Source organism: Nymphalis io, chromosome 14 (assembly GCF_905147045.1).
Source record: "Nymphalis io chromosome 14, ilAglIoxx1.1, whole genome shotgun sequence".
Taxonomy (NCBI): domain Eukaryota; kingdom Metazoa; phylum Arthropoda; class Insecta; order Lepidoptera; family Nymphalidae; genus Nymphalis; species Nymphalis io.
Window position 1 is genome coordinate 12572624 of NC_065901.1, and position 72089 is coordinate 12644712.

Below are 72089 nucleotides of genomic sequence, written 5' to 3' on the forward strand. Positions count from 1 at the left end.
AAAGTGCCAAAATATGGACAATTATTTATTTTTTATTTTTATAGAATAGGAAGGTGACGAGCATACGGGCCACCTGATGATAAGTGGTTACCAAACGCCCTTAGACATTGGCATTGTAAGAAATGTCAACCATCGCTTACATAGCCAATGCGCCACCAACCTTGGGAACTAAGATTTATGTCCCTTGTGCCAGGGAAGGGTGAGTGAGCCAGTGTAATTACAGAATTACACTGGCTCACTCACCCTTCAAACCGGAACACAACAATATCATGTATTGTTGTTTTGCGGTAGAATATCTGATGAGTGGGTGGTACCTACCCAGACGAGCTTGCACAAAGCCCTACCACCAGTATCTGCCTATTAGCAATAATACAGTGGGTATTAAAAAGCAAGAACAATATTGAAATTAATGAAATATACGTTTTGAACAACTGAAATCTTATTAGAATTCGACCTAGGTCACCCAGTACATTGACAAAGTCTATGTTCAGTTTTTGAATAAATTATTAAGAAATCAATAAAACTAACTCGACAACGAACACAATTTGTTTTATTTACGGTTCGGTAACCCGAACCTTTTAAATAAGTATTATAAAGTGGACGTAGCCTTCGTTACATGAGATTTATATATAATCTGAAACGAATATAAAACAAATATACGAAATGTACAAACAATATATTTAATGCCAATAATCAACGATATTCACGAATATACTTACAAGAATTGAAATTATATTTAATTGTTTTAAAACTGACATGCGTCGGTAAGCGACAGGCGCCTGCTCAACGATCCTCGAATAACGCAGTGCTGCCATCTCTCAAATCGAACAGATAATAAAATGATGAAACAATGAATATCGATTCAATAACCGAAATTAATTAAAAACTGATTGGATTAATTAATAATAAAGATAAATACAATATTTGAATAATAATAAAATATTGAGAAAATAAAATTATAGGGTTTGCAATTATAGGGTTATACGGTAGAACACCTAATGGTGTTCTACCGTATAACCCGTCGGTACCACCCACTCATTAGAGTGGGTGGCTTGCACAAAGCTCACCTCCAAGTAGATTAAAAATGATTTCTTAAAAGGATATAATTAAAAAAAAATAAATAGGTAGACGGAGTCACTTCACATTTTTATACTTGATTAGATTAATTATAAATAGTCATAAAACATCAATCAAGCAAAAACCAAAACCGTCCTAAATTATGATACCCAGAATTGCGTTCAAATTAAAAGATTCATAAAAATATTTAACACGATTTATTTCACTGTGAAACATCACATAACAACGCTGACACGTCAAACCCACAACGTGCTCGCAATAACCGCTAGGAGTCGTACTAGTATTTTATTTCTCTTTTCTTTCCTATACTGCGAAATTGACGATCGTTGGAGGCACGCTGGTATGTAGTCTACTGTGCGGAATTAATAATATATAAATAAATAAATATCCTGGGACATTATTCACACACGGCTATCTAGTCCCAAACTAAGCAGAGCTTGTACTATGGAAACCAGACCACTAATGTACTACATATACTACTTTTCTTTTGTAAATACATACTTATATAGATAATTACACCCAGACTCAGGACAAACAGACATGTTCATGCACATAAATGTCTGTCTGGGTGGAAATCGAACCCACAACGTACGCCGTGAAAGGTCAACCAACCACGCCAACCGGCCCGTCAAATTATATATTAATCTATGCTTTCGTTTATCCTTGTCTCTCTCTAGCACATATTGTTTGAAATCTCATTTACTTAATACTTATACTACAAAGTAATATTAGAATTAAAATAAATGAAATACATATATAGACTAATAAGACTACCATTTCCATAGAGAAATAACTGACAATAACTAAAAATTGTAATACTTTAATACACGTATCTGAATAGCACATCAAGTTACAACTTTGCAAGAGTGAGATACATAATATGGCTGATGTCTGAAGTACTAAAAAATTGTGTTCTGGAAGAATCAGTTTTACGTTCACAGTTTCTATTTTCAGCGGATTTTAGAAAGGCGTGTTATCAATTCGGCTTAATTTTGAAATCCCTTTCTACGTGAGAGGTATTTGTAATATTTGCAATCAAATATCACAAATACCTCACCTACATACCTAATTATTCATATATATTAGATAAACAATTACATAGCCCACACTTATCGTATTTTTTCAGTTCTTCACGATATAATCTATATTTTTCCGTTCACGTGTTAGTGTATTTAATAATATTATCGTACTTCAGATAACATTTCTAAATTAAACATTTTAATTTGTTACTACCTATCAAGCTTAGAATAAAATATTCGTGAATCGCGGCCAGTTACCGTCACGCTGCCGACCTACCAGCTCGTCACGTCCACTGCAAATTGTGACACATTCAAGCAGCCGCAGTCACCCGCGCACGTGTGTTGCGCATTATCTTTTATTACTTACTTCTCGGCTACGAGATTTCCTTTTCGATCATAGCATGGAGATTTCTTTAATAGTTAAATTACCTATTAGATAAAAAGGTGGCTTTACCATAACATATTGTTAACTTGCATCCCTTTTTTAACGATAGAAATTGTACATTTATGTAAATATACAATAAAGATGATAAAATGTTTTGTAAATGATAAAAAGGATATTTATTATTCAGGCTATAGATAACTGTGATAACATTTGGACAGTCTCGGTATTGTAGTTTCTATCTTATAAGATATAAATTACCAAGGCTGTGGGTTCAAAACCAAGTTTAGACTAATGGACCTTTTATTGGGGTTATCTATTAGCCAGATAGCATTCCATCGAAAGTGTGTGATGTACTCGCCGCTTACGTCAACTTCATAATCAGTTCAATCCAGCATTGAAGAGTTCTTTCAATACTCTGGTGATCAGTTTCGGGGATATAACATACCCCTGTCGAATCCTCTGCGTAGTTGAATCGCCTTCATCTTGTAGCCCTGGATTTGACAGTCAATGTATTGGTGTTATACATATATCTTAGTCAGTGATTTTCACTTATAAGTTCGATTGTCTAGGTCTAGAGTTATCGAGCGCTGTCTTTTTCATGTTGTCTCTTTATTTTTTGTTATTATTTGCATATTCTTAGTCATTATATTTTTAAACATTATTCGAACTACAAAAAAAAAAAAAACTGGTTCACTTAATCTCTATTAAAATTCTGCTTTCCAAATATATTTCCATCAAAAATGTATCGCTCTACTTGGCGTCACTAACGCTTCAAATGGACACAGTGCTTATTATTATATATTAACGAAGGTCATCAAGATTGGATGTTACCAACAACAGTTCTAAACCGATTCTAAGTCAAACTGTACATGCGCACATACCGTGTGACATTGTGTCGTGAGGTGAGTTCAAAAATACATTAAATTAATACTGATGTAATATTTCAAAAAATAATAACTGTAAGTATAATATATTATTATTATTTTATATATTATTTCAAGTTATAATTCTATGCCTTTTTATGATATAGCTTGATTTAAATAAATAATAGTTAAAATATACTTATATTATTTGTATATACAGTAAGTATTTATATAGTTTTTGAAATACTTAAATTGTTTGTACTTTTAATGATTTCATTATATTAACATTAGCATGTTGGTGAAAGCCACGAGTCTTTTGCCTACGATAAACTAGCGCAACACACCTAAACAAGTTTTTAATTTAAAAAAAAAAATTAAAATCCGACCACAAAAACAATCGCGCTCCAAAAATACATAACAGGTATATTTTTAATCGGTGAGGCTTTGTGCAAGCCCGGCTGGTTAGGTATCACCAATTTAACAGATGTTTTACCGCCAAATAGCAATAATTTGTATTTTTCTGTTGCGCTCGCATCGGAGTATCTCCTTACATGTAAATAATAACGTGATTTTAAAATCGTGAAGATTTTATAGCGACCTAAATGGGTTGAAACAAAATTTATTTTATTCATGTCTTTCGATCCACACCGTTGGATATAGGTAATGCCGTAAATAAGCAAGCTAACAAATATTTATTTATTCTAAAATACTCAAATTAAACAATATTTAATCTATTTTGAGACATTGTGTATTTTGACTTTCATAATTTGCACCCAGAAGTATGTAATTGAAGATTTTTTAGCGAATGTGTTCATAAAAACATATTAACAGGAATAATGCAGAGGGCTATTTGTGCAATTTATAACCTGGAGCCAAAAGATTTGTAGGGTTTAATGAAGTTTTCATTAAATGGTTTGGTTTTAACCTTATTTTAATGTTAATAAGATTAGAAGGGTTATAAGTAAAAATAACAGAATGTGAATATCCCACTGATGGGCTAAGGCCTAATCTCCTGTTTTAAGGAGAAGGTTTGAAGCTTATTCCACCACGCTGCTCCAATGCGGGTTGGTGGAATAGACATGTGGCAGAATTGCAGTCAAATAAGACACATGTAGTGACCTAAGGATGATAAAATATATCAAAATAAATAACATCAACACGTTTATGGCAAAACTCTAGTGGTTACATAATTTATAAAATACTAATAACCACAAACCTATTTATATTAATATATATATATTAATATATAATCTTAATTATAATGTGAGAATCTGCATTTGATTCAACAAAGGGTAATTATGTGGTTTGTTAGACTTGTGTGTCCTTAGTTTAACTTTTAACTATTTATTAAATTTGACAAATAAATTACAGTAACAGCCTGTTAATGTCCCACTGCTGGGCTAAGGCCTCCTCTCCCTTTTTGAGGAGTAGGCTTAGAGCTTATTCCACCACGCTGCTCCAATGCGGGTTGGTAGAATACACATGTGACATAATTTCAATGAAATTACACACATGCAGGTTTCCTCACGATGTTTTCCTTCACCGTCAAGCACGAGATGAATTAAAATTACAAATTAAGCACATGAAAATTCAGTGGTGCTTGCCCGGGTTTGAACTCACGATCATCAGTTAAGATTCACGCTTTCTAACCACTAGGCCATCTCGGATTATGACGAAGTGAGGCAAGCGATGTTGATGACACGCTATTTAAAAATAGCCTCGGATTTAGAGGGACTAAGACTATTTCGAGGGACTAAGTCCCTCGAAATATGTTTTATACTACTTTTACATTTCTATGTATTGGTATACATATATATTCATTGTATAATTAAATTAAGTATACATTTAGTACAAATATTTGGAATTTCGATGACGTCTCTAACGGCGCCAGGTTGGCTTTACCATGAAGGGCAAAGTGGCCCAAAATGACTCGCATGGTATAACATGACATTAAATCATAAAACCACCAGTTGCACCTTTTAAATATTACATTTCAGCATGAACCTACCACTTCTCTTTGGCGCTGGGCTGTGTTTTATATTCTGGTTATATATAAAATGGTTGAAAATCAAGAGATACTGGGCGGACCGTGGCGTTCCTCATCTAACTCCAGTTCCAGTGCTAGGCAATCTCACATTCATCCAGAGAGAAAATGCTGTGAGTTCTGCTATGACTGTTAAACCATTGTCGTTTATTGGTATTTCGTAATAAATTAGAATAGTATTATTACCAATGCGGAGATACGCAAATTCAATAAAATAATTCTTTATTCGATTAAGTTTACAAGGCCATTTGAATCGTCATGTATTGAATTTAATGCAAGGCTACCACCGTTTCGAAATTTTGATTCATGAAATTGGTGTGTCGCACTGATACAAAAATAATACTAGCTTATAATGTAAGGACGGGACTAGGTAAATAAAGTAGATGTTTAAGGTTTGAAGATAAATTTATTACTGCTCTCAATACCATGTGTCAGCTGCTTATATACTACACTACATGCCCTACCAAACAAAAAAAAATGTTGGATACATTAACATTTTTTTTAATCAAAATACAATATGAAAAAGTAAAATAAAATTGAATATAATAATAATTAAACAAAATAAAACAAATATGTAAACAAAGGTATAATAATGCAGTGCTGAAATTTAATATCAAATATCATAATAGGTACAGTCATAATCACAAGTCTTAATAAACAATATGTTTAATGATCATTCAACATAAAGTCTTGTCCTATTTTTATGAACAGTTTTTTCTTTACCATTGACTAAAATTACAACATTCGGTGATAAATCTTTAACAACTGTATATGGGCCTAAATATAATGGATCAAGTTTGCTAATATTTTCATTTTTAACCAATACTAAGTCTCCTTGTTTATACTCCACTGGGTTTTTACTTCTATCATATTTTATTTTTCTTAAAGTTTTACAATTTATGAGGTTTGTTTTAGCATCATTTTGTGACTTTTGTAACCGGTATTTTAGTTCTATTGCATAATCATCAAAATTGTAAATTGGATCTATTGTCGACCTAAGATTACTTGGTAAGTTACATTGTTTGCCAAACACTAATTCGTATGGAGTAAATTTTGTACTCGAGTGTACAGAAGTGTTATACGAAAAACACCAGTAAGGAATCCATGAACTCCATTCCTGACTATGACTGTTAACTTGCATTCTTAAATAAAATGTTAAATGTTTATGACTATTTTCAAGTGATCCTAAGGTCTGATGGTGGAAGGCTGTAGACTGTAATTGACTTATATTTAAAATTTTACAAACCTCTTCCATTGTAGAATTTATAAATTCAGTTCCTCTATCGGTCACGATCTGCCGAGGGATGCCATATCTAAGTATAAAATTATTTACTAGAGTTGTAGCTACTGTGCGCGCATCCTTACCTGCTATCGGATATGCCTCGACATATTTGGTGAGGTCGCATTGGAGCGTTAAAATGTAATTATAATTATTATCTCTTGTCAATGGACCTACCAAATCTAAATAAATCTTATCAAAAGCTGAATTTCCACAGTCCGTTATGGTCATAGGTTCTTTTATGGTATTTAAATATTTATAACGTTGACATTTACTACATTTTTTTACAAAAAGCTTAACATCATGCTCTAATCCTGGCCAAAAATATTTTTTACGAATGTTATTTAACATACGTCTTATTCCTGCGTGTCCGCTAGTGGGCAGGATATGATAATCGTTTAATATAACTCTTTTCGTATCGTCGTCTATAATTTTTGTAACTCCTTTAATTACGCATAAACGGGGTCCGGACCACTTACGCATTTTATTAATAACCTGAGCTAGCTCTTTAATTATTTGAAAATTATTCTCATCTTTTATTACATATAACGTATTTATTTTTAAATCGATACAAAATGATTCCATTTCCCTCACAGAGACAGCTCGTGTACACTGGGATTGGGTAAACAGTTTCACAAAAATTGTACGATTTGACGACGAGTATGCATAATCACCACGCTCTAATGATACGCATTTTTTAAACTTTCTCCATTCTTCTTCATTCACAAATACCAACTCCGTGTAATACTTCGGTAGTTTTAACATCTCTACAACTCTTGGGTGATCAGTCCAATCGTCAGAAGAAATATTAGAAACCGAAGTAGAATTACAAGGTTTTTCATCAAGCTTCTTCTTTTGTGCCCTTGTAAGTACTGACAAAATATGATCATTCATCGCCTTTAATTCTTCACTACTAATTTCTATGCGTGACAATGCATCTGCAGCAACATTATCACACCCTTTCACATAAGTAACCTTAAAATCATACTCTTCAAGTATTAGCCGAAATTTTAACAATCTACTGGAAGGATCTGTCATATTGTATAAAAATATTAAGGGTCTATGATCTGTTTCTATAATGAACTTTCGTCCATAGAGATACGGTCTAAAATATTTAACAGACCAAACAATCGCTAAAAGCTCTTTCTCAATCGTTGGATACCTACGTTCAGCTTTATTTAAACTACGACTGGCGTAAGCTATTGGTCTACGATCAGCATTACATAAAATCGAACCTATTGCATACCCTGAGGCGTCTGTCTGTAGTATAAATGTGTTATTATAATCGAAAATAGGATATTGTAATATTGGAGGGCTCATTAACATTTCTTTTAAAGTACTAAATGATTTTTGACAGTTTTTATCCCAATTAAATATTACATTTTTACGACATAAATCATTTAATGGAATACAGATTTGGGCGAAATTCGGAATAAACTTTCGATAATAGTTCGCAAAGGCTACAAATCGTTTGAGCTCGTCTACGTTTTTAGGAACCGGATAATTAATTAACGCCTTAATTTTTTCTGGATCTGGTTTAATGCCGTCCGCTGATACCACGTGTCCGAGGTATAAAATTTCTTTTCGAAGAAAATCGCACTTATTAGGATTTAATTTTAAATTAACTTTTCTAAGCCTTGTTAAAATATCTAACAAATTTTTATTATGACTATCTAAATTTCTTCCGAAACAAATTAAATTATCCAAATATACAAAACATTTATCGTAATTAAGTCCCGACATTGCTACTGTCATTAAGCGTGAAAATGAACCAGGACTGGTTTTCAAACCCATAGGCATACGGGTCATTTGATACTGGCCAGACGGTGTTGTGAATGCGGTATATTTCCTACTGTCAGCATTTAGCTTCGTTTGATAATAAGCTTGTGTTAAATCTAATTGAGAAAAATAAATAGCTCCTGAAAGTGAGTCTAATATATCACTTATATTCGGAAGGGGAAATTTGTCATGCATTATACAATCATTTAATTTCCGAAAATCTATCACTAAACGCCAGCTTTTATTATTATCTTCTGATTTTTTAGGTACTAATAGTACTGGGCTAGACCATTCGCTGTTAGCGGGTTCGATAATATCATTGGCCAACATTTTTTGAACTTGTTTTTCTATTTCATCACGTTGAGAAAACGGTAATCTATATTGTTTAGTATAGACCGGATTCGTATTAGCTTTTAGTTGTATATTTTGTTCGTAAAGATTACACGTACCTAACTTGTCTCCTGGCAAGAAAAATACGTCAGCATATTTCGCACAAATGCTTTGTATACTAATGCTTTCTTCTTTGTTCAAATGATTCAATTTAATTAATGATAATAATTTCCGAACTCTTTTTCCGTCCAAATTTTCTTTGTTAAACGAACAAATATTATAATTCGATAATAAATCAATTTCAGGCCTAAAATAACTAAGATTAATTTCTGTTTCGCGAGTATTTAAAATTTGAATAAATATTTTTCCCTCTTTCGGTTGACAGATACTTCCAGCGATAAATACACCTTCACACAATTCTCTGGGAAATATAACACACGATTCATTCAAATAAGAATCAACTTGAAAAAACTTTTCACACCTCGGAGGTACCTTTATAAATGTATTTTTACCTAATTTTCCTAAACCTAAGGAGAGCGTAATTGGTTTGTCGAAGCTATTTAAAGTAAATGTATTATTTTCGTAATTTAATACACAATTATAATTAGTTAAAAATTCTTGTCCGATTAAACCATCTTGAATACAAGGCAAATTCTTTAAGACATAAAACTTATGTTTGAATTCTATTCCATATAAGGTAAACGGTATGTAAACATAGCCCTCGGTGTACGAGGTGCCACCAATACCATTTACGGCTACGCGTTTTGGATGTATTGGAATATTCCTATCTCTTATTACATCGTATTTAATCACTGACATCGAGGCGCCCGTGTCAACTAGCATTCTATATTTGGTACCTAATATTGTAAACTCTACGAAATTATTATATGTATTGCATGCTAGAATAAAGTTAGGATCGAAAAAACTCTAAGTTTTGGTTATTTTCCGAAGTAGTAACCTGTATATCGTTTTGGGATTGATTCATAAGATACCCATGCTGTTTTCTTCCGTTATTATTTCTACCTCGCGATACTGCACGTTCAAAATTATGTCCGCGTCCTCGAGAATTATTTGTGGATCCTCTATTGTTTCCTCGGTGGTATAAACTAGATGTTTGATTCGGCATCGGCCTAAATGAACTATTTAGCGTGTAATGTTGGCGTGCGTTGTTTAATACTCGACCTCTACTATGCCCCCTATAAGATGGTTGGTACTTACCTCGATGTTGAGTCGTGAAAATCGTTCCAGCTGATGTAAAAGAGCCTTGACGCGACAGTTCCTCGTCTTTGGCTGCTCTTATAACATCTTTCAGCTCTGAGTAGTTGCGGGCCGCTAAAATAGTGCTTAATCGACTGTTCCTCAAACCTTCGGTGAATCGCTGTATTGCTAATTTTTCGTTTACGGGTCTCAATATTTTAAACGCGTTATCGTCACCGTTAGCTTGGGAAATAGTCAATTCAACAAATAAATCCTCAAGTTTCTTACCAAATTCCTCAATACTCTGCGAACCTTGTCTAGATTTTAACATTTCTATTTGTAGTGCCGTGGCTGACTGCTTAGTCAACAGATTATTTTTCATGTCGGCAATAAGTTCTGTGGAAGATTCATAGTTAGATAACAAACGTAATTTGGCATTTTTAGTTAAACGAGTTTTAAGGACAAAAGAAATAAGTAACTGTTCATGTTCTTTCCTAATGGTTTGGCTATAGAATTCGATACAATCTATTAATTTTTTAGTAACTTCTTCATCTCCTGTCATAATAGGTAGAAGAGAAGTAGCAGTTTTCATGTCAAAGTCAGTCATGGTGCTAAAATCTTGGTCACTAACTAAACAAGTTGTTTGAATTTTTTGATAAAACGATTCAATTTCTTCGCAAGCAACTAATAAGTAATTTATCTCTTCCTTTTTTATATACCCTTTAGATGCATTAAAGTTTAACTCGTCACGATATTTTATATATTCGTCATATAAACTTTTGCCTCTAAATATTTCTGTTCTAACAACTTTTTAGTTCTTTTCCCTTTACTTAGTTTAATTAAATTTATTTTTATATTTTCAATTTGATGTTTTATATCTAATATATGATCCATTTAAATCTTAAGAAACGGCTTAAAAATATACACTTAAAAATAATGATAAAATATGAATATATCTATTGTCTATAATTCTATAACACCTTTGCTGATGACACTATTTCACTTCTCCTTTTATATATTTTTCACACTTTTACACTCCTATTTTTTTTATAAGCATCTATTGATGCGTCTCCAGCCTAAACGACACGTTCCTGATTTATTTCTCCAGTCTCTGGTCCACGCCTCGAACGTCTGAAAGCGCTCCTGGCCATCTCCTGACGCATCCAGTTTATGTGGCAGCGTTTATATAATTTATATATGGCAAACTTTGGCCCCAAAATTAAAAGTAAAAAAAAAAAAAATACCCAAAATTATATTTGTCACTTTCTGATTTTGGTGTATTAGCTCCACGTCGGCCGAATTCACGCCTCCTGCGGCATTTTGTGCAATCACAATTTGTTCTTTACTTTGTTCTTTGCCCATTTTGTATTATGACGCTACTAACGTTCGAACAATTAAATACACGAATGTCCAATATTACACAGAGCGACATTATATTGTTATACTGCACTTCGTTAGAACCCGAAACCGAACCTTAAATGGCAGGGTCGCCATGTAAGGACGGGACTAGGTAAATAAAGTAGATGTTTAAGGTTTGAAGATAAATTTATTACTGCTCTCAATACCATGTGTCAGCTACTTATATACTACACTACAATAACGTCCTTACTTTCTTATTTAGGTAAGAATATACCGTATCTTTTATTAATAAGTAATTAAAAATAGATATTTTTCATTTGCTTATGTAATATAATAATAAATTAAAATGTAATCACGGTTTTTTCTTTTTTAGGGCCTTTGGTTTCGTCGAATGAACCAACAGCTGAAAAGCCCGTACATAGGTATCTGGATCCTCTGGAGACCTGGTATCGTCATCAACTCTTCAGAAATTGCTCGCGACATCCTAATCAAGAATTTTGGCAACTTCCGGAATCGCTTCTTAAGCAGTGGCGAAACTGACCCTATCGGAGGGCTTAATTTGTTCACAGTAAATGTGAGTTATTTAAATGTACAAATGCACTTCTTCATGCACCTTTATTAATTTGATATTCATGGCATTTAATATACGAATAGGATCCTATCTGGTCCACGATGCGAAAACATCTTAGCGGCGTGTTCACAACCTCCAGGCTTAGGATTCTTCAAGACTTAATGCAAACCAAAGCTAAGGAATTGGTTCAGAGGATCCACAATGATCGCGACATTAAGATTAATCTTAAGGTAATCACTTAATTTTTTAAGTATATAAAGGTGGATTGGGTTTTATTTGCATTTCTAAAATATTTAAACTAAAATGTACAGCAATATCGGTATCTCTCTAGACGTATTATAAGTTATAAGTACCACTCACTCATAATATACTAAACCGCCAAATAGCAATCCTTAGTATTATTGTGTTCCAGTTTAAAGGGCGAGTGAGCCAGTGTAATTAGAGGCACATAACATATCAGTTCCTTATAGTTAATTATAAGGTATGTGGCTCATGTGCTATGTAAGGATTGTTTAATATAACTTATAATGCAGGAGTCTATGACTAGTGGTGACAACTTACCATCAAGTGGCCTAATATCATAAACAAAAACAAAAATAAGATAATTAAGGTATTCTATCTTTGGTATCTAACGGCCTACACACCAGTTATTCAATAATAATCATCAGTCGTTTGCCCGTACCAATTGCTGTCTGCTTGATTTCTTCTCCTTCGTAGAAATGCTTTGGTTCTTTTACCAGCAAATCTAAATATTTAGATTCAGTGATTGACAAGTCATAACGAATTGACTATATTATACTCGTAAAAGTTGGATTAAAATTTACTGTTCCATGCAACAGAACATTCAAAATGAAATTAAATTTTGCCAGCCACCTTCGTCACCATATTCGAAACTAGCAAGGTTGCCGTAAAGGAAGAAATAAAAATCTATTTTTTTTCTTTGTAAAATAATATTTTTCTATGTTATTTTTTAGAGAATGTACGTAGATTACACGACCGATATAATTGGTTCATCTGCGTTTGGTGTTAAAAGCGACGCGACCCTCACAGGTGTCGGACCTCTTAGGGATGTCACAAATGACTTCGCAACATTTACCCTCTATAGAGGCATCTCATGGTTTAGCATATTCTTTTTTCCAGAAATTACCAACTTTTTTAGGTAGGTTAATATTTTTTAAATATATAATATTATTACATGTTATATATTTTCGCTTTCTATGACTATATGTATATCAATTGTTTTTTTTAAAATTTTTATTCAATAATGTATCGATTCGTTCGTAACGAGTGTTGTATCTATATTATATAATTGTATTTACTCATATTAGTTTAAATGGTCTTATAGTACATTTCTAATAAGGCTCAAGGCTAAGTTCTAAAAATAACTATGTTATGGTTTGTGAGCAATATAAATATATAAAATTAATTAACATTGATAATAATACATAATTCTTGTTACAGATTTAAATTCTTTCCAAGGGCTGCAACGAAATACTTTAAGGAAATATTTAATTCCGTAACACGACAACGTAAAACAAATCAAAGAGATGCTAAAGATCTACTTGAAATTTTGATTAAAATTCAACAAGAAAATGAAGGTAAAATATGTAGTAGTTAGTTTATTAAGTAGAATGACAAATAATTAACCAATTAAAAATTATTAGCACAGTTGGCCAATCTCATGAGAGATTAGCCAACTGTGCAGGAGATATTATAGAGCACAAGTGCGAGCGCAAATACAGGAGCAATCTCTATTCCCTAACTCTTAAAATCCGATGGGACGGCAATCCGATACGACCGGAAAGAGTTGCTTTACATGCTTTCCTAATCACGGGAGTGTATACTCTTCAACTTTCAGACTCGGGGCTGAATTTTAGACAGAAAAACAATAACTTTTTACTAGCTCAAACTGACATTTGAACCCAGGCCTTCCGCATCATATACCCACTAGACCAACGAGGCAGTCAACGATATTAAAATAATATATAGTTATCCTACCTTCATTCAATTAAACTAATTAATATATTCTTCTAATTTCAGGTTACTCAGACGACCTTATAATTGCTCAAGCTGCTATTTTCTTACTCGGTGGCTTTGAAACTTCAGGATCGGCTTTGACGTTCATTACATATGAACTGGCATACAATCCTATATTACAGGTAAATGTAATACATACCAGTATACATTAAAAGTGTTTACAGTTCAAAGATATTTCACTAACACGCTTCAGCATTTTTATTTATTACACCAAATTATTATATTATATAATTTTATTAAAAACAATCACAGGATTCTGAGTTCTTAATGGTAAAGTTTTATCAATAAATGAAATGCAAAAGCACAAATGTATAGTGATCAAATTTTTTAAACCAAGGGGGCGATCATTCTTTTTTTTTATTAATAATATGATTGTAAACAATAGACATACCATTAGAATTTATAACTTGTAGATATTAATTTTTTTTTTAAATGATGATAGATAGATATTATACGTAGTTTATTCTTGCAAGTGATTTTTTTCGTATTCTGTTAGTTATTTTCCTCTAAGATATTATTAGCTCAGTGGAAAAAACCGTAGATCACCGTTTTAAAAGTTTCATTGGAGAAGTGAGTGCCGCTGTCCAGTAACTTTAATAGTCCTTTTGATTTTAGAATAAATTATATCAAGAATTATTCGAAGCCGCGCAACAAAATGGAAGTGAAAATTTTGATACAAACATACTATCAAATTTAACATATCTCAATTGTGTTATTAAAGGTAAATTTTTTTTTTTTTTATAGAATAGGAAGGTGGACGAGCATATGGGCCACCTGATGGTAAGTGGTCACCAAACGCCCTTAGACATTAGCATTGTAAGAAATGTCAACCATCGCTTATAGCCAATGCGCCACCAACCTTGGGAACTAAGATTTTATGTCCCTTGTGCCTGTAATTACACTGGCTCACTCACTCTTCAAACCGGAACACAACAATATAATTTAAAATATATTTATTATATACCACCACCGGCCACCGGTGGCCATTGGTTAAAATTGGTTCAAATCCAGGTAAGTACTACTGAATTTTTATATGCTTAATTTGTGTTTATGCCTTTTGGGTTTTTTTCACGCATTGGTACGCTTTCATAAGGGTCCAATTAACTGGGTTATGTGGGATTCTTAATCACTATAACCACTGCGATGGCCGTCCTCGGCATGGATTGGAGAGGCTTCGGGATCGTGTTGATATAATGCATCCGCGGCCTTTCCCGCGCTGTGTTCCGCAGATGGCTCTGCTGAGCTCTTCGCAGGGGCGAAGGTAATCTCGCCCCCCACGCACTTCTCGTTAGTGCATACGACAGCGTGAGGCCATCCCGGCCGCCATCCTCTTCTAAAATAGGACACGCGAGGTCCCTATCTCGCGCATTAACGGTTACGCCCTATCTTTTAAGCCACGGGCGTCGGAGCTGTGGGAGGGCAGAAACCACGTCAACGTCGTCTCCGCAAAGCAGGGTCGGCCCTTTCCCATTCCCACTCCGCTGTCTCTTTCTGGACCATGATGGTCTCACAGAAGAAAGCTACGGCTCTCCACGCCGATTGTGTTTATGCCTAAGCTATCTTGTGCTCAGTGGTGATCGAAAAAATTATAAGGAAACCTACATGTGGTGTTTCAAAATCTGTCACATGTGAATCCATCAACCGGCATTGGAACAGCTCTGAACTGATTGAGACTGAATATGCTCCAAATCCTCTTCTCAAAATGAGAGCAGGCTTTAACCCAGTTGTGGGAGATTTACAGTTGACATTGCTTTTTTGCTTTACCATTTGTCAACAGAGTTTTATCGTATTAGAGCCCATTCAGCTATGAGTATATTGTCTAGCATCTGTGTTGACAGTCTTTCTGTCTTTTTTCTTCGATCTAAACTATTGTCGACAGATTTAAGAAAGTTCGAGCATGTTCAGATGAGGCGTTTTACTAAAATTGTATATAATTCGTCCACCTTCAATCGTGCATAAATCGCATGCAAATTGCTTGAACTTTCTGCGTGCTAGTTCAGTACAAGGAATACTCATCCAGCTGCGTCCAAAGAAATGCGCGATTGTTGCTGCGAGTGGACGTATTAAGAAAATATTTAAAATGGAACGTGATATACGAAAGCAGTAAGAACGTGCATACACTCTAGATTCGCACGTAAAACGTCTTATCTGGATAAGCTCTATAGACGTAACTCAGACACTGTAATGAATGTAATAACTCTGATATTACTGATAAATTTACAATTCATGCTTTACAAATGTGGTGTATCAGAAAATTATCGTCAATATTTTGCTTATTCTTAAATACCAGTAAACATATGTACATACGTACGTAGGTAGTATACATATACATACATAGGTAAAAAACCATTAAGTGAATATTTTTAATCAAATTTTTACAGAAGGTCTTCGAAAATATCCAACAATGGGTTGGCTCGACAGAATAGCCGCGAATGACTACAACATAGATGAAAAATTAACAATAAAATCTGGTACCGTTGTTTATATCAATAGTATTGGGATGCATTATGACCCTAAATACTTTCCTGAGCCTCACAAGTTCGATCCTGATAGATTTCTACCAGAAAACAAATCTAAAATCGAACCATACTCTTATCTACCGTTTGGAGACGGACCAAGAGGCTGCATTGGTAAGAATATATTTTTCGCATTTTTTTAGTATTATAACATAAATAAACTGATATTAATAAATAATAATATAATAAACTGTTGAATTTGTTTTTTGAATATATCGCCTTTGGAATATATCGATCTTCAAAGTAGCCAGTATTAAATAGTGTTTGTTTTTTATTGTACAAGTAATAATTAAATGGTATAATTTAAAAGATTAAGCACGAAGGTTAAAAAAAAGGAAGAGGACTAAAGGAAGAAAGAAGACTACTAAAACAGAATGTTGGCTCTACTAGGAAGAGTGCGAAAACTTGATAGTTACGCTTTTTTGCTAATCAAAATATTTATGTTTTATAAAATAAAACATTTGTTTTATCTTATTTATTGCTGTCGTAACATAATTTAAATCTGGTATAATCATCAAGGCCTTATATAGTTATATAAAGTAGTTACCAGCTACTTTATATAACTATATAAGGCCGCAGATCGTCGATTCATCGCCGATCGTCCAAAAATCGAGTCGGGTCAGTAAAAATTCAATGGGTTTTCCTGAGGAAATATTCTCTTGCTGAAGTTTGGAAGTTGCGTAACGTGCCGTGAAAAGCACGTTACGCATTAGTTTGCGTAGTTGTGTAATGTGGGATTGCCGTCCATTCTGATTATGTGTGTAAAGGAACGGAGAGTAGTACTATTCAGCTTTATGTCGTAACTGCATTCTTTGATAAATAATTTTGTATTACAAATGATGAATTATAATGCTACCAGATTAAAATGTTACCAAAAATACACTATATTCTTAACAATATTTCGGAGCAATTTTACCAGATTAGGATAAATACTGCTGTACTCGTACTTATAATACTTTGTGAATTTATGAAAATCAATTTTCCGTATTCGTTTAATACGTGTTTTTTTCTATATTTCAGGCAAAAGATTCGCTTTTATGACAATACAATTTGGCTTGGCGGCAGTCGTACTTAATTACAGCATCAAACCTTGTCCGCACATGCCTAAGCCTGCAGATATTAAGATGGATAAGTGTGGGTTATTGTTACTGTCCGGAGAAACTTTGAACGTTGAATTCGTTCCAAGAAAATAATTTAAGCTAATGATATTTATTAGCATTATTTAAATAAACATTTGACAAAAGGTTTGACTTTGTTTTATTTATTCAAAGAAGTCAGGCGAGCGAGGTAACTATTTATCATCACTTCACCGGTCACCGCAAGAAGCTAAAAACTTTCACTACAACGTCACAGGATACAAAATGTTATATAGCGAGTATGTTTTAGGTTTATTTTTAACTTTTTTTCATTTTTCGGTGCGTATCTACGCTATTTGAGCGCAAAATATTCTGCCAAAGTCACGTATGAAAGAGATGACTCATATGATATGAGACCATTTGGTTTCAAATTTGAAGTGTTTAATGATGATGCGTAGAAACTACGGACAACACTACAGTAGATGTATAGAAAAATATTATAATAAAATAAAATAATTAATTGAATACAACCTATAATTAATATAAAAAAAAATATTATTATAATTTTAATTTTATTTCTTACAATAAATTTAATTAAATATTTAATAATTGGTTAGTAAACTAATGTCAAAAGAAATTTCATGCTTACAGGACTTTGCATACCAGAGGGAAGATATTCATTTTTTATGGATTGTTAATTGAAAAAAACACAATAATAATGAATAGGAGAGCGTACTAAGGAATCAGATAGCTATGGCCCTTTGTATGTGTTGAGGTGTTTGAGAAAATAATTATTATTCATTATCAACAAAAAAATAATATTACATAATTATTTCTGAATATATATTATTCTAGAGTCAAAGATCAATTTTTATCTTTTAAAATGTTTAAATTATTGTGTTATGATAAGAATTCATTTTTTTATGATAACATAAAGTAAGAGCAAGGTTCGCATGAGAAATATTCTCAAGATATTAATAGCCATTGTGTTTTAGATTGTGTCTTTTGTGGAGGTGCGGATCAATTTTGATATCAAGTATATCTTCAACTATTGAATATTTTTTTCAGGTAATTCAAGTTATTATATCGCCCTAAAACTGAGCTTTGATTGAACCTTTATTCAAGGCATATAAAGTTAATTATTTTATTGTCAACATGGAAAAAGCTATGTTTATGAATCTACACGCTTAGTATTGTTGTGATTTACTTTTGTTATTATTATTTTATAACGAATTTAATTTCATAACATGACTCACGACCATCAATATTAAAAATCAATTGCGATGATTGCCGGTTAATTGATGATAATTATTTAAATATTAACAACAGAAAAAAACTGCTTGATGGTACTTGAATGTGTCACGAGTAGAAGCAAATTATAAATCATACATTTTAACTGAAACTACTATAGTCTTTTCATCATTATGTTTTCTTGAACGATTTCGGCCACGGTGGCCAATCTCAAGAGAGATTAGTCGACTGCGCAAGACATATTATAGTGCACAAGTGTGTATATAACAGCCGAATGACTTTTCATTAGCCCGACGTGGGATTTGCACCCCGTCTGCAAGAATCAGTTTTAAGTCCACAGTTTCTATTCTTAGCGGATTTTGAAATGCCTTTATACGTAAGAGGTATTTGTGATATCTTATTGCTTATTCATATATAAGATATTGGAGAAACAATTATATAGCCCTCACTTATCGTATTTTTTCAGTTTTTCTGAATATAATCTATATTGTTTCGTTCAGTAATAGTAACAGCCTGTGAATATCCCACTGCTGGGCTAAGGCCTCTTCTTCTTTTTTTTGAGGTATTAGAATATATTTAAAAATATTATAGTACTTTAGAAAAATAACATTTCTAAATTAAGCATTTTAATTTGCAACCTATCATGTTTAGAATAATATATTCGTAAATCGCGGCCAGTTACCGTCACGCTGCCGACCTACCAGCTCGTCACGTCCACTGCAAATTGTGACACATACTAGCAGCCGCAGTCACCCGCGCAAGTGTGTTGCGCATTATCTTTTATTACTTACTTCATGCCTACGATATTTCCTTATTGATCATAGTATGGAGATTTCTTTCAAATATATATAAAATATATCGCTCTACTTAGCGTCACTAACGCTTCAAGTTGACACAGTGCTTATATAACGAAGGTCATGAAGAGTAGATATCACCAACCACAGTTCTAAACCGATTCTTAGTCAAACTGTTCATACAGACATACAGATTAAGTGTGAAATTGTGCCGTGAGGTGAGTTCAAAAATACATTAAATTAATACTGATGTAATATTTCAAAAAATAATAACTGTAAATTGAATTAATGAAAAAACAAACAAGCAGTCATGCAGTAACAGGAATGTAAACTTGAAACTGTTAAATATATTTGTCCAAGTTATAATTCCATATATAGTTTTTTATTCATCAAAACAATAAACACACAGTATGTCGATAATTCGAACAAAATATTAATACAGCTTGATTTAAATAAATAAAAGTTAATAATACACTTATATTATTTGTACTAGTTTTGACTGCCTTGTTGGCTTAGTGACTTGATGTAAGGCTGCAGACCCTGAGGGCCTGGGGTAATTCCCAGGTCGGGCCAATAAAAAGTTACTAGGTTTTTCTGTCAGAAAATTCTCTTGGCAAATCTCTCTTGAGATTGGCCGCAGTGATCGAAATCGGTCTATTGCCTGTATAATTAAGTTAAGTATACATTTAATGCAATTAGGTGGAATTTCGATGACGTCTCCAACGGCGCCAGGTTGGCTTTACCATGATTAAAATCAAAGTGGCCCAAAATTATTCGCATGATATAACATGACATTAAATCATAACAGCACCAGTTGCACCTTTTAAATATTATATTTCAGCATGAACCTACCACTTCTCTTTGGTGCTGGGCTGTGTTTTATATTCTGGTTATATATAAAATGGTTGAAAATCAAGAGGTACTGGGCGGACCGTGGCGTTCCTCATCTAACTCCAGTTCCAGTGCTAGGCAATCTCACATTCATCCAGAGAGAAAATGCTGTGAGTTCTGCTATGACTGTTAAACCATTGTCGTTTATTGGTATTTCGTAATAAATTAGAATAGTATTATTACCAATGCGGAGAATTATTTTATTGAATACGCAAATTCAATAAAATAATTCTTTATTCGATTAAGTTTACATTACAGGCTATTTGAATCGTCATGTATTTAATTTAATGCAAGGCTGCCAGTTTTTATTCATAAATTTTGATTCTACTGAGAATAACAGACAATAATTTTGGTAACAATTGCGTCGCAGTTGTTATAAAGATATAATAAACAGTGATAAACATGGAACATATACGCGAAAAGAAAGACAAACCCGTTACACTAAATTTCCGTCTCCACAAAATCAATTCCGTGTTTTTTTTGGCAAGGTTGTCTCTTTTATAGTGAAGTCTGCCAATAATTTTGCCAATAAAAATAACGTCCTTACTTTCTTAGTTAGGTAGGTTTATTTATTAATAAAAAACACGGTGTATGTGTTTTATTAATAAATAAACAAAAATAGATAAAAAAAAATCATTTGTTCAGGTAATATAATAATAAATTAAAATGTAATCACGGTTTTTTGTTTTTTAGGGCCTTTGGTTTCGTCGAATGAACCAACAGTTGAAAAGCCCGTACATAGGCATCTGGATCCTCTGGAGACCTGGTATCGTTATCAACTCTTCAGAAATTGCTCGCGACATCCTAATCAAGAATTTTGGCAACTTCCGGAATCGCTTCTTAAGCAGTGGCGAAACTGACCCTATCGGAGGTCTTAATTTGTTCACAGTAAATGTGAGTTATTTAAATGTACAAATGCACTTCTTCATGGACCTTTATTAATTTGATACTCATGGAATTTAATATACGAATAGGATCCTATCTGGTCCACGATGCGAAAACATCTTAGCGGCGTGTTCACAACCTCCAGGCTTAGGATTCTTCAAGACTTAATGCAAACCAAAGCTAAGGAATTGGTTCAGAGGATCCACAACGACCGCGACATTAAGATTCATCTTAAGGTAATCCGTACTAGCCTGTGAATATCCCACTGCTGGGCTAAAGGCCTCCTCTCCTTTTTGAGAAGAAGGTTTGGAGCTTATTCCACCACGCTGCTCCAGTGCGGGTTGGTGGAATACACATGTGACAGAATTTCAGTGAAATTAGACACATGCAAGTTTCCTCACGATGTTTTTCTTCACCGTATAGCACGAGATGAATTATAATCACAAATTAAGCACATGAAAATTCAGTGGTGCTTGCCCGTGTTTGAACCCACGATCATCGGTTAAGATTCACGCGTTCTTAACACTGGGCCATATCGGCTGCACTAATCACTTAATTTTATTTTGAGTATATAAAGGTGAATTGTGTTTTATTTGCATTTCTAAAATATTTAAACTAAAATGTACAGCAATATCGGTGTCTCTCTAGACGTTTTATAACTTTTGAATGCATTTTTTAATACTTGTTGGTAGGGTTAGTGCCTGTCCATTTAGTTAGGTACCATGCACTCATAATATGCTATACCGCCGAACAGCAATACTTAGTATTATTAAGTTCCAGTTTGAAGGGCGAGTGAACCAGTGTAACCGTGTAGCCGTGGAGTACCGGCTTAGAATAGTACTCCCCCAATCTCATCCCGTGGGTGTCGTAAGAGGCGACTGAGGGACGGGGAAAAGGGGGTATGGGCAGCAGCGTCCCCCCCAAAAACATCTCACCCCCCTACTGCGCTCGCCAACACGCCTGCCCAGCGCGGCGAGTATGGGCACACCCTTCTCAATGGCAGATGCGCCCAAAAAAAGGCCCCCGGTTACCGGCAAGCCCGCTAGGCCCGACCAAGGTAGCGGTCGCGGTATCGGCAGGGCAGGGGGTGCTAAGAATCACCGATTCACGGCAGGCTAGCATATAAGACGACTTCACATGGCAACGTACAATGGACGCTTGATGAGGCTGGACCATCACCTCGCCGAATTAGAAGTAGAGTTAAGTCATATAAACTGGCATATACTGGGGTTATCTGAAGTCCGAAGACAGGGGGAGGACACGATAACTCTAGAGTCCGGTAACTTACTTTACTTCCGCGAAGGTGATAACCTCTTCCAGGGTGGTGTCGGTTTCCTAGTCAAAAAGGATCTCATTAGCAGCATTGTGGAAATCAGTAGTGTGTCGAACCGGGTAGCGTACCTTGTCCTAAAACTTTCCGACAGGTATTCCCTGAAGGTCGTACAGGTATATGCGCCAACTTCGCCATACTCTGATGATGTGGTCGAAACGATGTACGAGGACATCGTGAAGGCCCTCAACGACACCTCGAAGGCCCACTACAATGTTGTTATGGGAGACTTTAATGCTAAAGTGGGAGTACAAGATAGCGGTGAATCGAAAGTCGGACCTTATGGCTTGGGCTGCAGAAATCACAGGGGGTAAATGCTGGTAAACTTTCTCGAAGCGCAGGGGCTCTTTTTGATGAATTCTTTCTTTCAAAAGAAGCCTCAGAGGAGGTGGACTTGGCGAAGCCCCGTTAACGTGACAAGGAACGAGATAGACTTTATCAATTCGAATAAAAGGCACATATTTAGAGATGAACAGGTTTAATACCGGAAGTGATCACCGCTTGGTTCGAGGCACTCTAAATATCGACTTCAAAGCCGAAAGATCGAGAATGATGAGGTCTACTCTCCGACCTACCATGCTCCAAGCTGCTCAAGGCTCCGAAAAGTTCCAAATGGAACTTCAAAATCAATTCACCGTGTTGGAAACCGTAAACAGTATTGATGAGAAAACTGACACGCTGGTCAAAATACTGCAAAACACATCCCGCAAGTGTTTTCCGCCACAGAAGAGACAACGCACCAAAACTCTCGAGCTCATGAGAAAACGACGAGAACTACCATCGTTTTTGTCAGATAAGGCCTTAAACCGAACAATAAAAACGCTGACGCGACGCGATCTCCGACGCTCCAATACCCGTGCCATCAAGGCTGCGATTGAGCAAAATCGGGGATCGAAAGTGTTCGCTCGCAAGTTTGGGAGGCCGCGTCTGACAAAAAACTTAAAACTGAAAATGGTGGGGTCGTTACCTCTAGGCCTGAGATTGTCGGAGAAGTAGAGAGGTTTTATGGGCAGTTGTTCTCTTCAAGATCGGATAAACCCGTGGGAATCAGTATTGATGACCAGCGCGCCCCTCTTATGCGCCATTAATCCGATTAGCTCCCGGTCGTTGACCAAGGAGAGATTAGGGCGGCTCTAGAACAGCTTAAAAACAACAAAGCTCCGGGAGATGACGGAATCACAACAGAGTTGCTTAAGGCAGGCGGGACTCCGGTCCTGAAAGAGCTAGCAAGCCTCTTTAATTCCGTCATCCAACATGGCAAGACCCCGGAAACGTGGAGCGGGAGTGAGGTGGTACTGTTTTTCAAGAAAGGTGATAAAACCCTCTTGAAAAACTACAGACCAATCTCCCTCCTGAGTCACGTGTATAAGCTGTTCTCAAGAGTCGTCACGAACCGTCTCGCCAGACGACTTGACGAGTTCCAGTCCCCAGAGCAAGCCGGCTTTCGATCAGGCTACAGCACCGTGGACCACATCCATACTGTTCGGCAGATTGTGCAGAAGACCGAAGAGTACAATCAGCCGCTGTGTATGGCATTTGTGGACTATGAGAAAGCCTTCGACTCCATCGAAACCTGGGCAGTGCTCGACTCATTGCAGAGATGTCATATCGATTGGAGATATATCGAGGTACTGAGATGTCTGTACAACGCCGCTACAATGACTGTCCACATCCAGGACTGTAAGACGAAGGCGATCCAACTGCGCAGTGGGGTGAGACAGGGCGATGTAATATCCCCGAAACTGTTCACCAACGCGTTGGAAGACGTTTTCAAAACGCTGGATTGGACTAGGTATGGAGTCAATGTAAACGGCGAGTACATCTCACACCTTCGATTTGCTGACGATATCGTCATCATAGCAGAGTCGCTGGAACAACTCACCGAAATGCTGCGTAGCCTAAGCGAGTCTTCCCGGTGTGTCGGTCTCGGTATGAACTTGGACAAGACCAAGGTCATGTTCAATAGGCATGTCGTGCCGGGACCGATATACGTCGAGGGGAAACCTCTCGAAGTTGTTAGTGAATATACCTACCTAGGACAGATAATACAAGTTGGTAGGATCAACTTCGAGAAGGAAGCCGATCGAAGAATTCGCTTGGGATGGGCAGCATTTGGCAACCTTCATCAAGTCCTCAAGTCGTCTATACCGCAATGTTTGAAGACGAAAGTCTTCAACCAATGCGTCTTACCTGCCATGACATACGGTGCCGAAACGTGGACACTAACTGCGGGACTAGTCCACAAATTCAAAGTCGCTCAGCGTGCTATGGAGCGAGCTATGCTCGGAGTATCTTTGAAGGATAAGATCAGAAATGAGATTATCCATTTCAACATTTTTCTTATATGTAAAATAATATTCTTCGTTCTTATTTTTTAGAGAATGTACGTAGATTACACGACCGATATAATTGGTTCATCTGCCTTTGGTGTTAAAAGCGACGCGACCCTCACAGGTGTCGGACCTCTTAGGGATGTCACAAATGACTTCGCAACATTTAACCTCTATAGAGGTATCTCATGGTTTAGCATATTCTTTTTTCCAGAAATTACCAACTTTTTTAGGTAGGTTAATATTTTTTAAATATACTATAATGTTATTAAATGTCATATATTTTTACTTTCTATGATTATATCAATTATTTTTTTTTTTTAATTTTTAATCAATAATATATCGATTCGTTCGTAACGAGTATTGTATCTTTTACACATAGTTCATTTCTAATAAGGCTCAAAGGGTAAGTTCTAAAAATAACTTTAAAGCAGATGAATAATATCTGATCTAGAATGCTTATCTGTGTTATGGTTTGTGAGCAATATAAATATATAAAATTAATTGACATTGTTAATAATACATAATTCTTGTTACAGATTTAAATATTTTCCAAGGACTGCAACGAAATATTTTAAGGAAATATTTAATTCCGTAACACGACAACGTAAAACAAATCAAAGAGATGCTAAAGATCTACTTGAAATTTTGATTAAAATTCAACAAGAAAATGAAGGTAAAATATGTAGTAGTTAGTTTATTAAGTAGAATGACAAATAAGTAACCAATTAAGAAATATTGACGATATTATAATGTCCTCCAGACCGATTTCGGACACGGCGGCCAATATCATTAGAGATTAGTCAACTGCGCAGGAGATATTATAGAACACAAGTGCGAGCGCAAACTCAGGAGTACTCTCTTTCCTAAATCTCATAATCCGATGGGACGGCAATCCAACACGACCGGAAAGAGTTCAGGTGCAGGACCAACGGCTTTACGTGCTTTCAGAGTCACGGGAGCGTACACTCTTCAACTTTCAGACTACTGAGAATTTTTGACAGGAAAAACAACATTTTACTGATTCAAACTGGGATTGGAACCCAGGACTTCAGGATCTGTAGCCTTACATATACCCGCTAGACCAACGAATTTATTTATCATAACTTTATTAGTTATCATACCTTCATTCAATTAAACTAATTAATATATTCTTTTCATTTCAGGTTACTCAGACGACGTTATAATTGCTCAAGCTGCTATTTTCTTATTCGGTGGCTTTGAAACTTCAGGAACGGCTTTGACGTTCATTACATATGAACTGGCCTATAATCCTATATTTCAGGTAAATGTATACATACGAGTATATACTTTAGTACTTCAGTAACTTTAATACTCTTTTTTATTTTAGGATAAATTATATCAAGAATTATTAGAAGCTGCGCAACAAAATGAGAGCGAAAATTTTGATACAAACATACTATCAAATTTAACATATCTTAATTGTGTTATTAAAGGTAAAATATAATTTAAAATTTATTTATTAAATACCACGACCGGCCAACGGTGGATATTGGTTGAAATGGAGTATTTCCCTGAATTAGAACCATTCAGGGAAATACTCCTGAATTTTTATGTGCTTAATTTTTGTTTATGCTTAAGCTATCTCGTGCTCGGTGGTAATGGAAAATCATGAGAAAACCTACATGTGGCGTTTGAAAATCTGCCACATGTGGATCCACCAACCGGCATTGGAATAGCTCTGAACTGATTAAGACTGAATAAGCTCAAAATCCTCTTCTTAAAATGAGAACAGGCCTTAACCCAGTTGTTGGACATTTACAGTTGACACTGCTACTTTGCTTTACTATTTGTCAACAGAGCTTAAATCCTGTTTGGGCCCATTCAGCTATAAGTGTATTAAGGATCTGTGATGACAGGCTTTCGTTCTTTTTTCTTTAGATTCAAGAAAATTTGAGCATGTTCAGGTGAGACGTTTTACTAGAATCGTATAAAATTGGTCTACGTTCAAGCGCGCATAAATCGCATGCAAGTTGCTTGAACCTTCAGACGCGCGAGTGTGATATGACTGCGAGCTAGTTCAGTACAAGGAATATAATAATAATTATAATGTATTCCCGGAAACTGAAGGATTTATAATAGCAATACAAGATCAAATCATTAACACAAGAAATTGCAGGAAATATATAATTAAATACCCTACTGTGAAAAACGATAAATGCCGCAAATGTCATAGACACCCGGTGACTATACAACATATCACAGGATATTGCATAACGCTTACATAGACTGATTACACTCACAGGCACAATCGAAATTGCATTAAATCTGGAAACAAGAAAAATTATAAATCGTACCCATAGTCCTTTCTACCACCGGTGTTATTCCTAGTCACATCCATCACAGTCTAAAATTATTGAATCTGAAAAAATCTACATACATACCATATTCTGGTTTTACTTGGTTATCGCCCATAATAGCAGCCAAAACCAGCCATGAACGGAGATATAAATATGATGAGAATAATAATAGTAATAATTAAAATAGACTTATCCTATACCGTATTCAAACGATTACATAATTGGAAAGCACCTGGTCCCGATCGAATCCATAACTACTGGTACAAGAAATTCACGCATATTCACCCCTATTTGTACACTCATATTAATAACTTTATTACAAACCCAAGCTGAATGCCTCCATATGTAACAAAAGGTATCACTTACATGCTTCCCAAAGATCTCAATGACACAGCAAATCCCTCTAAATACAGACCAATTACTTGTCTTCAAACAATTTACAAAATCATTACCGCCTGCCTTACACACACTATCTACAAACATTTAGAACAAAATACGATTTTAGAGGAACAACAAAAAGGATGTAAAAAACATAGCCAAGGTTGTAAAGAACAATTAACCATAGACACAGTTATCCTTAAACAAGCCCAAAAAATGAAAAGTAATCTATTTACAGTTTACATTGATTATAAAAAAGCATTCGATTCCGCACCACACAGCTGGTTAATAAAAATTTTACACGTTTATAAAATTAATCCACAAATTATACATTTCTTACAGCATGCTTTATTTACATGGACTGCTAAACTTACACTCAATTTACAAAATAAAACTATTGAAACAGATGAGATTAAAATAAGGCGTGGTATTTTTTATTATTAAGCCCTCTATAGTTCTACCTTGCCTTGAATCCTCTTTCTACTTTATTAAACTCTACAAATATTGGATACACACTACAATACAAAAATAGTTTGACAAATAATAACGAATCTTTAAATATTAACCACTTAATTTACATGGACGATTTAAAATTATTTTTATCTACAGAAAAGGCGTTTAAAAGTTTAATTAAGTTAACAGAAGGGTTCTCCCAAGACATTAAAATGAAATTTGGCATCGATAAATGCAAAATTAATGCAATACAGTCAGGTCAGAACCATCAAATGCATTATCAACTACAAACCGGAGAAATAAAAGATCCCTTAGGAGAAAATGATACATATAAATATTTGGGTTACAATCAGGCTAACACATCAAATTTACATATTCCAATAGAACAATCTGATAAAAAGCTCACACCATTGAACTTATAGGATATAAACACGCAAAACACTGAAAAATAGATAGATCAGCATGCTAAAATAATTGAATGGGCCCGTAAGTCACTGCACGGAAGACATCGTGAAGACCTATGCCGTAACGTTGACAAAAATGCGTCGAACGCTTGGCTGAGTCGAGGCGAGTTGTTCCCTGAGACTGAAGGGTTTATGATCACAATACAGGTTATAGAAACCCGGAATTACCAGAAATACATAATGAAAATAACAAACTTAAGCACAGATTTATGTAGACTATACAATAATGTTACGGAATCGATACAGCATATAACTGGCACATTCAAACAGATTATAAGCGCAGACACGATCAGGTTGCAAATATTGTACACCTAGAACCTGATGCCCTGAAATACAAATTATTATCTGACAGAATAGCATACTATAAATGTACATCCAATACAGTACTTGAAAATACTACTCACAAATTATACTACGACAGAGCCATATTTACAGATCGCACAGTTCACTGCAATAGACCTGATCTTACAATAGTCGACAAAGTACAAAAAACGGCCTTTTTAAAAGATATTGCCATACCCAATACACACAATCTGCAAAGCACCATAAATGAAAAACTTACAAAATACACGGAACTAAAAGAAGAAATAGCACGTATCTATCTATCTTTCTACAACTGGCGTCATACCCAAACAAATGCATACGTCCTTAAAAACTCTAAATCTCCCAAATTTTCTTTATGTTAATATGCAGGCTGTGATACTGAACAAATGCCGAATTGTGCGCAAATTACTTTCAACAGAACGTGAACGGGAAATGATTTAAAAGCCTAAGGTTTTAATAAGTATCTGCTCACTTGGCTTCGCCCCGTGAGTACGACTTAAATCCCGGCTCTTAGCCGAGCTATTAAGAATGACTAAATAATAATAATAATATCGTGGGACTTTTTTCACACACGGCCATCTGATCCCAAATTAAGCTTGTACAGAGATTGTACTATGGAAACCAGATAACTGATATACTACATATACTATTTTTCTTTTGTAAATACATACTTATATAGATAATTACACGTAGACTCAGGACAAACAGACACGTTCATGCACACAAATATCTATCCTGGGTGGGAATCGAACCCACAACCTTCGGCGTGAAAGGCAAGCATCCTCCAACCTCGCCAACTGACTCGAAATGCTCGAAGAATACTCTTCCAGCTGCGTCCAAGTAAACGCGCGATTGTTGCTGCGAGTGGACGTATTAAGAAAATATTTAAAATGGAACGTGATATACGAAAGCAGTAAGAACGTGCATACACTCTAGACTCGCACGTAAAACGTGTTATCTGGATAAGCTCTATAGGCGTAACTTGGACATTTTAATGAATGTAATAGTTCTGATATTACTGTTATATTTACAATTCATGCTTTACAAATGTGGTATGTCAAAAAATTATCATTCATATTTTGTTTATTCTTAAATACCAGTAAACGTATATGTACATACTACGGTAGCATAAATATACATACATAGGTAAAAAACCATTCAATCAAGTGAATATTTTTAATCAAATTTTCACAGAAGGTCTTCGAAAATATCCAACAATGGGTTGGATCGACAGAATAGCCGCGAAAGACTACAACATAGATGAAAAATTAACAATAGAATCTGGTACCGTTGTTTATATCAATAGTATTGGGATGCATTATGACCCTAAATACTTTCCTGAGCCTCACAAGTTCGATCCTGATAGATTTCTACCAGAAAACAAATCTAAAATCGAACCATACTCCTATCTCCCGTTTGGAGACGGACCAAGAGGCTGCATTGGTAAGAATACGTTTTTTACATTTTTTTAGTATTATAACACAAATAAACTGATATTAAAAAATAATAATATAATAAACTGTTGAAGTTTATTTTTGAATATATCGACTGTCGGAATGTCGACCTTCAAAGTAGCCAGTATTAAAGATAGTTTGATAGTTACGCTTTTTTGCTAATCAAAATATGGATTGTATGTTTTACAATTCTTTCAGTCTTCTTCTGCTGACTTCTCACCCGGTGGAATATCAGGTTGTGGTTCAAGCTCCACTTGGTTCTTCGGATCACGGCCTTATATCTATCAAAGTGCCACAGGCCAAGCTGCCGCCATCAGCGGTATGCAAACGTCGCGTTTGGCACTATAAGTCGCGATTACTATGCGTCAGTCCCTTGGAAGGAACGTTGCTTCAGTGGGAATGACCCGACAGCTAGTGCCGCTGCTGTTGCTGATGAGATCATGTTAGGAATGGAATACTACATTCCTAGCTCAGATCTCATCAATAGGGGCACGCGTAACCGTTGGTTCACTCGTGAATGTGCCGACGCTGTATCATCTAAGCAGGCGGCACATCGCGCGTGGATCAACGGCTGCATTAGCGGGGCATCTAACATTGACTCACTGAAAGCAAACTACAATAAAAATTCCAAGTCCTGTAGGAAGGCATACACGAGAGCGGATGCACAGCGCATTGTACAGATTGGTCATGACCTTATTTCGCATCCTAGGGGCTCCCGTAGCTTCTGGCGTCTGACCAAGTCTGTGCAAAACAATTTCTGCCAACCTTTGGTGCCACCGCTCAGAAATCCGGACGGATCGCTAGCTCACAGTCCGCAGGAGAAAGCCGACCTCCTGGCTAAACTCTTTGCCGACAACTCTGTGACCGATGATTATAGTGCGCAGCCACCAACAATACCTTCATGTGGCCACACGATGCCTGACATCAAAATCAGGCAACGTGATGTGCGTGCGGAGCTGCAATCACTTGATATACGGAAAGCTAGCGGTCCCGATGGAATACCAGCCATTGTGCTGAAAAAGTGCGCGGCGGAGTTGTCTCCTGTGTTAACGCGCCTGTTCCAACTTTCTCTCTCTTCGGGATGTGTGCCGGAGGCTTGGAGAAGAGCTAATGTGCAAGCGGTTCCCAAAAAAGGGGATCGGTCTGACCCGGCAAATTATCGACCAATAGCTATCACCTCAGTACTTTGTAAGGTGATGGAACGGATTTTAAACAACCAACTGATCCATTACCTAGAAGATCACTGTCTAATTAATGATCGTCAGTACGGGTTTCGACCAAAACGGTCCACAGGTGATCTTCTAGCGTACGTAACACACCTCTGGGGTGAAGCTATCGACAAGCATGGAGAATCTTTGGCTGTCAGCCTCGATATCTCCAAGGCTTTCGACAGGGTCTGGCACAGAAGTCTTCTCTCCAAGCTACCGGCATATGGTCTGCCTGCTCAGCTATGCACCTGGATTGCCAGCTTCCTACACAAGCGTAGCCTTCGTGTTTTAGTAGATGGTTGCGCTTCACAATTCTATATAGTGAATGCTGGGGTCCCCCAGGGATCTGTGCTATCTCCCACACTCTTTCTTTTGCATATCAATGATATGCTCTCTCTTGGGAACATACATTGCTATGCAGATGATAGTACAGTGCATGGTGGATACCACGGACGCGCAGTGGCTGGGCGGGCGGAAACTGAGGAGAGGCGGGAGAATCTTGTCATTGAACTCGATAGGACGTTAGAGCTCATCGCCAAATGAGGTTCTGATAATCTTGTTGAGTTTAATGCCAAGAAAACACAGGTATGCGCTCTCACAGCAAAAAAGTCACCATTTTACCCTCATCCCTCCCTTTGTGGCACACCGCTGATGATACAAAGCTTAATCGCCATGCTGGGGATGGACGTTCGCTGCAACCTTAGTCCAAGGGATTACATTGAGGCTGTTATAAAAACAGCTTCACGAAAACTCGGAGTTCTGAACAAGGTGCGGCGTTTTTTCACGCCACAACAACTGTGCCTGTTATACAAAACACAGGTACGGTCTTGCGTTGAATATTGCTCGCACCTTTGGGATGGCTCCGCTAAGTACTTACTGGAGGCCTTGGACCGGTTGCAGCGACGTGCAGTGCGCATTATTGGCGACGTAAAGGTCACAAACACCCTTGAACCTTTACAATTGCGTCGCGAGATAGCAGCACTGAGCGCTTTCTATGGACTGTATCACGGCGAGTGCTCTGAGAAATTATTCTCTCTAATTCCTGCTTCCTCCTTTCTTCTTAAGTCCACGCGAGTTGGTTCTCGATGTCACCGCCTAACTGTGACATCAATTCCATCGCGCACAAAGAAATTTGTCAACTCCTTTCTTTGTCGCACTACCAAAAAATGGAATTCCTTACCAGCTCATGTGTTCCCCTCCTCTTACAACCCGGGTTCCTTCAAACGAGGCGTGAAGAGGCATCTTGCGGGCCGGCAAGGCGGGGACGGCTAGTACAGAACGTTCTTCCCGACTGTACTGGCCGTCGTCGCGTTTGGACTCTACTACCACTTACCATCGGGTGGAGTAGAGTCATTTGCCATCCCGGGGCATATAAAAAAAAAAAAAAAACAAAAGAAACATTTATTTTATCTTATTTATTGCTGTAGTAACATAATTTAAATCTCGTATCATCATCAACTACTGGCAACTACTTTATATAACTATATAAGGCCGCAGATTGTCGGTTCATCGCCGATCGTTCAAAACTCGAGTCGGGCCAGTAAAAATTAAATGGGTTTTCTGTTGAAATATTCTCTATCTGATGTTTCGAAGTACCCGTACCGTGAAAAGCACGTTACGCATTATTCTGCGTAGTTGCGTGCGGGATTGCTGTCCATATTGACAATGTGTGTATATGAACGGATTCGGAGTAGTACTATTCAGCGTTTTGTCGAATCTTTATTGTCTGATAAATAATTTTGTACTAAAAATAATAAAATATAATGCTACTAGATTAAAATGTTACCAAATATACACTCTATTCTTAACAATATTTCGGAAGCAATTTTACCAGATTATTAGGATGAATACTGTTGTATTCGTACTTATAATACTTAGTGAATTTATGAAAATTAATTTTCCGTATTCGTTTACGTGTTTTTTTTTCTATATTTCAGGCAAAAGATTCGCTTTTATGACAATGCAATTTGCCTTGGCGTCAGTCCTACTTAATTACAACATAAAACCTTGTCCGAACATGCCCAAGCCTGCAGATATTAAGATGGATAAGTGTGGGTTATTGTTACTGCCCGGAGAAACGTTGAACGTTGAATTCATTCCAAGAAAATAATATAAGCTAATGATATTTATTAGCATTATTTAAATAAACATCTGATAAAAGGTTTGACTTGGTTTTATTTATTCAAAGAAGCCAGGCGAGGGAGGTAACTGTTGAATTAATTTATGAAGTGAGATTCAGTTTCGTGTGAGAAATTTTCTCAAGACATTAATATAATGTAGCGTAATCAATAAATAATAAAAATATTAAATAATTTGTTTGTAAAGCGAATATACAAACATAATTTGTTAGTGGAGAGTTGATGGATCGGCCGCAGCCCGTTCCCATTGTCTTCGGAACGTCTACGTCACAGAGGGGCAGTGCTTGAGCTGATGCACCGTCAGTCAGCTGTACGCCACGCGCTAAACAACTCACTTTGTTTCTGTTCTGTCATAATCTCGCAATCAACAACTATAGCTGATATCATCATTAAGCAAGCATCGACAACTAGTGTCTCTGAGTAAATCTGTGTTGTGTCTTTAAATAAACTGTTCCGTTTATAAACTTTTTTCTTCACATCTAACTCACTCAACACTCCTCCTGCTATAACCTACGCTATAATAATATCCATTGAGTTTTTGATTTTGTCTTTTGTGTTAATATCAAGTATATCTTCAACTATTAAATATTTTTTTCATGTAATTCAAGTGATTATATCGCCCTAAAACTGTGTATTGATTGAACCTTTATTCAAGGCATATAAAGTTAATTTAATTATTTTATTGTAAACACGGAAAAAGCTATGTTTATGAATCTACACGCGTAGTGTTGTTGTGATTTACTTTTGTTATTATTATTTTATAATGAATTTAATTTCATAACATGACTCATAGCCATCAATATTAAAAATAAATTTCGATGGTTGCCGGTTCAGAAAAAAAAAATATCATTCAGTATTGCATGTGGTTAATTGGTGATAATTATTTAAATATTTACAATAGAAAAAAACACTGATTGATGGTACTTGAATGTGTTACGAGTACAAAAAAATTATAAAACATATATTTTAACTGAAACTAACGTCTTTTCATCATTATGATTTCTTAAACAATTTCGGCCACGGTAGCCAATCTCAAGAGAGATTAGTCGACTGCGCAAGACATATTATAGTGCACAAGTGTGTATATAACAGCCGAATGACTTTTCATTAGCCCGACGTGGGATTTGCACCCCATCTGCAAGATTCAGTTTTAAGTCCACTCAAAGAAAAAGAAGTTACGATTTATTTTACTATAAGTTTCTTAGTAACTTCACAAGTTAGCTTGTACCTAACTTTTGGATTATTAATTAACACTGACCTTGCGCAATAATAACTAAGAAAAATGCCTAATACAGCCATAAGCGTAGAAAAGGTAAAAGAAATGAATACTCGCGTGACTCACGTTCCAGAAATCGGTTAACGTCGTTGGAGGAATATACCGTTTACCTCAACGAGGGGTGGTGGAGCATCGGGACTCTCCGAATTGCCTTCGCCAGGGCGTTCCGTGAGTGCTGCCACGAAAAACGGTGCTGGTGCAAACGGTATCATTGATATGATACGATCTATCAATACTACGGTGAGATCCAACCAATATTTGAATTCCAATTTCGATCATAGCATAAAAAATTTATGCGAGAAGGTAGATCGCGCTAAAATTTAAAGCGAATAGTGATATTGAGTGTTTATATCGCATTTGTAATTGCTTGAACACGACCCGTGCTCAATTGGTTGATTGGATTGATATTGGCATTGTAGTGATAAAGTATGTAATACTATTGTATGTTAATAAAGGAATAAGCTAATAGGTTTCAGGCCTTAATCTAGCAAAGTTGCATGTACAAGAAATACTACTGTTGAATATTTCTTTGTACATCAAATGTTCTACAAATAAAATAAGATTTTTTTAGTGAAGGAATTTGATTTGTTTTTTAATTTAATATTACAATATAGCATTTTGTATAAAGCGTGGTTAGTCAACAATAGTGAGAGTATGTACAGATATGTGTGCCTGGCACAAAGATTGGTGTCCCGAAGTGTTTATTGGCTCGTGGATTGAGAGTATAAGGAAAAGACTGTACTAGCCTTACAAGTCAGTTTGTAGCGTTGACGGTTAGTCAAGTCGCTCTTAGTGGAAAATTTTCATTAGCCACTGCTAACGAATGAATATTGTGTCTCAAGTCGCTCCAGACTTCAACAGATACGGGTTTCTCTATTAAATTAAAGAAGTGACTTTTTAGCAATCAATATAGAACTCTTAGGTTGCACTATCAGTCAAGTTCAGGTACAGGTACGAACAATCAGAAAGGTAGGATCCATAATGGATTAGATTTATTTAATTACGGAGCAAATTTATCGATTAGCTAGCTGTGCCCGTGGTTTTACCCGCGTGTAACTTGAAGAGATCACTGTCATCATACTATTATTAATTTACGTTTGTATTTAATTTAGGCTTTATTTATATTAAAAAAAAACATGACAAAACTGAATAAATATATGCCAACGAAATGAGGCTAGCCTATAAACTTTAATTTACAAAGTTATTTACAAACCGAAAATAAACGCGTATGTATGTGTGTGGTGACTAAGCCTGTATATTATGTTTAAAGCAAATAAATGGAATTGAATTGGATAGAATTGTCAAAGCTATGAATGGTGCTAAAAATAGGCTATGGTCTTGTCTCGATATTAATCACATAATTATTATGAAAGCATAGGAATTAATATTTTATAAAAACGACATTGCAAATGGTGCGTTGTTTTGGAACAGATTTTATTACCATATTAAAAGAGTACTGTTCTGGAGTCCTTACAACGGTGCCAAATCGTTTTGCGATACATCCAAGTGCTGACGTTGCTGCATGACACTACTGTTATGACCGTCAAAGTACAAAATCAGCAGTCTGACCCTTAATGCATCGAGGAGTGAGACATGGGGATTTCATTTCCCCGAAATTGTTCACTAATGCATTAGAGGATACGTTCAAGACGCTGCACTGAGAATGGCGAGGCATAAAAATAAACGGCGAGTGCCTTTCACACGAGATTTGCAGACGATATCGTCATAGTGGTAGAAACCGTGCACGACAAGCAGTATATGCTGAGCATAATGGCTGATTCATCTGTTCAAATTGGTTTCCAGATGAACTTGGACAAAACCAAGATAATGTCTCTTAATCTATTCTTCTCAAAGAACTCTTAACCGAGTTCCTCTGGATGTTGTTCAGGAGTATTGGGGAAACTTTGTAGTTGGATCGAAACAGCTTTGAGAAGTGAGCATGCAGAAGAATACAGCTGGGCTGGGCAGCGTATAGGAAACTTGGTCAAGTCTTTTCGTGACAAATACCGCAATTCTTGAAGACTGAAGTCTTCAACAAATGCGTCTTACCGGTTTTGACTTACAGAGCAGAGACGTGGACACTGACAGTGCGTTTGGTCTACCATTTTAAGGTCGCTCAGAGAGCTGTGCAAAAGGGCTATGCTCGAAGTTTTTCTGAAAGATCGAATCCCAAATCCGAGGTGATCCGACATAGAGCCAAGGTTGTCGACGTAACCCAAAGGATTAGTAAACTGAAGCTGAAGTGGCAGTGGGCTGGACACATATGTCGTAGAACCGACAACCGTTGGAGTAGACGTGGAGTGACAATATACACAAACAAGCTGGCAGTCTTGGAGACTCAGAGCTGAAGATGGAGCTCAGTGGCATGCCATTAGAGAGGCCGATGTCTAACAGTGGCTGATGAAGTGTTGATGATGATGATGACAAAAGTTTATAGTTAACCTTATGAGGTAGACATATAGCAAAACCAAAATTATAATGTTATGCCTTAGTAAATCGTGGGGTCGTTACCTCTAGGCCTGAGATTGTCGGAGAAGTAGAGAGGTTTTATGGGCAGTTGTTCTCTTCAAGATCGGATAAACCCGTGGGAATCAGTATTGATGACCAGCGCGCCCCTCTTATGCGCCATTAATCCGAGGAGCTCCCGGTCGTTGACCAAGGAGAGATTAGGGCGGCTCTAGAACAGCTTAAAAACAACAAAACTCCGGGAGATGACGGAATCACAACAGAGTTGCTTAAGGCAGGCGGGACTCCGGTCCTGAAAGAGCTAGCAAGCCTCTTTAATTCAGTCATCCAACATGGCAAGACCCCGGAAACGTGGAGCGGGAGTGAGGTGGTACTGTTTTTCAAGAAAGGTGATAAAACCCTCTTGAAAAACTACAGACCAATCTCCCTCCTGAGTCACGTGTATAAGCTGTTCTCAAGAGTCGTCACGAACCGTCTCGCCAGACGACTTGACGAGTTCCAGCCCCCAGAGCAAGCTGGCTTTCGATCAGGCTACAGCACCGTGGACCACATCCATACTGTTCGGCAGATTGTGCAGAAGACCGAAGAGTACAATCAGCCGCTGTGTATGGCATTTGTGGACTATGAGAAAGCCTTCGACTCCATCGAAACCTGGGCAGTGCTCGACTCATTGCAGAGATGTCATATCGATTGGAGATATATCGAGGTACTGAGATGTCTGTACAACGCCGCTACAATGACTGTCCACATCCAGGACTGTAAGACGAAGGCGATCCAACTGCGCAGTGGGGTGAGACAGGGGGATGTAATATCCCCGAAACTGTTCACCAACGCGTTGGAAGACGTTTTCAAAACGCTGGATTGGACTAGGTATGGAGTCAATGTAAACGGCGAGTACATCTCACACCTTCGATTTGCCGACGATATCGTCATCATAGCAGAGTCGCTGGAACAACTCACCGAAATGCTGCGTAGCCTAAGCGAGTCTTTCCGGTGTGTCGGTCTCGGTATGAACTTGGACAAGACCAAGGTCATGTTCAATAGGCATGTCGTGCCGGGACCGATATACGTCGAGGGGAAACCTCTCGAAGTTGTTAGTGAATATACCTACCTAGGACAGATAATACAAGTCGGTAGGATCAACTTCGAGAAGGAAGCCGATCGAAGAATTCGCTTGGGATGGGCAGCATTTGGCAACCTTCATCAAGTCCTCAAGTCGTCTATACCTCAATGTTTGAAGACGAAAGTCTTCAACCAATGCGTCTTACCTGCCATGACATACGGTGCCGAAACGTGGACACTAACTGCGGGTCTAGTCCACAAATTCAAAGTCGCTCAGCGTGCTATGGAGCGAGCTATGCTCGGAGTATCTTTGAAGGATAAGATCAGAAATGAGATTATCCGGAAAAGAACCGGAGTCACCGACATAGCTTGCAAAATTAGCAGGCTGAAGTGGCAGTGGGCTGGTCACGTATGTCGTAGGACCGATGGCCGTTGGAGCAGACGAGTCCTAGAGTGGAGACCGCGAATCGGCAAGCGCAGCGTAGGGCGCCCTCCAGCCAGGTGGACCGACGACCTTAAGAAGGTGGCGGGCACCAACTGGATGCGGAAGGCGGAGGACAGGGAGCTTTGGCGCACCTTGGGAGAGGCCTATGTTCAGCAGTGGACAACGATTGGCTGTTGATTTTTTTTTGATTTGCCTTAGTAAATAAGCTTAACAATCTGTAATCCATATGTCAACTTATGTTTTATGTTTGTGTGTTTAAATATATTATTATTATTATTATATCTACGCATGTGCGAGTTAACCAATTAATACCAGAATAAGCTGAACTCTATTTAATATGATTGATCGTATAGATCTGAGTTCATTTTGCATTGGAAGAAGGAGTTTGGATTCTATAGCAATGCATCGAATGAATGTTCGACGTGACTTTAAATTGACATAGCTTTATTATTTATAAATCAATTGAAATGACACAAAGTGAAGTTAGCCACAATACATTGTAAGAAATCGCACTCAAATCCGTTAAGCCGTATCTAGGATTGAGACAGATTTATTATAATTATAGATTTGGTGTGCTAATTAGTAATTTGAATTGAAACACTGTCTAGAATTGAATGACCATTGTTTTGAAACGAGAATTCTGTTGGTTTGTTAAACGTAATCCTGTGTTAATATAATAAAAGGACTTATATTCGTCATTGATTGATAAAATGTTTTATTTAAACAGAAAGCTGTTACGTTTTTCGAAGGATGGATTGAAAGAATTATCGCTTTGTCCTAGTGTTTCGTAAAACGGGATGTATGTCATGCAGGTTGGTCGGTTGTCAGGCGTCAAGTGTGAAAAAATATAAGACGGGTGCCTATTTTATTATGGTTTTACCCCCTTGGTCTCTTGGTCTCTTGCTCTCAGGACAGTGCCAGTGCCGGCCGTGCGCACTGACTGATTTAATAAAATCAACAAATTGGACGACAATGGCGGCCATTAAAATAGCAATCCATTTGAATTGAAATATATATATATATATATATATATATATATATGATAAATAATTAGCCCTCATATAGCCCTCACTTAGCGTACTTTTTCAGTTCTTCTTGATATAATCTATATTGTTCCGTTCACGTAACAGTTACAGTCTATGAATATCCCACTGCTGGGCTAAGGCCTCTTCTCTTTTTTTTAGAAAAATAAAATTTCTAAATTAAGCATTTTAATTTGTTACTACCTATCATGCTTAGAATAATATATTCGTGAGTCTCGACCAGTTACCGTCACGCTGCCGACCTACCAGCTCGTCACATCCACTGCAAATTGTGACACATTCAAGCAGCCACAGTCACCCGCGCACGTGTGTTGCGCATTATCTTTTATTACTTACTTCTCCGCTACGAGATTTCCTTATCGATCATAGTATGGAGATTTCTTTAATAGTTAAATTACCTATTAGATAAAAAGGTGGCTTTACCATAACATACTGTTAACTTGCATCCCTTTTTTAACGATAGAAATTGTACATTTATGTAAATATACAATAAAGATGATAAAATGTTTTGTAAATGATAAAAAGGATATTTATCATTCAGGCTATAGATAACTGTGATAACATTTGGACAGTCTCGATGGTATTGTAGTTTCTATCTTATAAGATATAGATTACCAAGGTTATGGGTTCAAAACCAAGTTTAGACTAATGAACCTTTTATTGGGGTGGGGTTATCTATTAGCATGATAGCATTCCGTCGGAAGTGTGTGATGTACTCGCCGTTTACGTCAATTTCATAATCAGCTTAATACAGCGGCTTAAAGAGTTCTTTCAATATACTGGTGACCAGTTTCGGGGATATAAGCAGAGTTATGCCCGCCCTGTCGAATCCTCTGCGCAGTTAAATCGCCTTCATCTTGTAGCGCTGGATTTGATATGTGTTATATATGTACCTTAGTCATCAACAGTGATTTTCACTGATTAGCTCGATTGTCTATGTCTAGAGTTCTTGATAACTCTAGACATATTTCGCTATTTTCATGTTCTCTTTTTATTTATTTTTTATTATTTGCATATTTTTAGTCATCATATTTTTTAAACATTATTCGAACTGCAAAAAAACAGGTTCACTTAATATCTATTAAAATTCCGCTTTTCAAATATATTATCATCAAAAACATATCACTCTACTTAGCATCATTAATGCTTCAAGTGGACACAGTGCTTACGTAACGAAGGTCATCAAGAGTAGATATCACCAACAACAGTTCTAAACCAATTCTAAGTCAAACTGTACATACAGACATTAAGTGTGACATTGTGTCGTGAGGTGAGTTCAAAAATACATTAAATTAATACTGATGTAATATTTCAAAAAATAATAACTGTAAATTGAATTACTGAAAAAACAAACAAGCAGTCATGCAGTCACAGAAATGTAAACTTGAAACTGTTAAATATATTTGTCCAAGTTATAATTCTATGGCTTTTTATTATATAGTTTTTTATTCATCAAAACAATAAACACACAGTATGTCGCTAATTCGAAACGAAATAATACACTTATATTATTTATACTAATTTTGACTGCCCTGTTGGCTTAGTGACTTGATGTAAGGCTGCAGACCCTGAGGTCCTGGGGTATTTCCCAGGTCGGGCCAATAAAAAGTTACTAGGTTTTTCTGTCAGAAAATTCTCTTGGTAAATCTCTCTTGTATAATTAAGTTAAGTATACATTTAATGCAATTAGGTGGAATTTCGATGACGTCTCCAACGGCGCCAGGTTGGCTTTACCATGATATCAAAGTGGCCCAAAATGACTCGCATGATATAACATGACATTAAATCATAACAGCACCAGTTGCACCTTTTAAATATTATATTTCAGCATGAACCTACCACTTCTCTTTGGTGCTGGGCTGTGTTTTATATTCTGGTTATATATAAAATGGTTGAAAATCAAGAGGTACTGGGCGGACCGTGGCGTTCCTCATCTAACTCCAGTTCCAGTGCTAGGCAATCTCACATTCATCCAGAGAGAAAATGCTGTGAGTTCTGCTATGACTGTTAAACCATTGTCGTTTATTGGTATTTCGTAATAAATTAGAATAGTATTATTACCAATGTGGAGATACGCAAATTCAATAAAATAATTCTTTATTCGATTAAGTTTACAAGGCCATTTGAATCGTCATGTATTGAATTTAATGGAAGGCTACCACCGTTTCGAAATTTTGATTCATGAAATTGGTGTGTCGCACTGATACAAAAATAATACTAGCTTATAACGTCCTTACTTTCTTATTTAGGTAAGAATATACCGTATCTTTTATTAATAAGTAATTAAAAATAGATATTTTTCATTTGCTTATGTAATATAATAATAAATTAAAATGTAATCACGGTTTTTTCTTTTTTAGGGCCTTTGGTTTCGTCGAATGAACCAACAGCTGAAAAGCCCGTACATAGGTATCTGGATCCTCTGGAGACCTGGTATCGTCATCAACTCTTCAGAAATTGCTCGCGACATCCTAATCAAGAATTTTGGCAACTTCCGGAATCGCTTCTTAAGCAGTGGCGAAACTGACCCTATCGGAGGGCTTAATTTGTTCACAGTAAATGTGAGTTATTTAAATGTACAAATGCACTTCTTCATGCACCTTTATTAATTTGATATTCATGGCATTTAATATACGAATAGGATCCTATCTGGTCCACGATGCGAAAACATCTTAGCGGCGTGTTCACAACCTCCAAGCTTAGGATTCTTGAAGATTTAATGCAAACCAAAGCTAAGGAATTGGTTCAGAGGATCCACAACGATCGCGACATTAAGATTCATCTTAAGGTAATCCGTACCAGCCTGTGAATATCCCACTGCTGGGCTAAAGGCCTCCTCTCCTTTTTGAGAAGAAGACTTGGAGCTTATTCCACCACGCTGCTCCAGTGCGGGTTGGTGGAATACACATGTGACAGAATTTCAGTGAAATTAGACACATGCAAGTTTCCTCACGATCTTTACGGTTTCATCTCGTGCTTTACGGTGAAGAAAAATTCACCGTAAAGCACGAGATGAATTATAATCACAAATTAAGCACATGAAAATTCAGTGGTGCTTGCCCGTGTTTGAACCCACGATCATCGGTTAAGATTCACGCGTTCTTAAAACTGGGCCATATCGGCTGCACTAATCACTTAATTTTATTTTGAGTATATAAAGGTGAATTGTGTTTTATTTGCATTTCTAAAATATTTAAACTAAAATGTACAGCAATATCGGTGTCTCTCTAGACGTTTTATAACTTTTGAATGCATTTTTTAATACTTGTTGGTAGGGTTAGTGCCTGTCCATTTAGTTAGGTACCATGCACTCATAATATGCTATACCGCCGAACAGCAATACTTAGTATTATTAAGTTCCAGTTTGAAGGGCGAGTGAACCAGTGTAATTAGAGGCACATAACATATTAGTTCCCAAGGTATGTGGCTCATGTGCTATGTAAGGATTGTTTAATATTACTTATAATGCAAGAGTCTATGATTGGTGGTAACAACTTACCATCAAGTGGCCTAATACTAAAAACAAAAATATGAGATTTAAGGTATTCTATCTTTTGTATCTAACGCACGCTTACACAGCAGTAATTCTATAATAGTCATCAGTCGTTTGCCTATGCCATTTATTTGTGGCAACGTAGTTCGAGCATGTACCACAAACCGTACACACAAAGAAATTTGGTACATTTTTATCGTCTGCTAGATAAAAGCTGTCTTCTTGATATCTTCTCCTTCGTAGAAATGCTTCGATTTTTCTACTACCAAATCTAAATATTTAGATCCAATGATTGACAAGCAATAACGAATTACCTATATTATACTTCTAAAAGTTGGAATAGACTACTTCAATATTCATAGACAATGTTTACTGTTACATGCAACAGAACATTCAAAACGAAATTCAGTTTCTCCAGACACCTTCGACACTATATTCGGAACTAGCAAGACTGGTACGTAAAGGAAGCAATAAAAAACATTTTTCTTCTATGTAAAATAATATTTTTCTTTCTTATTTTTTAGAAAATGTACATAGATTATACGACCGATATAATTGGTTCATCTGCGTTTGGTGTTAAAAGCGACGCGACCCTCACAGGTGTCGGACCTCTTAGGGATGTCACAAATGACTTCGCAACATTTACCCTCTATAGAGGCATTTCATGGTTTAGCATATTCTTTTTTCCAGAAATTACCAACTTTTTTAGGTAGGTTAATATTTTTTAAATATATAATATTATTACATGTTATATTTTCACTTTCTATGACTATATTGTTTTTCTTTTAAATTTTTAATCAATAATGTATCGATTCGTTCGTAACGAGTGTTGTATCTTTTTAATTGTATTTACTCGTATAAGTTTAAATAGTTCATTTCTAATAAGGCTCAAGGCTAAGTTTAAAAATAACTATAAAACAGATGAATAATATCTGACCTAGATAGGCCTGCTTATCTGTGTTGTTGTTTTTGTGCAATATAAATATATGAAATTAATTGAAATTGATAATAATTCATTATTCTTATTACAGATTCAAATTATTTCCTACGGCTGCAACGAGATACTTTAAGGAAATATTTAATTCCGTAAAACGACAACGTAAAACAAATCAAGGAGATGCTAAAGATCTCCTTGAAATTTTGATTAAAATTCAACAAGAAAATGAAGGTAAAATATGTAGTAGTTAGTTTATTAAGTAGAATGACAAATAAGTAACCAATTAAAAAATATTAACGATATTATAATGTCTTCCAGACCGATTTAGAGCACGGCGGCCAATCTCATGAGAGATTAGCCAACTGCGCATGAGATATTATAGAGCACAAGTGCGAGCGCAAACAAAGGAGCACTCTCTATTCCCTAACTCTCATAATCTGATGGGACGGTAAGAAACTCTCACTTTTCGACAGAAAAACTTAATAACTTTTTACTGGCTCGAACTGGGATTTGAACCCAGGACTTCCGGATCTGTAGCCTTTCATATACCCGCTGCACCAAAGAGGCAATCAACGATATTAAAATTATATATAGTTATCATACCTTCATTCAATTAAACTTATTAATATATTCTTCCAATTTCAGGTTATTCAGACGACCTTATAATTGCTCAAGCTGCTATTTTCTTACAAGGTGGCTTTGAAACTTCAGGAACGGCTTTGATGTTCATTACATATGAACTGGCTTATAATCCTATATTACAGGTAAATGTAATACATACGAGTATATATTTAAAGTGCTTAAAGCTCAAAGATGTATGTAATACACCAAACTACTATAATTTTATTCAAAACAATCTTAGCATTCAAAATTCATATTTTTTAAGACAAGTTTGCAATCATTTTTCTTTTTTCATTAATAATTGGATCTGCTCTTTATTCGGGCGTAAACATTAGATATACTATTAGAATTCATAACTTTTAGATATTAAATGTAGTTTATTCTTGCGATTTTATTTGTATAATTTTATTAATTATATTCCTCTAAGGTGTTATTAGCTCAATGGAGCAAAACCGTAGATCACCGTTTTAAAAGTTTCATTGAAGAAGTGAGTGCCCTTGCCCAGTAACTTTAATACTCTTTTTGATTTTAGGATAAATTATATCAAGAATTATTCGAAGCCGCGCAACAAAATGAAAGTGAAAATTTTGATACAAACATACTATCAAATTTAACATTTCTCAATTGTGTTATTAAAGGTAAAATATATTTATCAAATACCACCACCGGCTACCAGTGGCCATTGGTTAAAATTGGTTCTAATTCAGGCAAGTTCTTCTGAATTTTTATGTGCTTAATTTGTGTTTATGCCTTACTTGTTTTTTTCCACGCAGTGGAAACTTTCATAAAGGTAACCCGGCTCAGGTACTGTTAAATTTACAATCCATGCTTTACAAATTCGGTATGTCAGAAAATTATCATCAACATTTTGCTTATTCTTAAATAAAAGTAAACATAGTACGTAGGTAGCATAAATATACATACATAGGTAAAAAACCATTCAACCATTCAATCAAGTGAATATTTTTAATGAAATTTTTACAGAAGGTCTTCGAAAATATCCAACAATGGGTTGGCTTGACAGAATAGCCACGAAAGACTACAAAATAGATGAAAAATTAACAATAGAATCTGGTACCGTTGTTTATATCAATAGTATTGGGATGCATTATGATCCTAAATACTTTCCTGAGCCTCACAGGTTCGATCCTGATAGATTTCTACCAGAAAACAAATCTAAAATCGAACCATACTCCTATCTCCCATTTGGAGACGGACCAAGAGGCTGTATTGGTAAGAATATGTTTTTCGCATTTTTTTAGTATTATAACACAAATTAACTGATAATAAACTGTTGAAGTTGATTTTTGAGTATATCGACTTTGGAATACATCGACCTTCAAAGTAGCCAGTATTTAAGATTAAGCACGAAGGTTTAATCTACTAGGAAGTCTACGAAAACTTGATAGTTACGCTTTTTTGCTAATCAAAATATGGATTGTACGTTTTACAAAAAAAAAAAAACATTTATTTCATCTTATTTATATTTCGGAAGTAATTTTAACACATTATTAGAATTAATACTATTGTACTCGTACTTAAAATACTTAGTGAATTTATGAAAATTAATTTTCCGTATTCGTTTACGTGTCTTTTTTTCAATATTTCAGGCAAAAGGTTCGCTTTTATGACAATGCAATTTGCCTTGGCGTCAGTCGTACATAATTACAACATCAAACCTTGTCCGAACATGCCTAACCCTGCAGATATTAAGATGGATAAGTGTGGGTTATTGTTACTGCCCGGAGAAACGTTGAACGTTGAATTCATTCCAAGAAAATAAATATTTATTAGCATTATTTAAATAAACATTTGACAAAAGGTTTGACTTTTTTTTTAAGATTTTAAGTTTAAGAAGTCAGGCGAGCGAGGTAACTGTTGAATTAATTTATGAAGTGAGATTCAGTTTCGTGTGAGAAATTTTCTCAAGACATTAATATAATGTAGCGTAATCAATAAATAATAAAAATATTAAATAATTTGTTTGTAAAGCGAATATACAAACATAATTTGTTAGTGGAGAGTTGATGGATAGGCCGCAGCCCGTTTCCATTGTCTTCGGAACGTCTACGTCACAGAGGGGCAGTGCTTGAGCTGATGCACCGTCAGTCAGCTGTACGCCACGCGCTAAGCAACTCACTAAATATTTATTAGCATTATTTAAATAAACATTTGACAAAAGGTTTGACTTTTTTTTTAAGATTTTAAGTTTAAGAAGTCAGGCGAGCGAGGTAACTATTTATCATCACTTCACCGGTCACCGCAAGAAGCTTAAAACTTTCACTACAACGTCACAGGATACAAAATGTTATATAGCGAGTATTTTTTGCGGATTTTATTAATTTTTTTTTCTTTTTCGGCGTGTTCTACGCTATTTGAGCGCAAAAAGTCACGTATAATAGAGATGATACATAATATGATATAAAATTCGGTTTCAAAATTTGAAGTGTTTAATGATGATAAGTAGAAAATATGTACAGTTTTTTTTTTTCAGCCTTTTGCCGTCCACTGCCGGACGAAAGCCTCCCCCATAGAACGCCAACCATCCCGATCTTGGGCAGTCCGCATCCATCCCGAACCTGCCACCTTTTTTAAATCGTCGGCCCATCTTGTCACAGGGCGTCCTACACTATGTTTGCCTAAGCGTGGTCTCCACTCCAACACGTGTCGGCTTCATCGGCCATCAATGCGCCTGGAGACATGACCAGCCAACTTCCACTTCAGCGAGCTAATTCTAAGCGCGATGTCGGTGACTTTGAAACCCCAAGCATCGCGCGTTCCATTGCTCGCTGAGCGACCCCAAATTGGTGGACCAGTCCTACGGTAAGTGTCCACGTTTCGGCACCGTAAGTCATTACAGGTAGGACACACTGATTGAAGACCCTTCAATCAGTGCGTCCTACCTGTAATGACTTACGGTCTTAAGCGACGTCTTAAGCGACTGTGGGATCGACGATTCAAAAATATGACGTAACCTCCCGAATGCCGCCCAGCCCAAACGTATTCTTCTTTTAGCCTCCTTCTCAAAGTTGTGCCGACCAAGTTGTATAGTTTGGCCCAGGTAGATATATTCCTGCACAAATTCAAGTGGAGAGCCATTTACGACCACTGGTCTCGGGGATACATGACGTGCCATGGTTTGCCATAATTTTGGTCTTTTCAATGTTCATCCCGAGACCTACTTGTCTTGAAGAATCGCTCAGGCTGTTTAGCATCTCTTCCAAATCCTGCAGAGTCTCCCCATGATGACAATGTCGTCGGCAAATCACAGATGTGTAATGTGTTGGCCATTTATATTAATGCCGCGTCCGTTCCAATCGAGCGTCTTGAAGACGTCCTCCAATGCATTGATAAAGAGTTTCGGTGATATTACATCTCCCTGTCTTACCCCGCCATGCAATTGGATTGGTCTTGTGCTCTTATCTTGTACTTGGACGGTCATGGTTGCGGCTTCGTACAAACACTTTACCACTTGGACATACCGACAGTCAATTAGGCATCTCTGCATGGATTCCAGAACAGCCCAGGTCTCGATGGTATCGAAGGCTTTTTCGTAGTCCACAAACGCTAGGCATAGATATATTCCTCGGTCTTCTGTATTATTTGCCTTAGTGTGTGTATGTGGTCTACGGTACTGAAGCCTTTTCGAAACCCAGCCTGTTCCACAGGTTGGAAGTCATCGAATTTTCGGGCAAGACGATTCGTGATTACCCTCGAAAACAATTTGGAAACATGGCTTAAAAGTGAAATGGGGCGGTAGTTTTTCAGAAGAGCTTTATCGCCCTTCTTGAAAAACAGCACCACCACACTTCTGCTCCATGTCTTCGGTGTTATACCATTGTGGAGGATGGAATTAAAGATGTTAGCCAGCTCTCTCAGAACTGGTGTGCCTCCTGCTTTGAGAAGCTCTGAAGCTCTGACTACCGGCCATGGTAACGGTGCGATGGGGGGTGCTAAGAATCTCCGGGCTACGGCAGGGTACCACAAACGGCGACTGTTTCTGGCCACGTATAATGGACGCTCTCTGCGGCTGGACGAACATCTGACAGAATTGGAAGTAGAGTTAAGTCGTATTAACTGGGATATAGTAGGTCTATCAGAAGTCCGGAGACAGGGCGAGGACACGATGACACTAGATGCCGGTCACTTACTCTACTTCCGAGAAGGACACCAACCATCCCAAGGTAGCGTCGGCTTTTTGATCCACAAGTCACTCAGATGCAATGTCGTGGAGGTTGGCAGTGTATCGGCGAGGGTGGCGTACCTTGTCTTAAAGATAACCGAGAGGTATGCCTTGAAGGTTATACAAGTGTATGCCCCAACGTCTACATACACTGACGAAGAGGTCGAAGCCATGTACGAAGACATAGTGAAAGCTATGTCTCGTACCAATACCTTCTACACAATTGTTATGGGTGACTTCAATGCCAAAGTGGGAGTACAAGAAGATGGTGAATCGAGGGTAGGAAAATTCGGCTATGGGCGCAGAAATCATCGGGGCCAATGCTGGTAAACTTCCTCGAGGCTCAGCGATTATTTCTGATGAATTCATTTTTCCAGAAAAAGCCCCAAAGGAAGTGGACCTGGCGAAGCCCCGATAACATAGCGATGAATGAGATCGACTTCATTTTATCCAATAAGCGCCAAATATTTAGGGATGTCTCCGTGATCAACAGGGTAAACACTGGAAGTGATCACCGCCTGATAAGAGGCACCCTGAATATTAACACTAAAATAGAACGATCGCGGTTAATGAAGTCGATTCTTAGACCAACTCTGCCTCAGGTCGAAGCTGGTTGCGAAAGCTTCCAGCTGGAACTACAGAACCGATTTGCCATGTTGGAAACCAGGCAGGGCATTGACGACGCCACCAATGGTCTGGTGCGTGTCATCCGCGAGGTAGGCCAAAATTACTTTCGACAAAAGAGCAATGGACGTAAGTCGAAGCTCTCAGGCGAAACTCTGAACGAGATGACGAGGAGACGGGAACAGCAGAACATGACGCCATCTGAGTGTCAGGCACTTAACAGGAAGGTTAAAAAACTAATAAGGCGTGACACAAGTCGAGCGAATACCCGGAATATTGAAGATGCTATAGCACTCAATAGGGGCTCAAAGGTTTTTGCAAAGTCACATACCTCCTGTTGTCACCTGACAAAACTCAGAACCATACAAGGCACAACCGTCACCTCAAAACCAGAGATTCTAGCTGAAGTCGAAAAGTACTATGGCGATTTATACTCATCACGAGTACCTCCACCTGAGTCCCACAGTGCGGATGACCCACGAGCCAGACTAACACGCCATCTATCAGACGATCTTCCCGACATCGATTTGGGCGAGATTAGGATTGCTCTCGGGCAACTTGGAAACAACAAGGCTCCAGGAGATGACGGAATTATGTACAGTAGATATCTATAATTAATCTAATTATATGAAATAATTAATTGAACACAACATATAATTAATACAAAAATAATAATTATTATAATGTTAATTTATTTCTTACAATAAATTTAATTAAATATTTAATAAATGGTTTGTAAACTAATGTCAAAAGAAATTTCATGTTTACAGGACGTTGCATGCCCGAGGGAAAATATTCATTTTTCACGGATTGTTAATTCAAAAAACCACAATATTAATGAATAGGCAAGCGTACTAATGAATCAAATAGGTAAGGCCCGTTGTATGTTTTGAGGTGATTGAGAAAATAATTATTTGTTCATCATTAACAGAAAAATAATATTAAATAATTATTTCTGGATAAAATATTAATATCCAATATTCAACAAGGCTCATTAAACCACTCTTGGATCATCATGTTACATTATTGAATTAATTGTAAGCCTGTCAATAGTTCGGAATGCAGATTCTGCTGAGAAGAACCGATATAAAACTTAGTAAATTAATTATTTCTGAATATATATTATTCTAAAGTCAAAGATCATGTTTTATCTCTTAAAATGTTTAAATTATTGTGCTTTGATAAGAATTCATTTTCGATTATAATATAAAGTAACATCAAGTTTCGCGTGAGAAACATTCTCAAGACATTAATATCCATTGTGTTTTAGATTGTGTCTTGTGTGGTAGTGCGGATCAGTTTTAATATCAAACATATCTTCGACTATTGAATATTTTTGTCAGGTAATTCAAGTGATTGTTTTTTTTATAGAATAGATTGGCTAACGAGCATAAGGGTCATCTGAAGGTAAGTGGTCACCAACGCCCATAGACATTGGCAGTGTAAGAAATGTTAACCATCGTTTCCATCGCCAATGCGCCATCTTGATTGTATTGCCCTAAAACTGTGCTTTGATTGAATCTTTATTCAAGACTTTATATAAAGTTAACTTAATTATTACTATGAATACACTTAGTATTGTTGTAATTTATTCATTGTTATTGTTTTTTTTATAATGAATTTGATTTCATAACATGACTCAAGGTCATCAATATTAAACATAAACTGCGATGGTTGCCGCTTCAGGAAAAAATATCATTCAGCATTGCATGTGGTTAATTGATGATAATTATTTAAATATTTATAACAGAAAAAAAATGATTGATGGAACTTGAATGTGTCACGAGTAGAAGCAAATTATAAAACATATATTTTAATTGAAACTAATCTCTTTTTATCATTATGTTTTCTTGAACGATTTTGGCCACATTTAGCTCAAGAATTGTACGGTGAGTAAGCTACTATTACTGTAGGCACAGGGACATAACATTACTGGTGGTAGAGCTTTGTGCAAGCTCGTCTGGGTAGGTACCACCCAATCATCAGATATTCTACCTCAAAACAGCATTACTTGGTATTATTGTGTTCTGATTTGAAGGGTGAGTGAGCCAGTGTAATTACAGGCACAAGGGACATAACATCTTAGTTCCCAAGGTGCATTGGTGATGTAAGCGATGGTTAACATTACTCACAATGCCAATGTCTATGGGCGTTGGTGACCACTTACCATCAGGTGGCCCATATTTTTTTTTCTATAGAATAGGAAGGCGGACGAGCATATGGGCCACCTGATGGTAAGTGGTCACCAAACGCCCTTAGACATTTGCATTGTAAGAAATGTCAACCATCGCTTACATAGCCAATGCGCCACCAACCTTGGGAACTAAGATTTTATGTCCCTTGTGCCTGTAATTACACTGGCTCACTCACCCTTCAAACCGGAACACAACAATATCAAGTATTGCTGTTTTGCGGTAGAATATCTGATGAGTGGGTGGTACCTACCCAGACGAGCTTGCACAAAGCCCTACCACCAGTAAATATGCCCGTTCGCCTTCCTATTATATAAAAAAAACAGTTTCCAAGGTGACTCATTGGCGATATACGGTAAATAATAGGTAATATTTCTTTCATCGCCAATGTTCATGGACGGTGGTGACCACTTACGATCAGATAGCCTATTTGTCATTCCGCTTACCTATTTCATAAAAAAATGATGAATAAATAAGAATTAACAATTCTGTTCATTATAGAGCAATCATATTTTTTGATCTTCTCAAAGCAATTTTGTAGACGTTAATTTAACAAACATTATGACACATATTGATAAAAAATTTCAGGTTCAAATGTATCTTCATCTGCTTTTTGGCGTAGTTGGGTGTTTAGTAGTTTGGCTATATATGAAATGGCTTAAGATCAAGAGATATTGGGCAGATCGCGGAATAACTCATATACGGCCTGTGCCAATTCTGGGCAATTTTACTTTCCTGCAAAGAGAGAATATTGTAAGTACTTATGTAGAACAATTATTTATTTATAGTTTACGTTCCATCGCAACCGCTTGTTTTGTAATATGCTAACGCATTATTATTTTCTATATTTAGCATTTTATTTTCATAAGAATTGCTTACATTGATGACTTAAATATATACAAATTAAAATTGAAAATAGCTCCCGAAAAAATTATGTCTGTATGTAATAATGGCAAGTATCATAAAGAAGAATTCTAAGTTGAGTCATAATTTCGATTTCCTATGAATAAACCTTGAGATTGAGAGGAGATTGAGAGCTGAAAATCGAGCTCAGTGGCGTGCCATTGGAGAGACCTATATCCAGCAATGGACGCGAAAAGGGTGATGATGATAAATAAACCAGCGTTCCTGGTACCAGTAGAGTTTTAGACAAGATTATATATTTAAAAAACAATACTGACTTCAATTAAAATTCGAGGCTATAGAAATATATCTCCTATAATCACACATAGGGGCGGTATCATTTGTTCAAACTGAATATACCAAATAGTATGTATAGAACACCAAACAAAATTAAATCTATTCATTCTGACGTAACAAACAGATTAAAAATACAAATTTAAAACACCACATCTTAAGAGTTTTAAAGGCCATAAAGTATTTGCATTTGTTATATTGTTTTAAGAGTTTCATTTAATACTACTAACGACTAATACTCTACATATTTATTTGATTTTTTAAATACAAATTTTAATTTGAAATTAGCTAAAGACAATAATATCAATTGCTATCTAATTGCTTTAACAGACGATACGTAATATTGAATCTTGGTTTTGTCATACCCACATTTATTTCAAGTGATGAGTTTAACGTGTTGTTCTTTACTTTTGTGTACCGCCCGTTTGTTATATAACTTGTATATATTATATTTTAGTATGTTAATCTTTTTTTTTCTCAATTACTTAGTGAACTGTAATTTTTTTTTCTTGAGAAATTCTTAAACCATATCCGAATTGAGAACATCCCCCTTGTTTGAAGTTATTTAAAAACATCTTACTATCTTAAAGTCATTTAAATTAATTTAAGTAAAAGATGATATTAAATAAAAAAGGATCATTAATATTTTAGGGTATATGGTTGCGTCGGATATATGAACAGTTCAAGTACCCATACATAGGAATTTGGATATTTTGGAAACCAGCTCTTGTTATCAACTCACCAGACATCGCTCGCAATATCCTCGTCAAGGATTTCGATAACTTCAGGAACCGCTCCATTAGCTGCGGAAACACAGATCGGATTGGGGGACTCACTTTATTTGTTACTGATGTAAGTTATAACATCTTGAAAATACTTTTGACGATTTTTTTTTAAAAACAATGAATAGGAACATATATTAGATGCGGATTCTAGTCATTTTAACATTTAGATTGAATAATAAAAGCTTTAAATTGTAGAACATAATCGGATTTTCTTTAATGATACGCTATAGGATCCTATCTGGTCACTTCTGCGCAGACAACTCAGCGCCGTGTTCTCTGCAGCTAAACTTAAATCTGTCCAAGAATACGTTCGAAGCAAATCAATGGAATTGGTTCAGAGGATTCATAATGATCGCAATTTGAAAATTGATCTTAAGGTACGTTGTAGTTAGTAATTACACTACAACTCTGAGGAACCCGCTTTCACCGATGATCCGAACCAATATGACATACCCTTCAAGAAGAGCCTATTCATTCCTTAAAGGCCGGCAACGCACCTGCAATCCCTCCGGTGTTGCAGGTGTCCATGGGTGAAGGTAGTCACTTTCCATCATCCTAACCGTTTTCACATACAAAATTTAGATAATATATTGCTATATTTTATACTGAAATTTAATGGTTGCTTAGAGTCATTTTATTTCTCATTAGCGCATAATGTTCTTATAATACTATTTGTACTGGCTTTTAATTTAATGATTGGTTTGCTTGTGCAAAGCCTTGATTTATTATAATGAAGGGCGGGTACACAAGACCTATTATATATTTACTAGTGTTAAAAAGGAAATGGAAAATTATTGTCCTTAATAATCTTTATTGATATTGATTATTGCTTACAAATTGTTTCTATAATTCAGCCTGTATAGCATATACTTATTACTTAAATGGTAAATATATTACTTCTGTCAGTAAACAATACTTTTTCGTAATTGCTATTAACTTTTAAAGTCGAAATATTTTATAACTATTCCCTTTCAGAAAATGTATGTGGACTACTCAACAGATATAATTGGTACTTCTGCGTTTGGCGTTAAAAGCGACGCGATACTCACGAAGGGTGGACCTTTGAGGGATGTAACGAATGAGTGGACGAAATACAGTCTCTATAGAAGTATATCTTGGTGTAGCATATTCTTTCTACCGGAACTGGTCGACGTCTTTCGGTAGGTTATATTTGTATTCAAAATTTATAAATTTTAAAGTTAAGCTATGTTGTAGAGTTGTAATCGTTTCTTTTAAATGACACTAGATGGCGTTGATTTTCTTTTTTATGTTTTTAAATGATGCTGGCTAGATTTTTTGTAAGTATTATCTACATTTAGTTACGTTCCTATTTCATTCATTAAATCATATCGTAAAAAAAATAAACACATTTTAATACTACTTAAATATTACCTAATATTAATCCATACTAAAATAACGTATTTACAATTATGACCTCGTGGAGTGGATCAAGACTTCTTAAATATATATAGTAAAACATTTTTTTTAGATTTAAATTATTCCCGAGATCTTCAATAACATATTTTAAAAAAATATACCATCAAGCTGTTATGCAACGAGAGAAAAATTGGACAGAAAGAGAAAATAGAGATTTGCTTGATATATTGATAAGAATTCAAAAAGGAAATAAATGTAAGATGCTTTGAATTTTATATAAATAAAACGTGATATAAAAGCCAATAAACTAACATCAATAAAAATTTAAAATTAACGATTTCAAACATTTTTGGATATCTTTTGTGTAAAATATATATAAACGTGTATTGTTTGGAATTTATTCCAAAACACTATTCCAATCTGAGTTGCTGGATACAAATGTAGTAAATTCCTCCGACATGTGCTGAGCTGTGTGTATCTTCACGATATTTTCCTTCATAGCTAACGAGATGATTTGAAAGCATATATACATATTAGCAAAATAATTGGTTAATTATTGTCAAATATATAATATATTTTTAGTTTACTCAGACGATTTGATAATCGCGCAGGCTGCTATCATGCTACTGGGCGGGTTTGACACATCAGGCAATCTCATGACATATATTACTTATGAACTGGCCCATAACCCTGATGTACAGGTATGAATAATTACTTAATGAATTTCGATGTTTCTAATACTATGAAATCTATATACTAATAAATAGTAATATATTATGTATTTATTGCAGGAAAAGCTATATCAAGAGCTTACAGAAGCTACCCAACGTCATGGAAGTGCGTATTTCGATATGGATATCCTGTCAGAATTAACATATCTCAACTGTGTCATTAAAGGTGTGATTACAATAATTAGTTGTCTTAATCTATAAGTTTGGAGTATAATCCTCTACGCTATTTTAGTGCGGTCGATGGTTATATTTTGTGTTTGTGTCACCACAGACGTGGTATCTTATTTTATTATTAATGTTATTTTAACGAGCCTGCAAATTAATACCAGCATCACAATCTATGGATGGAAATAATGGTCTTGGTGTAGACCATCATCTGACAAATATAGCTTTCCCTCATTTGCACATGATAAATTTTAAACAAAAATTCAGAATGAATGAAAATCAGTGTTGCTTTCATTTAGACTTCTTTGGTTCAGATTTCTGTGTTTTGTCTAACCTACCTCGACTTTTCAATATGGAAGTATGGTATATTGTTAATTAATAATCAAGTACTTTCTCTGATTTTTATGATGATGAATCTGAAACATAACTAACAGCTAAAAGTATTATAGCATTTCTTAATTCAAATCTTACAGAAGGTGTCCGAAAGTATGCGCCGATGAGCTGGCTCGATAGAGTCGCTGAGAAAAACTACAAAATTGACGATAAGTTAACGATAGAAGCTGGTACCACTGTCTTTATCAACTGTGCTGGTATGCACTTCGATCCTAAATACTTTCCCGATCCTAACAAATTTGATCCTGATAGATTTTTACCAGAAAACAGAAACAAGATTGAACCCTTCTCGTATTTACCATTTGGAGAGGGCCCAAGATTTTGCATAGGTTAGTTAAACTATTTGGCTTATACTCTTTAGTTAATCTATTTATAAAAAAAAATAACTAAGTGTAACGCTTATATATTGAATAAAGATTTTTGATTTTTTAATTTTAATTAATATTTTAATGCAAATTTAAAATATAAATACATCACTACTGTTTTTTAAGCAATATTTCATTTTATTTCAGGCAAGAGATTTGGTTTGTTGGTAGTAAGAATGGGTATGGCGTCAATTTTACTGAATTACAAGATGGCGCCATATCCTAACGCCCCCAAGCCATCTGATGTTAAGATTGACAGCCGGACGGTGTGGTATATTGCTGGAGAACCGCTATACGTCCAGTTTATTCCTCGACCATAAGCTTTATGCGTTAGTTAACATTTTACACGATTAAAATATAATATTTCTATCTTGCATTTTGGTCTAGCCGTTCGAGCGTTATCAAGTAATGAAAAAGTACGAACTCTCGCGTTTATTATATTAGTAAGGTTAGTATGATAATATTAGTTTAGAGGGACAGATGTTTGAGAACGCCTTCATTAAAACTTCAGCAGCCTCTCTTTGTGTCGGAACCCTGATATCTACGACCATGAAGTTTTCTTCAAAAAACGTATTTTTTGGATTATATTTAATACGCGCTTTTGTATGATAGTTAACGAGAATTTCTTGATAAATTTCACACTAATAATGTGTCTATTGCTCAAAGGTATACGAAAGTCAAAGTTACAGGTCCGATTGTAACTCTTATGGCTAATTTTATATATATTGCACTGTTATAAAAGAAATATATAAAGTGCCTTTTATTATTTTTAATTCTTAATGAGATACTTCTTTGACGAGCCGGTTGTCGTGGTTGTTCGAGCTTGCCTTTCACGCCGAAGGTTGTGGGTTCGATTCCCACCCAGGACAGATATGTGTGAGTCTGTATGTGTGAGTATGTATTTACAAAAAGAAAAATAATATATGTAGTATATCAGTTGTCTGGTTTCCATAGTACAAGCTCTGTACAAGCTTAATTTGGGATCAGATGGCCGTGTGTGAAAAATATCCCAGAATATTATTATTATTATTATAGAATATTATATATACAATACCGTAAATGTATCAAATAAATTTCGCTGTAAATGAATAAATTTAAAAAGAGAAGTATCATAGTAATCATTATAACTTCAAATACCTACAGACGGGCTTAAAATCTATCTAAATCTATTATCTAATCTCCACAATCCATATCTATTTTAGAATAACATACTATTACTCTTGTTGACCGAACATCATCAAAGTTGGCACGTATATATTTTTCTTCATATATATTTTTATACTGCTACAAAGAAACTTTTTACCGGTGGTAGAGCTTTGTGCAAGCTCGTCTGGGTAGGTGCCACCCACTCATCAGATATTCTACCGCAAAACAGCAGTACTTATATTTGTTGGTATTGTTGTGTTCCGGTTTGAAGGATGAGTGAGCCAGTGTAATTACAGGCACAAGGGACATAACATCTTAGTTCCCAAGGTTGGTGGCGCATTGGTGATGTAAGCGACGGTTAACAATTCTTACAATGCCAATGTCTAAGGGCGTTTGGTGACCACTTACCATCAGGTGGCCCATATGCTCGTCCGCCTTCCTATTCTATAAACAAAAAAAGAATGTCAGCACCAAGCTCCTAATTAATTTTAAGCTTTTTTGATATTTGTATACAAGGTCAGACAGCCACTCGTAGTTGGTACAAGAAACACTAACAGTAGCTTTAAATTGACGTAAATCAAAAACAATTTGGTTATTTTATGTAACTACGAAGTTGGGATATAAACCACAATGAACCAGGGAGCTGGAGTTGTACGTGCGAGCGCCAGGGGCTGTCAATCAACCGCTCTACGGCCCGCACAATTAAAGTTTTAATGACGCCACGCCGCACGCATTCCTGCACACAGTCAATATATTTACCATAGTTACTTCTATAGAATTTTCGTGAAATTTTACAAAAGGAATAATGTCATTTATAGTTTTATACAATTCTACTAATTATATACTGTGAGTGAATATAATTGTAGATTGGATATGACGAACGGGATAGATGTGGTTATTACCTAGTAATATATGATCGCAATTGACGTATTTATTTATATATTTTGGTTTATGTACTAGTAAATTTTACGCGTAAAACATTTATTGGCGCGCCTCGTCCATCAGAGTCGTATGACAGCAAACGGTATGACACTCTTATGCCGTCTACTCTGCCTCTCTTACAGAATAGCTGAGTGGCTTGCGCAAAGCCTTCCCGCCTAGTAATACTAAGTTAATTGTTTTGTTATATAAGTTATTTCAATAAAAATCAATTTTGATTTTTCTCGTCTGTAATACGTTCTGTGACGGCCATTAATTTTCGATTTAATTAAATTATTCTCTTGGTACCAACAGGTAGAATTAGATTATTAATATGATATTAATTTTCAATATATGTGATTAATTTTTCAACCGGAAAGGGTCGGATTATAACTAAACACTGTTAACAGAGCCCAAGTTACGTTGGATTTTATTATAAAAACGCTCATAATTGATAAAAATACTTGAAATACTTAATAGTAGAATTATCAGAAACAAAAGTAACGTTTGACTTGTACAGCATTTTGTCTAAATATTGCGAATAATTTAAAACCAAGTCGTAACAAAATTCTCGGAGATATATATCGCACAAAGCGAACAGTGGCTGGCAATTTATGTTATAACAAAACGTTTCGTTGATAAAAATGCTTTTTTGTTTAGTCCAAGATAAATGAGACAAAACGATGGAACTGTCGCCGCAAAAGGTTACACCTTTAAAACTACATAAAGGTTGGGAGAGGTCGTAATTCCGACCATTTTTCAACAAAACTGAAAGGCTGACCGTTGATGGACGGCGTGTACTGCGTGATTGATGCACCTTTGTCCTCGCCCGGACAAGTCCTGAACTAATAAACCGTGGAACATGAATATTCTTCGTTAGTTTTTGTTCGAATATTCGCTTCGGTGAACAACCAATTTTTATCAATGGACATTTGCAGGAATCAATGTCAACGTGATACTGCAATATAACTATTTATATTTTATTAGAAATGCATAACACTATTTATTTATATTATTTCGTTCGCAAAGTTGAATAAAATAACTTGAGTATACGATACATAACAATAAAATAATTCATTATAATTCGCTAGCAGCCTATATAGCAAAAAGTTAAAGAAACAGTAAATATCCCACTGTTGGGCTAAGGCCTCCTATACTTTTTAAGAAGGCGTGTGCAATGTAAGTAAATTGCCGGCACTGCCTATTAATAAATAATGTTTACTTTATTGACATAAGCTTAGAATAACTTTTTGTAATAAAATGGTAACGGCTGTACAATATTTCTTTGAATAAAACAATTTCAGCTTACTCCACCACGTTGCTTCAATGCGGGTTGATTTTTTTTTTCTTTATAGAATAGGAAGGCGGACGAGTATATGGGCCACCTGATGGTAAGTGGTCACCAAACGCCCTTAGACATTGGCATTGTAAGAAATGTTAACCATCGCTTCCATCAATACGCCACCAACCTTGGGAGCTAAGATGTTATGTCCCTTGTGCCTGTAATTACACTGGCTCACTTCACCACCACACCCTTCAAACCGGAACACAACAATACCAAGTATCATTAAGCAATCAGTTATAAGATGAATACATGTGGCTGATTTTCCTGCGCCACATGAAGGGTCATGATGTTTTATTGGCCACTGAGCACGAAACGAATTATAAACAAAAATATGGGTTGGAACAATCATACATACATATGTGCGAACATAGAAACAATGGTAAGGATTATTAGTTTACCTTTGCGTTCCAAAAATAAATAAAACGTAATACAAAGTATGAAAATTTTATGTTTAAAGCTAATTAAATGCACAATATAACTGAGAATAATTGGCACTGTTATTTTTATAACAGTGCCAGCTAAAACAAAAACTAACCAGGATTATGATTGCTGAATTGATGACAATTCCCAAAAGGCTTGAATTTTGTGTGAAATGCCATATGAGGGGACATGTTTGCCTCGTCTCATGTCGGGAAATGTGTTAAGGGTTGATCGCTTTGGAAAATGCTGATTTGGGTATACGACGAAATTATTCTTTATTTTCAAGATAGATAGAAGAGATAATATTTTTTTGGAGTGTGAGTCGTTAAAAGTCTAACAACTTTTCTTATTTTAGGTACTAATTTTTATTATAATTTAGTTTAAATTTATTACACTTCACAATATTTTTTTAAATTCTATTCAAGTTGGTGATAGTTTCGAAAAAAAAACTTTATATGCTATCATACGATTTGCTATCATTAGTACGACAAATTATTTATTTACGTACATAACTATAAATAAGTTTAAACACAGACAAAACTTCACTTCTCATTTATACAAGCTCTTTAAATGTCTCGGAAAGTGTGAAATAGACGTAATTTAACATTGTTAATAGCACTTCTTAACGCTAAGTGCCCGCTCTTGAGTCTGGGCTAGTTTTTGCATAAGTATGGTCGTTTGTACTTTAGTGTAGTTGTTACAATCTGGCTCTTACGTCCAATGATTAATTTTAAATTAAAATTGAAAAAAATATTATTTAATTTATATGTACTCCATTTTTATGTTTTTTATTCATTTCGTGCTCGGCGGTGAAGGAAACACGATCATTCTAACACCATGATGGAATATTCTCCAAAACTTCTCTATAATTACGTCTAACAAAAGTTGTTTTTGATTTAGATCGAGGTACAGTATATCGGTCTGCCTGGTACTATCATAATTCTTTAGCATTTAAAAACAATATTTCATATATTTTTGTCAGCATGTTTTTAGTAAAAACAAATACTGATCAAATTGAATGAAATCGGATTGTGATATTTATAAATATAGATAAAAGGTTAGAAGGCTGCTCTTCTAACAACACAGAATACACAATAATGTTCTTTTATGAAATTATTTAATGAAACAATACTTTTTTAACTAGGTTTGTTAGTTTATAACTTCGCTTTGAAAACTTGCAATTTCAGACTTGAAGAGATCAAAAAAAAAAAGAAAAGAAAGAAACGTTGTCTTCACAATTCGTCAATTTAGCATTTTTATAAAAACGCCCGGATACGATCGTATTTTTACTTGAAGAATGTCTTACCCACTATTAAAATATTTATCAAAGAACATAATTATATAACACTAATCAATTACTGGCAGCTACACCGCCCGACTTCATAATATTTTTTTAAGCAATTAGTTATAAGATAAATATTATTATCAAATCAATATCGAGTTAAGCAATCTGGATATATTGCTAGCTGGATGAATGGATGACCCTTTAAATTGCGCTAATTTATATTTACGCGTGACCCCCGTTATTATATTCACATATTTTGTAATGTTCGAAATACTACTAATATTTAAAAATTTAAAAGTGTCAATGACAAGGCTTACAGAACAGATATATAAAAATATATCTGTTTTTTTATCTGTTCTGTAAACCTTGTCATTGACACTTGACTGCCTCGTTGGTCTAGTGGCTTGATGTAAGGCCGCAGATCCAGAGGTCCTGGGTCCGTCCGTGACGTGGGTAGTCCGTGCAGTGACGAAGAAAGAATACATTTCACTGCCCCTCTCTTTCCCATGGGTGTCGTAAGAGGCGACTAAGGGATATCTGAGCGACCATCTGCTCATCTGGTGGTAGGATGCTAACATCCGTCTGGCTTGTTACCACCGTACGCATGGTGAAAAACTCGTGAAGTGGCTTGCAGCCGCGTTTCGAGGTCAGCCAGCGTACAGCCAGAGCCCGAGCGAGTATTGCCGCGATGGGTGTTGGTCCAATTGGAGACGGCTGTTGAACCAATGCCGGGGGAAACTGTATTGACCTGCCGGTCAGGGAGACCCGAAGAAACGGCTGTTCCGCTGGCCGCCCGTGGCATAGTACAGTATTTGCCCATCTATATCGTGGCAATACATCGCTCGCTTCACGTCTCTTTTCCACTTCATTTTTCCCAAATGGCGCAACAAAAAAGAAATAACGGTCGTACAGCGGTGCACACCCCCACCATACCCTCGCTGTTTGAGGTCGAGTTCTCTAACATCCGAGGACTCCACACTAACCTCAACGCTGTCCACCACCATCTCGAGACAGCACGGCCAGCAATGTTGTTTCTCACGGAGACACAAATACTCCGTCCTGCCGATACCAGCTACCTTAATTATCCCGGCTACACGCTTGAAGAATCCTTCAAAGCGAAAGCCGGAGTATGCTTGTTCGTCAGGACGGATGTTTGCTGTCACCGACTGCGCTGCTTGGAGGATCCCTCCTTCTCCATGTTGGTGGTACGTGTGGACCTGGTTCGTCAGAGCCGAGTCTACGTGTGCCTCTACAGATCCCACAATGGTGACTTGGAGACAAGCCGATTATTTGACCATCTTAGTCGGGTGGCAGATGCTGCGCAAGAGCAATTTCCTAACGCGGAATTGGTGTTTTTGGGGGATTTTAATGCTCACCACGAATCCTGGTTGAAATCCCTCAAAACTGACCATGCTGGAAGGACTGCTCATGCTTTTGCTCTCACACATGACTTGACCCAACTGGTTGATCAGCCCACCAGGATCCCAGACATTGATGGGCAAGCACCTTCTCTACTGGACCTTCTGCTGACTTCTCACCCGGTGGAATATCAGGTTGTGGTTCAGGCTCCTCTTGGCTCTTCGGATCACAGCCTTATTTCTACCAGAGTGCCACAGGCCAAGCTGCCGCCACTAGCGGTATGCAAACGTCGCGTTTGGCACTATAAGTCGGCGGATTAGGACAGTATGCGCGATTACTATGCGTCGGTCCCTTGGAAGGAACGTTGCTTCAGTGGGAATGACCCGACAGCTAGTGCCGCTGCTGTTGCTGGCGAGATCATGCTGGGAATGGAATACTACATTCCTAGCTCAGATCTCGTCAGTAGGAGTACGCGTAACCGTTGGTTCACTCGTGAATGTGCCGATGCTGTATCATCTAAGCAGGCGGCATATCGCAAGTGGATCAACGGCTGTATTAGCGGGGCATCTAACATTGACTCACTGAAAGCAAACTATAATAAAAATTCCAAGTCCTGTAGAAAGGCATACACGAGAGCGGATGCACAGCGCATTGTACAGATTGGTCATGACCTTGTTTCGCATCCTAGGGGCTCCCGTAGCTTCTGGCGTCTGACCAAGTCTGTGCAAAACAATTTCTGCCAACCTTCGCTGCCACCGCTCAGAAATCCGGACGGATCGCTAGCTCACAGTCCGCAAGAGCAAGCTGATCTCCTGGCTAAACTCTTTGCCGACAATTCCGTCATCGATGATTGTAGTGCACTGCCACCTACAATACCTGCATGTGGCCATACGATGCCTGACATTAAAATCAGGCAACGTGATGTGCGTGCGGAGCTGCAATCCTCCCGGGTCCCGATGGAATACCAGCCATAGTGCTGAAGAAGTGCGCAGCGGAGCTGTCTCCTGTGTTAACGCGCCTGTTCCAACTTTCTCTCTCTTCGGGAAGTGTGCCGGAGGCTTGGAGAAGAGCTAATGTACAAGCGGTTCCCAAAAAAGGGGATCGGTCTGACCCGGCAAATTATCGGCCAATAGCTATCACCTCAGTACTTTGTAAGGTGATGGAACGGATTTTAAACAACCAACTGATCCATTACCTAGAAGATCACTGTCTAATTAATGATCGTCAGTACGGGTTTCGACCAAAACGGTCCACAGGTGATCTTCTAGCGTACGTAACACACCTCTGGGGTGAAGCTATCGACAAGCATGGAGAATCGTTGGCTGTCAGCCTCGATATCTCCAAGGCTTTCGACAGGGTCTGGCACAGAAGTCTTCTCTCCAAGCTACCGGCATATGGTCTGCCTGCTCAGCTATGCACCTGGATTGCCAGCTTCCTACACAAGCGTAGCCTTCGTGTTTTAGTAGATGGTTGCGCTTCACAATTCTATGTAGTGAATGCTGGGGTCCCCCAGGGATCTGTGCTATCTCCCACACTCTTTCTTTTGCATATCAATGATATGCTCTCCCTTGGGAACATACATTGCTATGCAGATGATAGTACAGTGCATGGTGGATACCACGGACGCGCAGTGGCTGGGCGGGCGGAAACTGAGGAGAGGCGGGAGAATCTTGTCATTGAACTCGATAGGACGTTAGATCTCATCGCCAAATGGGGCTCTGATAATCTTGTTGAGTTTAATGCCAAGAAAACACAGGTATGCGCTCTCACGGTGAAAAAGTCAACATTTTCCCCTCTTCCCTCCCTCTGTGGTACTCCGCTGGTGATGCAAAGCAAAATCGCCATGCTGGGGATTGACGTTCGCTGCGACCTTAGTCCAAGGGATTACATCGAGGCTGTTATAAAAACAGCTTCACGGAAACTCGGAGTTCTGAACAAGGTGCGGCGCTTTTTCACGCCTCAACAACTGTGCCTGCTGTACAAAACACAGGTACGGTCTTGCGTGGAATATTGCTCGCACCTTTGGGATGGCTCCGCTAAGTACCTACTTGAGGCCTTGGACCGGTTGCAGCGACGTGCCGTACGCATTATTGGCGACGTAAAGGTCACAAACACCCTTGAACCTTTACAATTGCGTCGTGAGATAGCAGCACTGAGCGCTTTCTATCGACTGTATCACGGCGAGTGCTCTGAGGAATTATTCTCTCTAATCCTTGCTTCCCCCTTCCTTCTTAAGTCCACGCGAGCTGGTTCTCGATGTCACCGCCTAACTGTGACATCAATTCCATCGCGTACAAAGAAATTTGGCAACTCCTTTCTTTGTCGCACTTCCAAAAAATGGAATTCCTTACCAGCTCACGTGTTCCCCTCCTCTTACAACCCGGGTTCCTTCAAACGAGGCGTGAAGAGGCATCTTGCGGGCCGGCAAGGCGAAGGCGGCTAGTGCAGAACGTTTTGCCCGTCTGTACTGGCCGTCGTCGCGTTTGGACTCTACTACCACTTACCATCAGGTGGAGTAGAGTCATTTGCCCTCCCGGCGAATATAAAAAAAAAAAAAGTCCTGGTTCAATTCCCAGGTCGGGCCAATTATTGGGTTTTTCTGGCAGAATATCCTCAGTAGCAGACCGGAGTCTGGAAGTTGGAAGTGTGTACATTCCCGTGCCTCGGAAAGCACGTAAAGCCGTTGGTTCTGCGCCTGAACTCTTTTCGGTCGTGTCGGATTGCCGTCCCATCGGATTATGAGAGTTAGGGAATAGAGAGAGCATCTGTGTTTGTGCACAAACTTGTGCACTATAATATCTCCTGCGTAGTTGGCTAATCACTTTTGAGATTGGCCGCCGTGGCCGAAATCGGTCTGGAGAACATTATTATTATTATATAAAAATATGACGGTTCATTATTATTTATTCCATACCCTAAAACTTTACCATACCCTACTTTTTTTTTTCAATGCCGAGATGGCCTAGTGGTAAGAACGCGTGAATCTTAACCGATGATCGTGGGTTCAAACCCGGGCAAGCACCACTGAATTTTCATGTGCTTAATTTGTGTTTATAATTCATCTCGTGCTTATTGAAGGAAAACATCGTGAGGAAACCTGCATGTGTCTAATTTCATTGAAATTCTGCCACATGTGTATTCTACCAACCCGCATTGGAGCAGCGTGGTGGAATAAGCTCCAAACCTTCTCCTCAAAAGGGAGAGGAGGCCTTAGCCCAGCAGTGGGTCATTAACAGGCTGTTACTTTTACTGTTTACTGTACTGTTACCCTACTTTTTATTTATTTGTTCGAACACAATAACTTATATTAATTGAAGGCACAAGGGATAGAGAGATCCTATTTTAGTTCGAGTAGTAGTTTTTAGTTCCTTACAAAGCCAGTGTCTATGGATGAAAGTAGATTTGTTTTTACCTGTCTAAATTTAATAAAAGTCATAAAAATAATAACAAAAAGATTGCCCATGAAAACGTAATTAATTTCGATGACCATGAAATAAAATATGGAATAGGACGAGCTATTTAAGAATTCCCAATAACGCAAACTTGCGGAATCAATTTCCGCGGGCTCTTGAGATTACCGTCGATCCTTTTTAATTAAACTGAGAGAACAAAATATTTCAAAGATGGAATGGTACAAAGGAATAGATTACTTGAGTTTCTAAGTACGATATTGATAGATTTTGATCACCAAAACATAACAAAACATCTCTACGAATAATAAGGAAGAATAATTTGATATGTCGATATAATATGTTAAATTTGGAAGTCGAAATTTTAACATTTAAATACGTTATCTATGTGCCTAGTGTGAGTTTTTGTACTTATTCGATAGCGTTGATGTTAACTGCGATTGGTATGGAAAACAGCTTTGTTAGTGACAATAATCGGAATTCCATACAAGTCAAAGGTAACCTCAATTTTATCGAATAAGTAAAAAAATACTCATTAGGCACACAAATAGTTAGATTTTTTTAATTTGAATTTGTCTATGTATTTCGGAAGTACGTATCGCTTTGCATTTGAAATTAACTTATGATATTTTTAGTGCGATGCTAACATAAAAATCATTTTACAAATTTACACATACAGTTACCACCGAATCGAAATGTGTCTTATATCGAAATTGGCAATACAATGAGAAATAAAATTTAAAAGCAAAATTAAAACTAACGGCTTGTAGTTTCACTGCTGGGCGAAGAACTTTCCTCACAGATCACGCTTTGCAAATAACTTGGTTACAAAGACAGTCAGATCATAGAGATGTTACCAAAAGTGATAAAACAGTTGGGCAGCCAAATAAAAAGCAGAGATAGAAATATTTCATTCTATGTGTAATATTTTCTAAGTATTTAAACTATAACATGATCACAATACGTAAATTGGCAGATATATCATTTTATTACAATTATTGACATGACTTCTTTATATATTCATCATTTCGATAAAAATAGAAATCCTATTTGTAAAAGTTCAGAAACAATATATTTCCTTGCGAAGTTCATTTGATCTATAAATTGTCTTCCCCTGCGCGATTGCTTTTATCCGCAGACAATATAAACGATCATCATTTTTAACATATACATTGCTGGCTGAATATATAAACGTTAGGATTGAGATCTGTTGATGCAGCATTGTATGTTAAATACTGGAATATATCATGGCTGATTTTTGCATAGTAGCAAAAAATGTTTATACACACTATAATCTAAAGGGTCGTTTTAGATTAATAGACTACCTTTTAGGGCAGTCCTTAATGAGTCCATTTGTTTCTTTGCTTGTAAGGAAATACTGTAAATGTTTACGTTGATGTATGTATATTTAAAGTCAATCTTGTTTTATTTATATATTAATTTAGAAAAAAAATATATAGCAATCATTTAATAATATGTATGTATCTGTAATTTCACAGAGACTTATGATTACTTTTTTAATTATATTTTTGAACTATATTTGTATATGTATAGAGTTAAGTATTAATATTATCATGTTTTACTGTACTGTTCGACCCAAATAACAATAATTGTTATATTTGCAAATGGTTTGATCCCAGTCAACCTTGCCTGGAAGCAGAATGTGGTGCTGCTAAATTCGACTTGGACATTCCGCCGGTTCCTCAACCGGTCTTCCAGACCACTGTCTGGTCTCTCTGCAAGGTTGTACCTAATCTTCTGCAGGTTATAAAAATATATTTGTGTAAGGTATATCAAAATTATATATTTTTATGTACTTAAGTAAGTTGACAAAATACGTCTGATATTTTTTTAAATGGAAACGGAAATAATGTAAACGGAATTATTTCATGTGCAAGCAGCACATGAAGTATATATCTTTGATTGTTTTTCAAATTTTACTTGTAACTGCTGAGTTTTTTTTTAGTTCGAAATATTTTAAAATTTGTATTAGTAAATTTAAATAATAATATATTAATAAAACATTAAGTTCATTTAAGAAAAATGACCTCGTATTACACTTTAATTGAATTGGATTTTCTATTTAATTTCAGGTCTTAGAATAAAATATATAATACATATAAAACATTTGATAAAACAGTAAATCTTCTTGTATTTGAAAATAAACAAACTGTCATAAATTCTGCGATAGATTTTTCGTACCTGCGATTATTTTCGAACGGCGGAGGTGAGCGCGAATTTCATTTCAACCGTTAGCACGATAGTTCCTGAGTTATAGGCTGAGAATCATTCTCCTTTGTGGGCTTTCAATGCTTCAAATATTTTTTGAAATCTACTTCATATTACATAATCTATTGATAGAATTATAAGGTGGCTGTTAAATGCAACAATAAGTTTATGAATATAAACAATTGTTACGATATTGTATTTTATAATATAATCTTTAAATTTTAAAGTATTTTAGTTTTTTCTTTTACTTAACAATGTTTTTTAAACGGAACTCTCAATAATTAATTAAATAAATTAGTACTTATTATACATATAGTATTATATATATAGTACTTATATATATACATATATAGAAACGTAGTTAAAGTCAAACGTAAAAAATCTCTTTTCAATATAGAAGCTTTAGAAATTTAACAATTTTACAGTTTTCATACAATAGTAAAATTATATTTTTTATTTGAAATGGCCTAAAGGCGATCGTTTCATTGTTTTAGTAATATTATTTATCAAACAAACGTTTATTTACGATTCTTTTTAATTTCAAAATTGAATATTTTTTATTGTTTTCTGGGATCCCATTTTAAAAACATGTACACTGTCCCACAAAAGAGTTACTAACTCTATGTAATCGGGTAATAGTAATTACAAGCTTATGCTTTTTTTTAGAGTTAACAGTACAAACGTCAGAATTTCTGGAAAAATCTTTATTTGTTTATTTGTTTATTTGTAAGTAAGTGAAACAAACAGCATATTTTATATTACATAAAACTTATAAAATTTAATTTAATGTACATAACATTATCAAATATATATTGAGAAGTGACAGTCATTTTTTTAATTTATTTATTTAAATGTATGATATCCCATATATTCAAATATATACAGGCACTTAGAAGTTATAGTGGAATAAAGAAACTACATATATAAATACATACATACATAAATGAATTCATTATACCCTTTTAGGGCAGTCACGTAAAAAGGAAACTCAAAATTGCGATGATTCAAGTCTGTGAAGTAAAAATAAATATAATTAAATAATTAAACACTTAATATGTCAAAGCTATTTGATAAATGCCATAAAAATATCAGCAATCTTGATCGGTACTAAAATACGAATGATTTTATCAAAATAAACTTCAATAGTCTTGGGAATATAATAAAATTTAAGTTCATGTGTCTATGTCGCTGGGAGATTTATGTGTGTCGTTACCTCAATAGATTTCGCGGGAGGATTGAATGCAGTTCGCTCGCTTTGGTCTCTATCGGTTTAGTGTCCATTGATTGAGCGTTTTTATTTTTTTATTACATTCATAGCCGAAAAAAGAACCTGTATTGCTTTTGAAAACGGTTCGATGGTTTTGTTCTTTACTATGCTCTAAATCGACCGTCATTAGACCAGAAAATTTGTAATTTGTTTGAAAATTTGTTTGTCGTGCGTTATGGTTCTGAATATTGGGCAGCAAAAGAAGAGGATGTAAAAAGAATAAATGTGACAGAGATGCGAATGCTAAGAGGGATGTGCGGTGTAACTAAAATAGACAAGATAAGAAACGAGTATATCAGGGGAAGTCTGAAATTAGCACTAATAGATGAAAATTTGAAAAGTAATAGATTAGCATGTTACTAGAAGGGTGATGAGTATGAATTTTGATGGATATAGGGGGCAGGGAGGCCAAAGAAAGTGTGGATGGATTGCGTAAGAGAGGACTTGTGTATGAAAGGGGTAAGTGCTGAGACGACGAGTGACACTAAGAAGTGGAAGGAAAATACATGTTGTGCCGACCTTACGTAGTGGGATGAAAAGTTGGGCAGAAAAAAGAAAACAAGAGAAGATTATGCTCTAAATATAATTAAAAGTAATAATAATCGAACGAAATAGTTAAATTGCCTATTGACGAAAGGCAAAATTTTACCTCCATATTTATACCCAATAAAATAAAATCAGAATTTAATTATCACGCCGAACATACGCTCACATAAAGCATCTTTATCATCAAGTAACTTATTAGTACTATTATTATCATCAAGTAACTTTATAAATATAACGGTAACATTAAAACAAAAACCAATTACACGTAACGAAATCCAAAATTAGATTTGATACAAAAAAAATTCAAGCGAAAAGTTCGAAATTTTACTAAAGAAGTTTTAATGGCTAATTAGAGCGTTCAAGTTGAACCAATAGACGTTCGCGCTGAATTCTGGACGGCCAAGTGTAATTAATCCTCCTCTGGGCTGTTTTTTGTTTGAACTGACTTTATAAAATATTCTTAACCTCTCGGTTAGTGATGAATCAATGACTTGTTCTGAACATTATATTTTATAGATTTTAAGGCAAAAGTTTGGCTTCAAGAACCGTGTGGAAACAATAGATGATTCCTGACCGGAAAACTTGGAATTAAATCGGGACATCCATTAAGCAACACTCACTTTTCATGTACTTAATTTGTAGGTGATTTAGTCTGAACGTGATTTGTTTATAATTCATCTCGCACTCAGCGATTACAGAAAACATCGTGACGCACGCTGCTCAAATATGAAATGATCACAATTAAGCAGCGTAGTGAAATGTGCCCAGAACTCCTTTCTTACTTTATCCAGCTGTGACAGTTCGGAACTGTCAGTTTATTTTACTTTTAAAGCTTTAGTGAATGTAAATCTTGTCGTCTTGTAGTTTTCTGATATTTAGAAATCTTGTGGGAAATCAAAAATAAAATACAATAGTAATAAATTTACGTCAAAGTTTCTTGTTTTGATTTATATGATTTATAAAACATCTCACGCCATTCGATTAAATTTTTAAAATGTAATACACTTTTCAACTTATCCATAATTTGATACTTAAAGACCGTACCCTTAAACATTA

The 72089-nt window shown here is 36.2% G+C and overlaps 4 protein-coding genes across 11 annotated transcripts; all 4 read left to right on the forward strand.

Moving 5' to 3' along the window:
- Window positions 1-3320: 3320 nt before the first annotated feature.
- LOC126773234 (cytochrome P450 6k1-like) lies at window positions 3321-46919 on the forward strand. 5 transcript variants are annotated; one of them, XM_050493993.1, is made up of 11 exons: window positions 3321-3383; window positions 41874-42033; window positions 42406-42606; window positions 42687-42833; window positions 43927-43992; window positions 44063-44247; window positions 44570-44706; window positions 45121-45239; window positions 45629-45803; window positions 46081-46329; window positions 46707-46919. In XM_050493993.1, exons 2-11 carry the CDS (start codon window positions 41875-41877, stop codon window positions 46877-46879), a joined length of 1611 nt encoding a protein of 536 aa, XP_050349950.1. In that variant the 5' UTR covers window positions 3321-3383; window position 41874; the 3' UTR covers window positions 46880-46919. The 5 variants fall into 5 exon arrangements, with proteins under 5 accessions (XP_050349950.1, XP_050349948.1, XP_050349952.1 ...); XM_050493991.1 differs by lacking the exon at window positions 3321-3383 and adding an exon at window positions 40994-41315; XM_050493995.1 differs by lacking the exons at window positions 3321-3383; window positions 43927-43992 and adding an exon at window positions 41006-41315.
- On the forward strand, window positions 4793-17703 carry LOC126773237 (cytochrome P450 6k1-like). The gene is made up of 10 exons (XM_050494000.1): window positions 4793-4811; window positions 5342-5501; window positions 11706-11906; window positions 11987-12133; window positions 12878-13062; window positions 13365-13501; window positions 13944-14062; window positions 14556-14661; window positions 16322-16570; window positions 17477-17703. Exons 2-10 carry the CDS (start codon window positions 5343-5345, stop codon window positions 17647-17649), a joined length of 1476 nt encoding a protein of 491 aa, XP_050349957.1. The 5' UTR covers window positions 4793-4811; window position 5342; the 3' UTR covers window positions 17650-17703.
- On the forward strand, window positions 19619-33779 carry LOC126773313 (cytochrome P450 6k1-like). Its single transcript, XM_050494145.1, has 10 exons — window positions 19619-19795; window positions 20419-20578; window positions 21162-21362; window positions 21443-21589; window positions 25062-25246; window positions 25553-25689; window positions 26180-26298; window positions 26365-26470; window positions 30148-30396; window positions 33553-33779. Exons 2-10 carry the CDS (start codon window positions 20420-20422, stop codon window positions 33723-33725), a joined length of 1476 nt encoding a protein of 491 aa, XP_050350102.1. The 5' UTR covers window positions 19619-19795; window position 20419; the 3' UTR covers window positions 33726-33779.
- A 3759-nt stretch (window positions 46920-50678) lies between the features above and the next one.
- Window positions 50679-57475, forward strand: LOC126773243 (cytochrome P450 6k1-like). 4 transcript variants are annotated; one of them, XM_050494042.1, is made up of 11 exons: window positions 50679-50773; window positions 51174-51246; window positions 52684-52848; window positions 53944-54144; window positions 54308-54454; window positions 55053-55237; window positions 55567-55709; window positions 56037-56155; window positions 56246-56351; window positions 56824-57072; window positions 57256-57475. In XM_050494042.1, exons 3-11 carry the CDS (start codon window positions 52690-52692, stop codon window positions 57426-57428), a joined length of 1482 nt encoding a protein of 493 aa, XP_050349999.1. In that variant the 5' UTR covers window positions 50679-50773; window positions 51174-51246; window positions 52684-52689; the 3' UTR covers window positions 57429-57475. The 4 variants fall into 4 exon arrangements, with proteins under 4 accessions (XP_050349999.1, XP_050349998.1, XP_050350002.1 ...); XM_050494041.1 differs by lacking the exon at window positions 50679-50773 and adding an exon at window positions 50969-50999; XM_050494044.1 differs by lacking the exon at window positions 50679-50773 and adding an exon at window positions 51778-51792 and having other exon boundaries at window positions 51049-51246.
- The last annotated feature ends 14614 nt before the right edge of the window (window positions 57476-72089 follow it).

Coding starts and splice junctions, on each gene's coding strand:
- LOC126773234 (XM_050493993.1), top strand. CDS start 41,875: ATGAACCTACCACTTCTCTTTGGTGCTGGGCTGTGTTTTATATTCTGG. Junction 44,248..44,569: donor GAAATTACCAACTTTTTTAG/GTAGGTTAATAT, acceptor TTCTTATTACAG/ATTCAAATTATTTCCTACGG. Junction 44,707..45,120: donor AATTCAACAAGAAAATGAAG/GTAAAATATGTA, acceptor TTCCAATTTCAG/GTTATTCAGACGACCTTATA.
- LOC126773243 (XM_050494042.1), top strand. CDS start 52,690: ATGTATCTTCATCTGCTTTTTGGCGTAGTTGGGTGTTTAGTAGTTTGG. Junction 54,145..54,307: donor TCACTTTATTTGTTACTGAT/GTAAGTTATAAC, acceptor GATACGCTATAG/GATCCTATCTGGTCACTTCT. Junction 57,073..57,255: donor GGGCCCAAGATTTTGCATAG/GTTAGTTAAACT, acceptor ATTTTATTTCAG/GCAAGAGATTTGGTTTGTTG.
- LOC126773237 (XM_050494000.1), top strand. CDS start 5,343: ATGAACCTACCACTTCTCTTTGGCGCTGGGCTGTGTTTTATATTCTGG. Junction 11,907..11,986: donor TTAATTTGTTCACAGTAAAT/GTGAGTTATTTA, acceptor ATATACGAATAG/GATCCTATCTGGTCCACGAT. Junction 14,063..14,555: donor CATACAATCCTATATTACAG/GTAAATGTAATA, acceptor TTTTGATTTTAG/AATAAATTATATCAAGAATT.
- LOC126773313 (XM_050494145.1), top strand. CDS start 20,420: ATGAACCTACCACTTCTCTTTGGTGCTGGGCTGTGTTTTATATTCTGG. Junction 25,690..26,179: donor AATTCAACAAGAAAATGAAG/GTAAAATATGTA, acceptor TTTTCATTTCAG/GTTACTCAGACGACGTTATA. Junction 26,471..30,147: donor TCTTAATTGTGTTATTAAAG/GTAAAATATAAT, acceptor AAATTTTCACAG/AAGGTCTTCGAAAATATCCA.